The following is a 59,540-nucleotide window of genomic DNA, read 5'->3' as shown; positions in this document are numbered from 1 at the left end:
ATTGAGAGATATTAAGGAATAGTAATTATTGCTTCCCGTTATATTTATATTTGGATGTGAGGTTATGTTTGTGTGCTTTCATTCTCTTTGTTTTGTTGCCAAGACGATTAGTTTCTTGCTTCTTCTAGGGTATAGCTTGCCTCCTTATGTTGGGCTTTACCATTTATTATCCTTTGTAGTGCTGGATTTGTGGAAAGATATTGTGTAAATTTGGTTTTGTCATGGAATATCTTGGTTTCTCTATCTATGTTAATTGAGAGTTTTGCTGGATACAGTAACCTGGGCTGGCATTTGTGTTCTCTTAGGGTCTGTATGACATCAGTCCAGGATCTTCTGGCCTTCATAGTTTCTGGCGAGAAGTCTGGTGTGATTCTGATAGGTCTGCCTTTATATGTTACTTGACCTTTTTCCCTTACTGCTTTTAATATTCTTTCTTTATTTTGTGCGTTTGGTGTTTTGACAATTATGTGACGGGAGGTGTTTCTTTTCTGGTCCAATCTATTTGGAGTTCTGTAGGCTTCTTGTATGTCTATGGGTATCTCTTTTTTTAGGTTAGGGAAGTTTTCTTCTATGATTTTGTTGAAGATATTTACTGGTCCTTTGAGCTGGGAGTCTTCACTCTCTTCTATACCTATTATCCTTAGGTTTGATCTTCTCATTGAGTCCTGGATTTCCTGTATGTTTTGGACCAGTAGCTTTTTCCACTTTACATTATCTTTGACAGTTGAGTCAATGATTTCTATGGAATCTTCTGCTCCTGAGATTCTCTCTTCCATCTCTTGTATTCTGTTGGTGAAGCTTGTATCTACAGTTCCTTGTCTCTTCTTTTGGTTTTCTATATCCAGGGTTGTTTCCATGTGTTCTTTCTTGATTGCTTCTATTTCCATTTTTAATTCCTTCAACTGTTTGATTGTGTTTTCCTGGAATTCTTTCAGGGATTTTTGTGTCTCCTCTCTATGGGCTTCTACTTGTTTATTTATGTTTTCCTGGAATTCTTTCAGGGATTTTTGTGTCTCCTCTCTATGGGCTTCTACTTGTTTATTTATGTTTTCCTGGAATTCTTTCAGGGATTTTTGTGTCTCCTCTCTATGGGCTTCTACTTGTTTATTTATGTTTTCCTGGAATTCTTTCAGGCATTTTTGCGATTCCTCTCTGTAGGCTTCTACTTGTTCTCTAAGGGAGTTCTTCACGTCTTTCTTGAAGTCCTCCAGCATCATGATCAAAAATGATTTTGAAACTAGATCTTGCTTTTCTGGTGTGTTTGGATATTCCATGTTTGTTTTGATGGGAGAATTGGGCTCCGATGGTGCCATGTAGTCTTGGTTTCTGTTGCTTGGGTTCCTGCGCTTGCCTCTTGCCATCAGATTATCTCTAGTGTTACTTTGTTCTGCTATTTCTGACAGTGGCTAGACTGTCCTATAAGCCTGTGTGTCAGGAGTGCTGTAGACCTGTTTTCCTCTCTTTCAGCCAGTTATGGGGACAGAGTGTTCTGCTTTCGGGCGTGTAGTTTTTCCTCTCTACAGGTCTTCAGCTGTTCCTGTGGGCCTGTGTCTTGAGTTCACCAGGCAGCTTTCTTGCAGCAGAAAATTTGGTCTTACCTGTGGTCCCGAGGCTCAAGTTCGCTAGTGGGGTGCTGCCCACGGGCTCTCTGCAGCTGCAGCAACCAGGAAGACCTGTGCTGCCGTTTCCAGGAGCTTCAGTGCACCAGGGTTCCAGATGGTCTTTGGCTTTTTCCTCTGGCGTCCGAGATGTGTGTGCAGAGAGCAGTCTCTTCTGGTTTCCCAGGCTTGTCTCCCTCTCTGAAGGTTTAGCTCTCCCTCCCACGGGATTTGGGTGCAGAGAACTGTTTATCCAGTCTGTTTCCTTCAGGTTCCGGCGGTGTCTCAGGCAGGGGTCCTGCCACTCCTGGGCCCTCCCCCACGGGAGCCCAGAGGCCTTATACAGTTTCCTCTTGGGCCAGGGATGTGGGCAGGGGTGGGCAGTGTTGGTGGTCTCTTCCGCTCTGCAGCCTCAGGAGTGCCCACCTGACCAGGCGGTAAGGTCTCTCTCTCTCTCACGGGGTCTGGGAGCAGAGAGCTGCTGCGGGCCGGGATCCGCGGGTCTATGCTTTGATTTTTAACATTAATATTTTTCCACTTTCAAACAGTACAGATAATATTTTCTCACTTATTCCTATTTAAAATATTCGTTTGGGTTTTTTTTTGTTTAATTTATTTTACTTACTTTAATATTAGAAGGCAGAAAGCTGAATGAAAAGAGAAATCTATTCGTTGACTCATCATACAAGTTCCTTTTCATCAGTGGTGTCATTATGACGTATAATGTCCTATACTTAGGATACTATATTGTATTAGGCTCAATACAGATGAAAGACATAGAAGAGTCCCTTTCAGGCATTCTGATGTTGCTTATATCATTATACAACTTCTAGTTTATGCTTTTGTCACAGGAATTTGTGAGCATTTTATTCATTTGGATATTAATTATACTCTCATATATTCTACATGTTATCACTCCATATTCTGGGAGCTACAATGAAATAGATATATAAGGTCTATCTTACGCGAGTTTTTATGTTCCAGTGTATCTCTTCTTCTGTTGCACAGGCATATCACAACAGTTCTATAAATCATTGCTTCTTAAATTTCTAGACCATAATTGAGTTTTTCAGTAGAAGACTTTTATTCCATATATGTAAGAGCATGTTTATGCCAGTATTATCCTGGTTGGGTCATTTTGTTAAGTAGCTTTCTGGAAACAGGTATAGTGATATCTTCTACATTTTTATTTTTATTTTTATTTTTATTCAGGGGTGCTTTAATTATGCCGTGTATTTTGTACTAAAATATTAAATTTAAGAATATTTACTTTGTAAAAAAAATGACATTCAATTTCTGTTACAATAAACAGTGATTCTCTATATTAATACATTTAAAATGGCAAATTTCAAAATGTGTGCTTCAGCATATCCTCACAGCATATACTCAGGGGAAATCTCCTGAACAGAACACAAGGCTTATGCTCTAAATCAAGAATTGACATATGGAACCTCATAAAATTGAAAAGCTTCTGTAAGGCAAAGAACACTGTTAATATGGCAAAGGAGCAAACAACAGATTGGGAAATCATCTTTACCAATACTACATCCAGGGGTTGGGGATTTAGCTCAGTGGTAGAGCTCTTGCCTAGTAAGCGCAAGGCCCTGGGTTCGGTTCTCAGCTCCGAAAAAAAAAGAAAGAAAAAAAAATACTACATCCAAAAGAGGACTAATATCTAATTTATACAAAGAACTCAAGAAGTTACACTACAGAGAATCAAATAATCCTACTAAAATTTGAGGTCCAGATGTTTTTAATAACTTCTATTTATTTTTGGGATATGGGCCTGTTTAGAACGTTTACCTGCTCTAGATTCAAGTTTGATATGCCGTATTTATCTAGAAAACCATCTATTTCATCTAGACTTTCCAGTAGAGGCTTTTGAAGTAGGATCTGATGATTATTTTTTAAATTCCTCTGTTTCTGTGCTTACATCTCCTTTTCCTCACTGATTTTGTTAATTTGGAGCCCTTTAGTTACTTTGGCTAGGGGTTTATCTATCTTGTTGATTTTCTTAAAGAACAAGCTTTTGGTTTTGCTGATTCTTTGCATTGTTCTCTTTGTTTCTATTTAGTTGATTTCAGGCCTGAGTTTGACTATTTCCTACCATCTACTCCTCTTGGGTGTGTTTGCTTCTTCTTTTTGTTCTAGAGCTCTCAGGTGTGCTATTAAGTTGCTAGTGTAAGATCTCTCCAGTTTCTTTACCAGTGCACTTAGTGCTATTAATTTTCCTCTTAACACTGCTTTCATTGTGTCCAATAAGTTTGGGTATGAAGTGTCAATATGTTCATTAAACTCCAGGACATGTTTAATTTCTTTATTTCCTCTCTAACAAAATTATCATTGAGTAGAGAGTTATTTAGTCTTCACATATATGTATGTTTTCTGTTGTATTTTCTGTTATTGAGGACCAGCTTTAGGCCATAGTGGTTTGATAGGATGCATGGGATTATTTCAATCTTCTTTTATCGGTTGAAGATTGTTTTGTGACCAATTATATGGTCTATTTTGGAAAGGGAACCATGAAATGCTGAAAAGAAAGTGCATTCTTTTGTTTTAGGATGAAATGTTCTGTAGATATCTGTTAAATCCATTTGGTACAGAACCTCTATTAGTTTCACTGTGTCTTCTGTTTCAGTGGCCTGTCCATTAGTGAGAGTGGGGTATTTACACCCACACATTGAACAGAAGCTACTGACTCATGTTGTTGAATTAGTGAATAAGGAAGCTGAGGAGGTGGGTGTGCCTGTAGGAGAATGACCAATCTCAATTATCCTAGACCTGGAGATCTTTCAGACACCGGACCACCAACCATGCAGCATAGCCACCTGATGTGAGGCCCCCCAACACATATACAGCAGAGGACTGCTGGGTCTGACTCAGTCAGAGCTGATGCATCTAACCCTCAAGAGGCTGGAGCCCACGGGGAATGGGAAGGTCTGGTGCAGGATGGGGGTGGGGTGGGAACATCCTAGAGGAGAAGGGTCAGAATGTATCAGATATGGAACATTTAAAGGGTGGACTGAGGAGGGGATAAAATCAGGAGTTTAAAAAAAAGATTAAATAAAGTTAAAAATTGTACCAAAAAAAAAGGAAATAAGAGAAACATTATTGCAATTGCACTGAATCTTGGAATATTTGATGTGCTTCCAGGGTTTCATTTATTATTTTTTTTATATAAAATGCAATTACTAGTTAATCTTTTTATGGGCCTGGGTATTTGAGTCAGCTGTGCAGGGTATGTACTGTCCATGCTGAATATCTGATTTCTTTTTTTTTTTTTTTTTGGTTCTTTTTGAAACGGGAGTGTCTAGTTCATGAATAAATTCTTTAGTCGCTTCCTTACCCAGAACTTTCAATGTTACAATTAATCATTTATCCTCTTCATTAATCTAACAGAGTTCTTGAATCTTGATTTCCAGCACCAAACAAGTACAGTCCAGTTGACCTTTTGACATTTTCTGTTCTCTACTGGCTCCTCCACTTAAATGGTGACCAGAAAATATATAGGGACACATACTGAATAATAAAAAGAATAAGTAAATATTATTCAAATTCAAGATGGGAATATAATATAAATGTAATATTAGAGGAGATCAGTCATTATAATAAATTTGTGTAGAATTCCCTAAGCCACAGTTTAAATATCAAATCTTTCTTTGTGAAAATGCCATCTTCCATGAATTTTCAATGAGTGAAATGTGGATGTTAAAGCAAAACGTGTTCCTCAAAGAGATATTGTTAATGATCACACTTTCATGAAGACTAACTTAGGGAATTAAATTTTTAATGCTGATGCATTATACACCCATTCAGCATCCCATTGTAGGAGGAGAATTGAATGTGAAGGATTTAGTGCAGCTGCAAACACTCAATTTTCTTTTTGGAAAATTCATTTTCTAGGAAGCAGAATAATGAAATCATCTGGCCCCCATTCCAACCTTTTAGAATTTTGTGAGTCTAGGACCTCAATCATACCTGCAAACCGAGGACAGTCTCTGAAAAAAATTAGGTACATACCATTATCATGAGTTTTACCAATCCTTTCCATAACTACAATATAATAGCATGTTGACATATCCACAAGCCTACTTTATAGTTTTGGGGTTTTTTTTATTCTTTTTTTTTTTCATCTTTATTAACTTGGGTATTTCTTATTTACATTTCAATTGTTATTCCCTTTCCAGGTTTCCAGGCCAACATCCCCCTGACTCCTCCCCCTCCCCTTCTCTATGGGTGTTCCCCTTCCCATCCTCCCCGGTTTTTTTATTCTTTAATATTTTTTACAGACTAGTCATTATTCCCTTCCCAGTCTTCTCCCTGACTCTTTCTCATCCCCTACCTCCTGTCTCATCTCCAAGAGGCAATCGTCACCTCTGCAACCCCCAATTCCTTGGGCCTCAAGTCTCTCAGGGGTTAGGTGTGTTTTCTCTCATCGAGGCCAAACCAGGCAGTCCTATGTTGCATATGTGTATGCTGCCTAGTTAGTGGCTCAGTGTCTGAGAGATCTTGGTTGCCAGGTTAGTTGAGACTGCTTGTATTACTATGGGTCACCCTCCTTCTCAGTAACTTCCAACTATTTCCTAATTTATCCACAGGTGTCCATTGTTGGATAAAATATGTTTGTTTTGGGGAGCAGAAAAAGGATATTTCCACCTTAGACTACCGGCCAATAGCTTGAAGAGGAGCTGCAAAAACAGACAGTATTCTGTCGTATGTGCTCCTACTGGAAATCAGAAAATGTGTTCTGATTTCATCTTTGTTGATTTTTAGTTAGTTTGTTTCTATGTATAATCCCTGTCTGTCCTAGAACTCACTTTCTATACAAGGTTATAGATTCAACTGCCTTATCAAATTTATTTGAAGTTACCAGGGGGAAATCTCCATGAAAGCAAAATGATGAATAAAATTGTACTAATTATTTGAAAATTTTAGTTCTCCCAGGGGATACTAAGCAAATGAATGATTGCAAGATTTTATGGACAATGTATGCAAGATCAGTAGATATGGTACTTCTACACAAAACTAGAGGAATCAGCGTGAATGATTCTAAAACTAGATACATGCTCTGTAACTAAATATTTGGGGTGTATGTATCAACTTTATATTTGACAGAATTCCTGATATATTTGCTCAGAAATATGATTTCTCCATGATTTTGTGAATCAAATTTCTGTCTGGTTTCATTAAAATGAGGTACTTTGGGTGCAAAGATACATCCCAGCATCCCTGCACTGGATGCCAAGATGGAGATCTCCACAGCAACCATGACCGTGCCCTTAGTGCTATGGTAGACAGGGAGGAAGGTGACCCAGACAGCGCAGAACACTAGCATGCTGAAGGTCAACAACTTGGCTTCGTTGAATGTGTCAGGCAGGTTCTTTGCCAAGAAAGCTGTAGTGAAGCTTCCAAGGGCCAGGCAGGCCAAGTATCCCAGGACACAGTAGAATGCAGTAACGGAGCCCTTGTTACACACAATGATGATGTGGCCATGCTCAGAGTGTTCATCAATATTGACAAAGGGAGGAGAAACTGCTAGCCAGATTACACACAGAATACATTGCAGTAGGGAACATATGGGGATAATGTAGTTGGGTGTCCCCGATACCAAAAAGTTTCTTAATCGTCTTCCTGGGTCTGTGACTTTGAAAGCCAGAACCACAGTGATTGTTTTGGCCAGAACTGTGGAAATAGCCACAGTAAAGACAATTCCAAATGTGATTTGCTGTAAGATACAGGTTGCTCTGTTAGGATAGCCAATGAAGAAAAAGGAGCACAGAAAACAGAACATGAGTGACACGATTAATAGGTAGCTGAGGATTCTGTTATTGGCCTTTACAATAGGAGTGTCATGGTACTTCACAAAGACCCAAAGTACCACTGCTGTGAATGCAGAGAAACAGAATGCGATTAAGGCAAGAGCCATCCCCAAGGGGTCTTCATAGCTTAGAAAGATCACACCTTTCTGAATGCATTTGTTCTATTCTGTGTTGGCATACTGGTATTCTGGACAATCCACAGACTGATCCATATCTGACATCCAAAGAAAAGTTTAGTTAGTATTGCTTTAGAAATTTTATTGGCAACTTATTTCAAGTAAGGCTGTTAAAACAAGCATTGTAATGCTGTCTTTGATGCTGACAATGAAATTTGAAGAACACTGATGCACAACATTGTTCTTAGTTCATAAAGTTCATAAAGATATAAGGGAAAATAAAACCTAGAAATTATTTCTTTGTATATTTAACTTTGTTGATTATATCATTTTGATGTTATCAAAAAGCAAAGATTTAAAAAACCATTTTTGATTACATGTTAATATCAAGTAGATTATTGAATTCAGAGAAGATACCTTTATAAACTACAATGTTGTTGGGTATATTTTTTTAAACACAAAACCCAATGCTCAGGGTTTTCTGAGATCATTAACTGTCTTATGAATTTGTTCCCAATGACACCTTGAGACTCTGACTTTACTGGAACAATACCTGTAATAGGCACTCAAGAATTCACTATCTCAACGTTATTGACATAGAAAAAACACTAAATTGAACACATGGGCTTCGTGTATGTATATATATTTATAAGCATCTATTCATGTAAAAGTAACAATAGCATTATTGGATTTAGGTGATTCCTGTCATAAGTGATAAGAAGAAGGTAGATACTGAGAGGTAATATAGTATTAATATTTGAAAAGTAGAAATCATTAAAGAAATAATCCCTCAGATGTATCTTGAACTGGCAATAAACAAACAAATGTTCTGACTATTATTCATGAGATGCATGAATATTAGCATAGACAGAAATAAAACCTCTGAAGATACTTTCCACTAAGAAATACTTTAGCTTGATCCCTTCTTCTTTTTTCCCATTTTAAATTTATTTACATTTCAAATGTTATCACCTTTCCAGATTTTCCTCCATAACCCCCCATTCCATCCTTCTCCCTTCTTCTGTGAGTGTATTCACCACCCATCAACCTACCCCTTCCTCTCCTAATATCTCCCTACACTGGTGGGGGGCATGTCGGGGAGGGTGGTTGAACCCTGACAGGACTCAGGGCTTCTCTGGCCATTGGTGCCCAACAAGAGCAAACTCTGCTACATATTTTTACTTTTAATTACAAAGTGATAATAGTTGTACCTGGCTTATATTTGAGAGAAAAGGTTTTTTGGGTTTTTTTTTTATTCTTTGTTTTGTTTTTTGGTTTTTTTTTTTTGAGAAAAGGTTTTTTTTTTTAATTAGACAAAAAGAGTAAAATGTGGGATGATAACATTCATTATGCAGGTGAAGGCAAGTACAAAATAGAAAGATGCCTGTCATTGGACGAGAAGGAAGGATGGGTGGGGAAAAAAGTTTGAGGGAAGAGGAGGAGACTGGAATGGGAGGAGACTGGAAGAGAGCCATGGAGAGAACATGGAGGCTGACCTTAAGATTCCACTCTGTGTAGCTATAGGTTGTTATGAATATTCTTAAAGGATGGATGTGTACAAGGCTTTGTATGTTTAGGTGGGCAATTATATCTTATCTATTGGATCAGAGGTTATAATGTTGTGTGTTCTTTCTTGTGGAGAATTGAGTTTGGGAGAGTGTGTGGCAGCAGAGAAACTGGGCCACCACAGAGTTGGGATGTGTGTTTCTGGCAAGATATCTAGCAGATATTTGGGGACAATGCAGTGCTGGGTCTAGTGGAGATAAAAGACAGCATTTCAATAAAATTTTACAACAACACAAAAGAGATAATGTTTTTTTTATTTTGGCAAGATTTGTTAATTATTTTTATATCTACAACTAGTAAGTTAGAAAAGTAATATATTTTATATTTTCAGTTGCCTGTTAATTGACTTTATAATCCCATTGGGGCACAAGAGGAATATATATCTTCAGAATTTATCAGAGCAGCAAACACTCACTTGTCTCATTAGAACTTGCATTTTCAGGGCAGGGGCTACAAACAAAACAGCAGGCTGCCATTCCCTCCTTCCAGAATCTTCTGAATCCAGGACAACAATCTGCACTGCACACAGAGGATGGCATCTGGAAAAAAATTAAAACATACTGATAGCACAAAGTCTGAGGGTTGAGGGCTAGTGGATGTTTCGACAGCCGCCAACCCGCAGCTTGAGAGCCCTGCACCGACTTTCGTGGAAGTCTGAACCCGCTACGCAGCTTTCCTTCCTCCTTGTTCCTGCAGCACCAACGAGAATGCTAACTCAACACCTGCCCGGCTTAACAGATTCAAGAACAAGGGGAAAGACAGGACAGAAATGTGGCCTCGCCGAATAGAGGTTAATGTGGAACTTAGGAAAGCTAAAAAAGATGACCAGATGCTGAAAAGGAGGAACGTCAGCTCATTCCCTGATGAAGCTACGTCTCCACTACAGGAAAACCAAAACAACCAGGGTACTGTAAATTGGTCTGTTGAGGACATTGTTAAAGGCATAAACAGTAACAATTTGGAAAGCCAGCTCCAAGCTACTCAAGCTGCTCGGAAACTGCTTTCTAGAGAGAAGCAGCCTCCTATAGACAACATCATCCGGGCTGGTTTGATCCCAAAATTTGTGTCCTTCTTGGGCAAAATGGATTGTAGTCCCACTCAGTTTGAATCTGCTTGGGCGCTCACCAACATTGCTTCTGGAACATCTGAACAGACCAAGGCTGTGGTGGACGGAGGTGCTGTCCCAGCATTTATTTCTCTCTTGGCATCTCCCCATGCTCACATCAGCGAGCAAGCTGTGTGGGCTCTTGGAAAGATTGCAGGTGATGGCTCAGTTTTCCGAGACTTAGTTATCAAACATGGTGCAATTGACCCACTGTTGGCACTTCTTGCAGTTCCTGATCTGTCATCCTTGGCATGTGGTTACTTACGGAATCTTACCTGGACACTTTCAAACCTCTGTCGAAACAAGAATCCTGCACCCCATTAGATGCTGCTGAGCAGATCCTTCCTACTCTAGTTCGACTCCTACACCACAACGATCCAGAAGTATTAGCAGACTCCTGCTGGGACATTACCCACCTGACTGATGGGCCAACTGAGCACATTGAGATGGTTGTGAAGAAGGGAGTTGTTCCCCAACTTGTGAAGCTTCTAGGAGCTACTGAACTGCCCATTGTGACGCCGGCACTGAGAGCCATAGGGAATATTGTCACCGGAACAGATGAACAGACTCAGAAAGTGATTGATGCAGGCTTTCCTAGTCTGCTAACAAACCCCAAAACTAATATTCAGAAGGAGGCCACATGGACAATGTCGAACATTACCGCCAGGCGCCAGGACCAGATACAGCAAATGGTGAATCATGGCCTCGTTCTGTTTCTTGTTGGTGTCCTCTCTAAGGCAGACTTTAAGACACAGAAGGAAGCTGCATGGGTTATAACCAACTATACCAGCTGCGGAACTGTTGAACAGATTGTGTATCTGGTTCATTGTAGAATAATAGAACCTTTGATGAACCTCTTGAGTGCAAAAGATACCAAAATTATTCAGGTTATTCTTGATGCCATTTCAAATATCTTTCAGGCTGCAGAGAAACTAGGTGAGTCAGAAAAACTCAGTATAATGATTGAAGAGTGTGTAGGCTTGGATAAAATTGAAGCACTACAGAGCCATGAGAACGAGTCTGTATACAAGGCCTCGTTGAACCTAACCGAGAAGTACTTCTCAGTGGAGGAAGAGGAAGATCAAAATGTGGTGCCAGAAACTACCTCTGAAGGCTTCGCCTTCCAAGTTCAGGATGGAGCTCCCGGGACCTTTAACTTCTAATGTCCAGCCAAAGCACAAAGTTGTTAGGTATGGGCTGTGCTATGCTGTGTTCTCATACATTTGTCTTACTGTTTCTCTACTAAGAACTCTTTTTAAATGGGTTTGTTATTGTAGCACTTTTTACAAAAGAAACTATACTTGAACAGTTATAAACTGTACATACTTTATGAAGCTGTCCTCTGAGTTTATTTCTATGTGGAATTTCGTACCCTGTTGTGTCCTGTAAATAAAGATTAAGTTCCATTCTTCTTTAAAAAAAAAGAATATACTGATAATAGTTTTATCTATTTCTTTTATGTTTTAAATTAGTACATTAATATTTCAATTAGCTTATTTTATGTACACCAACTGATTGACATTTCACTCTGTCCATTTTTAATGACCAACTATGAATATTGAAAATATATTGAAGAAATGTTGGATAAATTCTGAATATCTAGTAATTCAAAAGAAAAAGAGCTGATAGTTAACTGTGTGCAAAACCTACAGAGATTGCAAACTGTTGTTTTTTTATTTTGCTATTTTCAATTTGACACTAAATACTGTAAAGAGACAGAGGGAACTTTTTTTTCTGATAAGAGACAGATTTTATTACAGAGATTTGGTCCATTGGGGAACACATTGTTCTTTTAATTCTGAAAGAACTTCTGAATTAATATTAATGAATCATCATGTTTGGAAGACATAAAGTAGACCCAAATACTGACTATTATCTCATTCATTGCATAAACCTCTAAGTTTATAATAAGGGACGTGGCAAACTTGAAAGAAATAAAGGAGAGAGACAAAATCTCTTTCTTCAACTCCTAAACTTAGGCATTCAAGTTTACTTTTCATAAAGTGGAAACTCCCAGGAGCATTAACCTCACAACAATAGTCTATTATCATCAGGAAAACTATTAAATTCTTCATATTATTTCTCCCATGTCATCAGTAAATACAATAATATGGCCAAAAATTGTCTTTTACATATGGGATAATGTCAAAAACAGAAAGAAAGAAACATCATTTTCTGAAAAAAAAAAACACAAACAAAAAAATACTCCCACAACGCATACAATACACCATAAGGTTTTTGGAATTACTGTCCAATAAAATAAATGTCAGTCCCCAAAGTGGCCATACATCACACCCAAAATTATTTTCCAAAGTTAAAATTGGACCCTTTGGTCTTCTTTGACAATTCTTTTTCCTTCATTTCACAAATGTTCGATGAACAATTATGATTGTTAAATATGTTAGAAACACAATAGTAATTCAAGTAAAAAAGATTCCTTTGACTACGGAGTTTTATCCTACAGAATTTTAAAAGTAGGGTATAAATAAATCAATATATCCATAAGCAAGACAATTTTACATGGAAAATGCAGAGGAGAAAACAACATAGAGTAGGAAAGAAATGGCGGACTCTACTTCAGACTGAATTACAAGAAACCTCCTTTCTTAGAAGGTGATAATTTGCAAAGATGTGTCTAGCAATAGGTAAAGAGCCAAGATCTGACAGATGTGATGCAGAGGGACCAGAGGCAAGAACAGTCTTCAGAACAGGGTGGTGCTGAGTTGCTTGAGGAATAAATGGAGTATGCGTGGAGCTGCAGCTGCAGAAATGCTAGACCCTGAAAACACTCATCTTCAGTATATGAAATACTTTTTGTTCTGTTGTGGCAGACTTGCCATCTCATTTCTTTTCTTTTTTTTTCTCATATTAAGCTTTGATTTATTTATTTATTTCTCATCTTTATTAACTTGGGTGTTTCTTATTTATATTTCGATTGTTATTCCCTTTCCCGGTTTCTGGGCCAACATTCCCCAACCCCTCCCCCTCCCTCAGAAGATGGAAAAATCTCCCACGCTCATGGATTGGCAGGATTAATATAGTAAAAATGGCCATTTTACCAAAAGCGATCTACAGATTCAGTGCAATCCCCATCAAAGTACCAATCCAATTCTTCAGACAGTTAGACAGAACAATTTGCAAATTCATCTGGAATAACAAAAAACCCAGGATAGCTCAAACTATCCTCAACAATAAAAGGACTTCAGGGGGAATCACTATTCCTGAATTCAAGCAGTATTACAGAGCAATAGTGATAAAAACTGCATGGTATTGGTACAGAGACAGACAGACCAGTGGAATAGAATTGAAGACCCAGAAATGAACCCACACACCTATGGTCACTTGATTTTTGACAAAGGAGCCAAAACCATCCAATGGAAAAAAGATAGCATTTTCAGCAAATGGTTTGGTTCAACTGGAGGTCAGCATGTAGAAGAATGCAGATCGATCCATGCTTATCACCCTGTACAAAGCTTACATCCAAGTGGATCAAGGACCTCCACATCAAACCAGATACACTTAAACTAATAGAAGAAAAACTAGGGAAGAATCTCGAACACATGGGCACTGGAGAAAATTTCCTGAACAAAACATCAATGGCTTATGCTCTAAGAGCAAGAATCAACAAATGGGATCTCATAAAACTGCAAAGCTTCTATAAGGCAAAGGGCGCTGTTGTTAGGACAAAAGGGCAACTAATAGATTGGGAAAAGATCTTTATGAATCCTATAACTGATAGAGGGCTTATATCCAAAATATACAAAGAACACAAGAAGTTAGACTGCAGGGAGACAAATAACCCTATTACAAAATGGGGTTCAGAGCTAAACAAAGGATTCACAGCTAAGGAATGCTGAATGGCTGAGAAACACCTAAAGAAATGTTCAACATCGTTAGTCATAAGGGAAATGCAAATCAAAACAACCCTGAGATTCCACCTCACACCAGTGAGAATGGCTAAGATCAAAAACTCAGGTGACAGCAGATGCTGGCGAGGGTGTGGAGAAAGAGAAACACTCCATTGTTGGTGGGATTGCAGACTGGTACAACCATTCTGGAAATCAGTCTGGAGGTTCCTCAGAAAATTGGACATTGCACTACCTGAGGACCCAGCTATATCTCTCCTGGGCATATACCCAAAAGTGTTCCAACATACAACAAAGACACAAGTTCCACTATGTTCATAGCAGCCTTATTTATAATAGCCAGAAGCTGGAAAGAACCCAGATGCCGTTCAACAGAGGAATAGATACAGAAAATGTGGTACATCTACACCATGGAATACTAGTCAGCTATCAAAAACAATGACTTTATGAAATTCATAGGCAAATGGATGGAACTGGAAAATCTCATCCTGAGTGAGGTGACCCAATCACAGAAAAACACACATGGTATGCACTCATTGATAAGTGGCTATTAGCCCAAATGCTCAAATTACCCTAGATGCAGAGAACACATGAAACTCAAGAAGGATGACCAAAATGCAAATGCTTCACTCCTTTAAAAGGGGAAAAAGCATACCCTTGGGAGGGAATAGGGAGGCAAAGTTTAGAACAGAGGCTGAAGGAATGTCCATTCAAAGCCTGCTCCACCTGTGGCCCATACATATACAGCCACCAAACTAGATAAGATGGATGAAGCAAAGAAGTGCAGGCTGACAGGAACCGGATGTAGATCTCTCCTGAGAGACACAGCCAGAATATGGCAAATACATAGGCAAATGCCAGCAGCAAACACTAAACTGAGAATGGGACCCCTGTTTAAGGAATCAGAGAAAGAACTCGAAGAGCTTGAAGGGGCTTGAGACCCCATATGAACAACAATGCCAATTAACCAGAGATTCCAGGGACTAAGCCACTACTCAAAGACTATACATGGACTGACCCTGGGCTCCAACCTCATAGGTAGCAATGAATAGCCTTGTAAGAGCACCAGTGGAAGGGGAAGCCCTTGGTCCTTGGTCCTGCTAAGACTGAATCCCCAGTGAACATGATTGTTGGGGAGAGTGCAGTAATGGGGGGAGAATGGGGAGGGGAGGGGGGGAGTTAGGGGGATGTTTGTCTGGAAACTGGGAAAGGGAATAACATTCGAAATGTAAATAAGAAACACCCAAGTTAATAATGATAAAAAAAGGGTTAATTTTAAAAAGTGAATACATCAGCTAAAAATGTGGATTCTAAAAGTTTCCTGTCACTAAACAACCAGGAATTCCACAACATATGAGAAGGCAAAAACTACAATTGATTGCAATAGAAGAAGGAGAATACCAGCTCAAAGTCTAGAAAATATTCTCAATGAAACAATAAATGAAATTTTCCCTAAAGTAAAGAAGAAGATGCCTATTAAGGTACAAGAAGCATCCAAAATGCCAAATAGATTGGACAAAAAAATGTCCCTTTGCCACATAATAATCAAAACATTAAACATGTAAAGGAAAGAAACATGAAAAACTGCAACAGAAAAAACAACAAAAAGAAAAACCACAAACAAGTAACATATAAAATCAGACCTATAAGATTGATACCTGTCTTCTTAATGTATACTATGAAAGGCAAAGGATTTGGCCACATGGGCTACAGAGTCAAACAAACCACACATGATGTGTCTACAAGCAAGTCAATGGTCCAAATGATTTGGGCAGATTCAGCCATGATAATGAAGTTATTCAGAGGTCACCTTCTGATCTAGTAAACAAGGAGCTTGAAAAGAGACCTCACAGGTCGCTAGATCTGGCTGATGCTTCCCATCCAGCCCCATAAAGGACCAACCACCACAGCCCCCACTGCTCAGCTGCCTGGTCCTTCCCATTGTGTGCAGTGACCCTGTGCTCACCATGTCTTCACTTTGGAGTTTACTTGAGGTCCCCTGCAGCACCCAACAGCAGTGCTCAAAGCAGAACAAGGAAGAGCATTTGAGCCTACACAGCCAAAAATGAATGTGTAGCAAGGCACTCAGAGGAACCCTCCTCCTCATCTGATTGGCAGGACCACCTGGAGGCCTTGGCCAGTGAGTGAGTACTCGTCAAGTTTAAAGTGTGCTTCCAATCCAGACCCAGACCTTTTCCAGATAAGTGGTTTTCACCCATTAGCATTTGTGCCTGACCTAGAGGACTCTTGCCCAACCCAGCCCTGGGGGAGGTCCCATAATTCCAGCTCAGGCTATTCAGCTGCTTGCTCCTTCCATTTGTGAACAATGATCCTTCAGTCCCTAGGACATGACTTCAGACCTTGCCTGAGCTTTCCTCGAAGCACTTAGCTTCCTTCTGTAATCAAGGTGAATAGCTTGCATAGCACATTACTCAGGTGCAGCAGAGGTATCAATCTGATCCACAAGTAGAAGGGTGCCGAGTCTATCGATATTAAAGAGGGTTTTTTTTCTAGAAAACAATAATTTTGTTTTGCATCTTCATACTTGTCCCAGGGAATCTGCAGCTCCCTTTCACCAGATGATAGGTATGAAACAACACAAGGAGAAAAACTGGAAACAGATGACAAACACTGTGGAGCACAATTGTTAGCCAGCAAATCTTCCTCAATGGCACAGTGGAGAAAAACAACAGTTCTATTAGTACAGGTTCTCTAGATAAATATACCTCATCTCATAGAGAGAATGGATCTATGTATATAGAAAGGAGATTTAAAAGAATGTCTCACAGACAGTGATCTACCTGACCCAAAACAGTTGTTGGCCTTATCCACCTGGCCAAAAACAGTTGTTGGCCAAGGGAAAGGAGAAAAATTAATGACTCATTGAGTTCATGTTGCTGGATATCTCAGCAGATCTTCAGTACTTACCAGAATTCTGTAGATATAAGTACTTACTAATGCCAATTTTAAAAAACAAATAAACAAATTATCTTGCCAAAAAATGTAGGGCAAGTAGATAAAACGAAAGAACTATCCTATTTAATGGCCTTTATGTATGTATATTGTCAAAGAATCTATTGCCTAGATTAAAGGTGGATCTTAACATCTCAAACAATCAAGATTAAGCAAGAATTTCTCACTTCAAAAGGTATAATTAAGAAATATCCCCTTCAGGGGAAGCCCTGGGTCCTGCTAAGACTGAACCCCCAGTGAACTAGATTGTTGGGGGGAGGGCGGCAATGGGGGGAGGGTTGGGAGGGGAACACCGATAAGAAAGGGGAGGGGGGAGGGGGATGTTTGCCCGGAAACCGGGAAAGGGAATAACACTCGAAATGTATATAAGAAATACTCAAGTTAATAAAAAAAAAAGAAAGAAAGAAAAAGAAAAGAAATATCCCCTTCAGTAAGCAGCATTAGAGTTACAGTTAGGGGATTAGAGGGCCATGTTTAGGATCGGATGGGAGTTGTTAGGATTAGGGTTAGGTGGCTAGGAAATTTAGGAGTGAAGGTTAGGATAGAGTTAGAAGTTTAGGGTAAGTTTCAGGTTTAGGCGCAGGGTTAGGGTTAAGGTAGCCACCATTATTTTTTTTTTCTTTTTTTTTCGGAGCTGGGGACCAAACCCAGGGCCTTGCGCTTGCTAGGCAAGCGCTCTACCACTGAGCTAAATCCCCAACCCCGCCACCATTATTTTTGATGGTCCCACTGAGTCAATAGAATCCCTATTACACTAAGAAGAAATATTAGGGTTAGGGTTAAGCTCAGGGTTAAGGAAAGGGATTTGTTCTGCTATGTGAAATCAGCTTCTATATTTTCTCTCATCTGCCTTCCTAGTCCTCTTTTTCATTGTATCAACATCTTCTTTCCTGCCCCAAGGAAAGTAGAGCCTGGAATGCCCTGATGAGGAATATCTTTACTATGGGGCCCAGTTCACACAGAACAGAAAATCACTACTTCTTTGGTGGTTCTAAGTTTCACTGAGAGATACTCATAAGGTGGAAGCAATCATGGGACTCGATGCTCCTCTTTGGTAATTATATCATAAATAAAGCATAGGCCATGTGTACAATATAACTCACATTGTACAAGCTAAAATGGTGGCCAATTATTCTTGATGTTCTCACTGAGTCAATAGTATCACTATTACACATTAAAAAAAATCAGACCTACAGGGTATTCATTTCGTATCTTAGTGGTTTTTTTGTTGTTGTTGTTGTTGTTGTTGGGAGCCAGAGTACCCCCATGAGAGCAGTCTGTGTAGCCAAGGTGAGAGATCAGTGTGTGCAGGCAAAGGAACACGCATTTATGTTTAATATGTATAAAAACTTTCTCAAGAAGAGCTTTGTTTGCTGAAGTGCTTATAAGCTGGAGCTACAGAAATAAACTTTGAGTCTTCATCAGCACAGTTGTCTTGGCTCCATGATTCTTTCGTCCCATCTCACCCAATTACAGTTCCTCTCCCCTTAGGCGATCCCTGCTCAACCTAGAGCTGCTGGAAGGCCACAGGTAGCTCCTGAACAGGGACCTGAGTACAGAGGACCTCAATGAGAATTGCTGCATTGATCACAGTGTTCTGGGAAAATGAAACTAAAAGAAATCGACTGTGGGGTAAAAGGTAAGTCCATGAATATTATCCAGTTCTCACTTTGGGGCTGCTAGGAAATTTTGGTTTTTTGTGGGCCTCATTTTTTGCTTGCTGCTGTAAGGACTGTACCCATCAAAAGTAAAATAGAAAGCAAACAGTCAGACAGGCTAGGTTGAGCATGGTGTCTTACCCAACACTCATTCACCTAGGGAGATTGTAGTAAATGGGACAGGGCAAAGCATTCATTAGCAGTCTCAAAGGACTGTTACAAGTGAGAGGAGCAGGGTTTAAAGAACAAAATTTGGAGAATCTCTTAACTCATGTACACACTGAACATGGCTGCCGGAGCAAAGAATGGTATATATACTAACTTGGAAAAAAATTTGAATACAGTTAACAGGTCATTACACAGTTCATGGACCTCAAAAGGTCCTGGTAGATATTTTTTTTCTTTGTGGGCTTTTAATTAAGGATGTTTTGGACACTCACCGTTTCTTGGCTTGATTATTACTGTTTCATGTTGAAAAGAGAAAACGGTTAAGATGTTATCTGCTGGCTACCCACCCCTTGATTTAGTTTTAACTTGTTCAGAAAAGAAAAAGCAGTCTCAATTCGCACAACAAAAACTGTTAAGTTGCCCCGGCACCTGTAGCTGGGAGTCTACCTCAGCTGGAGAAGCCCTGCTAGAGGTAGATTGTCTGCACAAGCTGCTCTTAAAGGAGCCAGCAGCTTCCCAGCTCCTATGGTAAGGAAGCTAATGGCTGTTTTTTCCTAGAGAAATCTCTGCAATTGTGTTTACTGGCTTCAGCAGGTGACAAGGTGCTTCTCTCTTAAAATTACAACAAGAAACAGTGAGAAAATTTTGTCTGGATTAAATAAGTAAATGTGTGTAGCCAGTTCATGTTTGCTTCTGGCTGGTTTAAAAGTATAAATATGCTCTGCATGTCTTGATTATAGAGTACTGGCTTATAAATTATTGGGTATGATTAAAAATTGTAATATCCAGAATGTTAGCTTAAAACTGGTAATTCACTGTTGGAGTCATTCTAAACAACAACATGTGGCATGAGCCAACCCAGGGAAACAATTCTCTAAAGGTACCTCTAAATTAAGATACTATTTTATGTAATTTGTTCTAGAAACCAGAATTATAAAACTTAGTATTTAAAACCATGTCTCTATAATAAGGTATTAAAAGCTGCACTATGATGAATTCATACATAAAAACTGGCACAAACTTTGTAACAAGAACATAATTCACTTGGTATTGATTTTAGTGAGAATGAATTGTTTATTCTGTTGAAAATTGAGATTTGCTTTCCAAAATTATGGTTATGCTCTAATATTGCAAAAGAAACACACACACACACACACACACACACACACACACACACACACACATGTTCCATTAGCTGTAGTTTATAATTCAATCAAAGGTCAAGACTTTAATTCACCCATATTTGTAATTATGAAAAAAAATCTGGAAATCCCATGGAGGGAGAGAGCTGGGCCCTCAGAAGTACAGGCACTCCTGAGAACTCAGAGGAGACTACTTTCTGCCCACATTCCTGACCCAAGAGGAAATCACCTAGTACCATCTGTGCCTCCTGAGCACAGGGACCTGAGCACCCTTCAGGTTTCTGCCTGCACTGAGAGCTGAAAGACAGTCATCAGGAGCACCTACACACCTAAGAGCAGAGCTCTCTGTTCCCAGATGCAGCTGAAAGAAAACAGGTCTACAGAAGTGTGACACACAGGCCTACAGGAGGGTCTAGCCACTGTCAGAGACAGCAAGACAAGCTAACACCAGAGACAACCTGATGGCGAGAGACAAGTGCAGGAACCTAAGCAACAGAAACCAAGATGAGTCAAGTTCTCCCACCAAAGAAAATAATGGATATACAAACACACTGGAAAAGCAAGATAGAATTAAAGTCACATTTTATGATGATAATGGAGGACTTTAAGAAGGACAGAAATAACTCCCTTTAAAAAATACAGGACAACACAACGAAACAAGTAGAAGCCCTTAAAGAGGAAACACAAAAATCCCTTAAAGAATTACAGGAAAACACAACCAAACAGGCAAAGGAATTAAACAAAACAATCCAAGATCTAAAAATGGAAATAGAAACAATAAAGAAAGCACTAAGGGAGACAACCCTGGAGATAGAAAACCTAGGGAAGAGATCAGGAGATATAAATGCAAGCATCACCAACAGAATACAGGAAATAGAGGAGAGAATCTCAGGGATAGAAGATGCCATAGAAAACATTGACACAACCATCAAGGATAATGTAAAATGCAAAAAGCTCCTAATCCAAAACATACAGGAAATACAGGACACAATGAGATCAAACCTAAGGATAATAGGTATAGAAGAAAGTAAAGATTCCCAACTTAGAGGGCCAGTAAATATCTTCAACAAAATTATAGAAGAAAACTTCCCTACCTAAAGAAAGAGATGCCTATAAACATACAAGAAGCCTAGGGAACTCCAAATAGATTGGACCAGAAAAGAAATTCTCCCTATCACATAATAGTCAGAATGCCAAAACACAAAACTAAGAAAGAATATTAAAAGCAGTAAGGGGAAAAGGTCAAATAACATACAAAGGCAGACCTATCAGAATTACACCAGACTTCTCACCAAAGACTGTGAAAGCCAGAAGATCCTGGACAGATGTCATACAGACCCAAAGAGACCACAAATGCCAGCCCAGGCTACTACATCCAGCAAACTCTCAATTAATATAGATGGAGAAACCAAGATATTCCATGACAAAACCAAATTTACACAGTATCTTTCTACAAATCCAGCCCTACAAAGGATAATAGATGGAAAACTCCAACATAAAGAGGGAAACTACACCCTAGAAAAATCAAGAAGATAATCTCCTTGCAATGAAACCAAAAGAAGAGAGACACACAAACATAACTCCACCTCTAACAACAATCACTATTCCTTAATATCTCTTAACAACAATGGACTCAATTCACCAATAAAAAGACATAGAAAAAGACTGCATATGTAAAAACGACCCAGCATTTTGCTGCACACAGGAAACATACCTCAGAGAAAATGACAAACACTACCTGGGAGTAAAAGATTGGAAAACAACTTTCCAAGCAAATAGTACAAAGAAACAAGCTGGAGTAGCCATTCTAATATCGAATAAAATTTACTTTCAATCAAAAGTTATCAAAAAAGATAATAAAGGACCCTTCATATTCATAAAAGGAAAAATTCACCAAGATGAACTCTCAATCCTAAATATCTATGCTCCAAATGCGAGGGCACCCATATTCATAAAAGAAACCTTACTGAAACTCAAAGCACACATTGCACCTCACACACTAATAGTAGGAGATTTCAACACCCCATTCTCACCAATGGACAGATCATGGGAACAGGAATTAAACAGAGATATAGAGAGACAAACCAAATGGACTTAACAGATATTTATAGAACATTCCATTCTAAAACAAAAGAATATACCTTCTTCTGAGCACCTCATGGTACCTTCTCCAAAACTGACCATATAATCGACCACAAAACAGGTCTCAAAAGATACAAGAAGAGAGAAATAATCACATGCATCCTATCAAATCACCATGGACTAAGGCTGGTCTTCAATAACAACAAAAACAACAGAAAGCTCATATACACATAGAAGTTGAACAACACTATACTCAATGATAACTTGGTCAGGAAGAAACAAAGAAATTAAGGACTTTTTAGAATTTAATGAAAATGAAGGCACAACATACCCAAACTTATGGGACACAATGAAAGCAATGCTAAGAGGAAAATTCAGAGCTCTGAGTGCCTGCAAAAAGAAACAGGAGATAGCATACATTAGCAGCTTGACAGCACACCTGAAAGCTCTAGAACAAAAAGAAGCAAATTCAACCAAGAGGAGTAGAAGGCAGGAAATAATCAAACTCAGGGCTGAAATCAACAAAGTAGAAACAAAATGACTATACAAAGAATTAACAAAACCAAGAGCTGATTCTTTGAGAAAATCAACAAGATAGACAAACCTTTAGCCAGACTAACCAGAGGGCACAGAGACAGTATGCAAATAAACAAAATCAGAAATGAAAAGGGAGTCATAACAACACAAACTGAGGAAATTCAAAAAATCATCAGGTCCTACTACAAAAGCCAATATTCAACAAAACTGGAAAATCTGGAGGAAATGGACAATTTTCTAGAAAAATACAACGTACCAAGGTTAATTCAGGAACAGATAAACCATCTAACACTTCCATAACTCCTAAAGAAATAGAAGCAATCATTAAAAATCTCACAACCAAAAAGATCCCAGGCCAGATGGGTTAAGTGTAGAAGTCTATCAGACCTTCAAAGAAGACCTCATACTGTCCAAACTATTCCACAAAATAGAAACAGACGAAACACTACACAATTCTATGGAGCCACAATTACTCTTATACCTAAATCACACAAAGACCCAACAAAGAAAGAGAACTTCAGACCAATTTCCCTTATGAATACTGACACAAAAATACTCCATAAAATTCTTGCAAACCAAATCCAAGAATACATCAAAACGATCATCCATCATGATCAAGTAGGCTTCAGGGATGCAGGGATGATTTAATATACAGAAATCCATCAATGTAATCCACTATGTAAACAAACTCAAAGGAAAAAAATTACATGATCATTTCATTAGATGCTGAGAAAGCATTTGTAAAAATTCAACAACCCTTCATGATAAAAGTCCTGGGAAGATCAGGAATTCAAGGCCCATACTTAAACACACTAAAAGCCATATACAGCAAACCAGTAGCTAACATTAAACTAAATGGAAAGAAACTTGAAACAATCCCACTAAAATCAGGGAGTAGAAAAGGCTGCCCACTCTCACCCTACCTTTTCAACATAGTACTCGAAGTCCTAGCCAGAGCAGACAACCAAAGAAGGTCAAAGGGATACAAATTGGAAAGAAAAAAGTCAAAATATCACTATTTGCAGATGATATGATAGTATACTTAAGTGACCCCAAGAGTTCCACCAGAGAACTACTAAGCCTGATAAACAACTTCAGCAAAGTGACTGAGTATAAAATTAACTCAAACAAATCTGTAGCCTTTCTCTACACAAAGGACAAACAGGCTAAGAAAGATATTAGGGAAATGACCTCCTTCACAATAGTCCCAAATAATATAAAACACCTTGGTGTGACTCTAATGAAGCAAGTGAAACATCTGTATGATAAGACCTTCAAGTCTCTGAAGAAAGAAATCAAAGATGATCTCAGAAGATGGAAAGATCTCCCATGCTCATGGATTGGCAGGATTAATACAATAAAAATGGCCATTTTGCCAAAAGCAATCTACAAATTCAATGCAATCCCCATAAAACTCAACTCTTCATAGACATCGAAAGAGCAATTTGGAAATTCATTTGGAATAACAAAAACCCAGGATAGAGAAAACTACTCTCAATGATAAAAGAACTTCTGCGGGGAATCACCATCCCTGACCTCAAGCAGTATTACAGAGCAATAGTGATAAAAACTGTATGGTATTTGTACAGAGACAGGCAGATAGATCAGTGGTATAGAATTGAAAACCCAGAAATGAACCCACACACCTATAGTCACTTGATCTTTGACAGAGTTGCTAAAACTATCCAACGGAAAAAAGACATTTTCAACAAATGGTGCTGATTCAACTGGAGGTCAACATATAGAACAATGCAAATGATCCATTCTTATTGCCCTGCACAAAGCTTAAGTCCAAATGCATAAAGGACCTCCACATAAAACCAGATACACTCAAACTAATAGAAGAGTCTTGAACACATGGACATTGGAGAATTTTCCTGAACAAAACATCAATGGTTTATACTCTAAGATCAAGAATCAACAAATTTTATACTCATAAAACTGCAAAGCTTCTGTAAGGCAAAGGACACTGTCATTGGGACAAAATAGCAACCAACATATTGGGAAAAGATCTTTACCAGTCCTACATTTGATAGAGGACTAATATCCAAAATATACAAAGAACTCAAGCAGGTAGATGCCAGAGAGTCAAATAACCCTAAGAAATGACAGGGCTAAAGAGAAAATTCTCAGCTGAGGAATATCGAATGGCTGAGAAGCACCTAAAGAAATGTTCAACATCCTTAGTCACTGGGGAAATGCAAATCAAAACAACCCTGAGATTCCACCTCACACCAGTCAGAATGGCAAAGATCAAAAACTCAGGGACAGCAGATGCTGGTGAGGATGTAGAGAGAGAGGAACACTCCTCCATTGTTGGTGGGATTGCAAATTGGTATAACCACTGTGGAAATCAGTCCGGAGGTTCCTCAGAAAATTGAACATTGCACTACCTAAGGACCCAGCTATACTTCTCCTGGGCATATACCCCAAAGATGCTCCAACATACAACAAAAATACATGTTCCACTATGTTAATAGTAGCCTTATTTATAATAGCCAGAAGCTGGAAAGAACCCAGATGCCCTTCAACAGAGGAATGGATACAGAAAATGTGGCACATCCACACAATGGAATAGTATTCCGCTATCAAAAACAATGACTTTATGAAATTCATAGGCAAATGGATTGAACTAGAAAATATCTTCCTGAGTGAGGTAATCCAATCACAGAAAATCACACATGCTATGCTCTCACTGATAAGTGGATATTAGCCCAAAAGCTCAAATTACCCAAGATACAATCTGGAGACCACATGAAGCTCAAGAAGCAGGATCACCAAAGTGCGTATGCTTCCACTCCTCTTAAAAGGAGAACAAAAATATCCACAGGAGGGGATATGGAGGCAAGTTTGGAGCAGCAACTGAAGGAATGGCCATTCAGAGCCTGCCCCCACATGGGTATACAACCCATATATATAGAGAGAGCCACCCAAACTAGATAAGATTGATGATGCCAAGAAGTGCATGCTGACAGAAACTGGATATAGATGTTGCCTGAGAGACATAGCCAGCGCATATCGAATACAGAGGTGAATGCTAGCAGTAAACCACTGAACTGAGAACAGGACCCCAGTTGGAGGAATTAGAGAAAGGACTGAAAGAGCTGAAGATGCCTACAACCCCATAAGAACAACAATGCCAACCAACCAGAGCTTCCAGGGACTAAACCACTACTGAAAGACTATACATGAACTGACCCAGGGCTCCAACTGCATATAAAGCAGTGAATAATAGCCTTGTTGGGCACCAATGGAAGGAGAAGCCCTTAGTGATGCCAAGGTTAGACCCCCAGTGTAAGGAAATGTTGGGGAGCAGTAGGTGAGGTGAATGGAGAGGAGAACACCATTATAGAAGAAGGGGATAGGTAGGTGATGGGGGCTTATGTCTGGTAAACCAGGAAAGAGAATAACACATGAAATGTAAATTTAAAAAGTAAACAAGAAAAATGGGGGAAAAACGAACACATAGAGAAACCTTATGAATGCAAGCATTTGCAAGTCAAAATTATGTACAGCAACATAAAAGATAATATACAAAGGAAAAACCACATGAATACTACCAATGTGGTAAAGCCTTTGCATATCATAATTCTTTAGAAATACACAAAAGAAATCACACTGAAGTGAATCATTATTAACATAATCAGTGTGATAAAACCTTGGCAATTCACAGTCATCTCCAACTACATAATAGAAGATATTCAAGAGGGTAACCCTATGAATGTAGTCAGTTCATTAAGCCCTTGCATGCCACAGTGATCTCCACATATATAAAAGAACACATGCTATAGAGAAACAGTATGTATGTATCGAATGAAGTAAAGCCTTTCCAGGACACAGTCATCTCTGAATACACAAAAGAAAATGTGCTAAATAGAAGCTTTACTAAAGTAATCAATGTGATGAAGCCTTTGCATATCATGGTCATCTCCAAACACATTAATGAGCACAACATAGTGGAGAGCTCAATGATCGTAGTGAATGTAGTAAAGCCTTTGCATGTCACTGTACTATCCAAATTCTTAAAGGAACACACACTTTAGAGAAACCTTGAATGTACTAAATGTGAAAAAGCCCGTGCATATCACTATGGTCTCCAAAGTCATAAAAGAATACAAACTAGACAAAAATCTTGTGAATGCACTCAAGTTTGAAAATCATTTACATGCAACTGTAGTCTCTGAACACATAAAAGAACACATACAAGAGAGAAACCTTATCAATATAATCAATTTGGTAAAGCCTTTGCAAGTCATAATCATATTTAAATGCATGAAATAATTCATAGTAGAAATAAACCGGTGATTTGAATATGCTTGTCTAAGAAATGGCACTATTAGGAGGTGTAACTTGTGGGAGTTCATATCTTTCTGAAGGAAGTGAATTACTATTGTGGCTGTCTTTCGACCTCTGGTCGGTACAAAATAGCCCAGAATACTACTTGGCTGGAAGACAGTCTCTTCCTGGCTTCCTTCTCATGAAGATGCAGAACTCTCAGCTCCTTCTCCAGCATTATGCTGCCATGCTTCCTGCTATGATGCTAATGGACTAAACATTTGAAACTGTAAGCTACTTGTCGTTATGGGAGTTGCCTTGGTCAGTGTGTCTCTTCTTAGCAATGGAAATTCAAAGATAGAAGTTGGAACCCCAGACTAAAATATTGCTATGATAGGCCTGATTGTGTTTTTGTTTGAGGAATGTTGATTTTTAGACTTTGGATTTGCACATGCATTAAGGGCCATCCTAGTAGAAATATGGTACTCAATGATATTAAAGGAATGGTGGTGTTAGGGCATGATTCTATCCAGCGAAACTAATGGATTTGCAGTTGTACAGGAAAAGTGTATCATGTTAGGCAATATTATTACCTGGTTATTATTTTCATGTGGACATAAGGAGATAAAATTATATGTCAAATTGCAAGTGATGGATTATGATTACTATTCTGATGTGGTACAGGCCTTCAGTCCAAGGAGATGAGAGTCAAGCAGATTTCTGATTCACATCATCCTGGTACAGAACAAGTTTTATGTAAAGTGAATCTTAGGTTTTGTCAAAGTGTTACACAACTTTTATCCCAGCATTCAGGAAACAGAGCCATGCAGATCTCGAGTTCAATGTAATCTACAGAGCAAATTCCACAACAGCCAAGCTTAGACAATAGAAATCTGGTGATAATATAAAGAAGGGGCCATGTTCCAGCCCTTATCAAGCAGCAGAACTCAGCAGCTTTGTCCATGCGGATCTGGCTTTAGGAGCAAATATAGAAGGGACAACTGAAGCAACTGATGCTGTTTAGCTGTAGTTAAAAAATTAGCAATGATGAAGAAACCAGCATCACTGAGGTCAAATCTTCTGGTAACTGTTTTCTGAGAGATAAGCTGTGTCCCAGAGATAGCCAAGGTTAGACCTTGCCGTGCAGCTGGATGTGGACATGTGTGAGAATCATCCGGGTGTGGTGTTGTTTTCGAAGGCCTGAAGGTGTCAGGCAGGATAGCTGACTTTGCACCATGAAGTGAGTGCATGAGAAGTGAAGCCTTGGTGCAGGAGTGGGGTGAGCAGAAAGAACGGGTTCAGCAGGAGGGTGGAGTCACCGAGAACTTCGCGTGCTGTAGAGGGAGGAGAGGGAAAAGTGCCCCGGCTCAGCCCTTTGAGGAGCGGAGAGGATCATGTGTGGAACTGAGACACTAACAGGAAGCTGCAATGTTAAATGACACTGAGGTTGCCTTGAAGACCCTGAGACTGTGAGAAGCCAGAAGCCATGGCACACGTTTTCGGGAGAACCTATTTCTGGGTATAAAACATGCCCAAGAGAGAGAATTGTGCTGTGGTGACCAAAGCAGAGAGGAGCTGGAGATGGGAAGAGGCTTTGACAGCGGACATGGAGGTGCAGAGTCTGGAGATTGCCGGGCTGGGTCTGGTTTTGGTGCAGTTTTCTCTCACAATGGCGCTTAGGGCAGTGCAGTTCGTCCTGTGAGTTTGGGGGACAGGATGTGACGTTTGTTTTTGAAAACACAGGGGTTATAGTTTCATGAATCTCCAAAGCAGAAGCCTGTGAACGTCGGACGTCTTCCATTTCTGTGACTGATTTTACGGTGGGGACTTTGATGCCGGAGGTCAGGCGTTGTGCATTTGCTACCGGCCGGCTGTGACAAGTTCCCCGGGACCCAACCAATCAAGTAGGGCAATGCCCCCAGACCCTCCTCCACTGGCCACATGCACGCTCAAGACAGATTATGCAAATGAAGAACAAGTCCAGATTAACAAATTCATATTTATGCAAATGAAGCGGGGCATAAGTGACAGCAACGAGGGTCCAGGCAGGGGTCAACACAGGGTTGTCACAGGGTGGTGTAGCCGCTGTCTCCCATCAGGAACGAGGCCCCGCCCACCGACATCAGGGCCCCTCCCCCAAGGCATGGGGACCCCGGGGCAATGACATCATCCTCCTCCTGAGTTTCCACCCCCTTGGTCTGAGGCCGGATGACATCATCATCTTTGTCCTGCTCTGGGACCGTAGGGACAGCAGCCTGAGAATCTGCGATCCAAGCCTATGGGTCCGGGACAGAAAGTGGGTGGGGCTAAGAGAGGGAGTGCACATGATGGGCGGGGCTTCTACAGGAAATAGGTGGAGGAAACTTGGACTCCACAGAAGTGGATGGGACCTAAACATGAGGTAAGCAGGCCGCTATAGGAAATGGGTGGGGCATAGACAGGAAGTGGGAATGGAAGGGAGTGGCCAGGTCTGGGAGACTGGTGAGGAAAAGGGGCAGGACCTAAACAGCAAGTGGGCGGGGCCAAAACCGCTGGCTGTTGGTGGAGGTGGGCAAGGCCTCCCCTAACCCCGGGAGGCATCCATTGACCCTGCAACCCCTGATCCCCAAACCCGGTACCTGGAAGTTCCCATGATGTTTCTCGAAGAGGCCAGGGAAGGAGCCGCGGGGGTCGGGGACACCAGGCAGCAGGGCTTCCTTCACCCTAGTATCGGGGCGGGGTCAGGGATCACAGGTGAGTCAAAAGGCCACACAGACCCCTCGGACCCGGGCCGTGACCCCATGATCCGTGTCCCATCCCTGTGACCTCTGACCCCTGACCTCTCACCTGCGCATCCGCAGCAGGGCCAGGAGCAGCACCAGGGTGAGCAGGGCCACCGCAAGGCCACAGGCCAGGGCGAGAGGTGGGGTGGGGGTCCCGGGGGTCCTCGGGAGGGTGGGGCCAGTGCAGGAGCCTGGTAGGGAGGGGGCAGAGCCGCGTGAGAAAGATGCCGACCCTCAACACACCCGCTCTTCAGTCATCTCCATTCGATTACAGTGATATCATTGCTAAACCCCACCCAACCATGCGGCCGGCATTTAAGAGCCTGTGACATCATCGCCAGGCCCTGCCCCTTGCTTGACCTCCGTGACATCAATAAGCCCTGCCTACTGGCTGTCAAACTTTTGTGATAATGACATCACCTTCATGCCCCAGCCACTCCCATCTGTCCCCGGAGTCCCCAGAGCGATGACATCATTGCCAGGCCCTGCCTGCTTCCTGTTGGATATGACTGGAGCGTCAACCAACACCAAGACCTCACGCCCGAGCCCCGCCCACCCGGCTGTCCATCAGTGTAGAAACCATGATGTCATCATCCAACCTTGGGACCCCACATCGCCCAGTCTTCACCTGTGGGTCCCACTCCCTGCAGGCTGGCCACGCCTGTCCACTTGCTGGGCCGCGCCTCGGGGCCATAGTAGAAATCCTGGGGCGTCGCCCGCACCCGGAAGTCGTAGCAGCGCCCAGGGTCCAGCCCGCCCACTGTCAGGTTGCAGAATGGTGCAGAGGTCGACTGTGGGGATAGAGGCGGGTAAAAGGTCACAGTAAGGTTCATGAGTGTCCAGGAGGCAGAACAAGATGGCAGTTCATTGGAGGGCCACGCCCTCAGCACAGACCCTGCCCTTGACACAGACCCCACGCCCGGGCCCCACTGCTCGCCTGCCATTCAGGGTCGAAGTCATCTCTGTGCTGCACCTCATATTCCAGCCCAGGGTAAGAGTGGGAGGGGCAGGAAACAGCAACAGTGTCCCCTACCCAGCTCAGGGTGACGTTCCATGGAGGGCGGGGCCTCACTGCGGGGAGGATGGGGTGAGAACAGAGGGTGAAGTAAAGATAGAGCCACTTCCGGGTCACGGTCACATCTGGTTCACCGAGTCACTCCTGGGGCCAGACTAGGCTTGACCACCAAGACCCCACACACACACACACACACACACACACACACACACACACACACACACACACACACACACACACACACACAGTGCAAATGGAGAGGACACACCCACTTCCTGTCACATGACCTCACTTCCTGTTACAAGATAGTCACTTCCCGTTAGGGCTCTACCCATATTCTTATTTGTCCCAGCCAACCAAGGCCCTCCCATCCTCTAAAAGGTCAAAACATACCTACTTCCTGTCTGACATACTCACTTCCAGGTTAAACTGCACCCATATTCACACCTGACCCTCCACAAAAGTTGCCCACATCATTCAATTTGCAAAATCCACACTTACTTCGTTCAGAAACACCCACTCCTGGTTTAGGCCCCGCCCGCTATACAATAGATTCTGCCCACCTTGACCTACCTCATCTTCTAATAACTGAACCACGCCCCCTTTCTGACGAGTAAACAATTTCCTCTTTAAGCCACGCCTCATCCTGATCTGGCCACGACCATCACAACCACAGTCTTTTTTTTTTGCTCAAGCCACGCCCACTTTTTCTCTGAAACGCATTCAGATTGGGACCCACCCATCAGTCAGGCCCCTCCCACTATACCTCAGGCCCCGCCCAGTACCTGTCCAGGCCCCGCCCCCAGGGCACTCACGCCAGGCCGATGCCTTCTTCTTCCGGGAGAACAGCTTGGCTCCGCCTCCCTCACGCAGCACCACCTCCAGAAGCCCCTTCCCCATGGGGAGGACACAGCCTGCTCTGACGCTGTCCAACAGAAAGTAGTGTGGGCAGGGCTGGGGGACCTGGTTTCCATACCTGCAAGTCCGGTATAGGAAGTAATGTCACAGCCATGGGAAATGAACAGGATGTGCTGGGGAGGTCCTGGTTTTCAGGAAGGGGCCTGAGAGTATTGGACAGGTGGGGGCGGGGACTTGAGGGAACAGGAAACAGGAGGTGACATCACGGGACCCAGAGGGAGGGAAACTGGGGAAGAGGAAGTGCTAGGGAGGGTCTTGGAGTGAAGAGGAGGCCTGGAACAGGAAATGAGGAAAACGATACAACAAGTGGCATCACAGGCAAGGGTACAAATGGAACTGAGAAAACAGGAAGTGAAGGGGCAGAGTTTGGGGCAGAACTGACAGTGAGGAATAGGTACAAATGGAACTGAGAAAACAGGAAGTGAAGGGGCAGAGTTTGGAGCGGAACTGACAGTGAGGAATAGGCAAGGGGAATACGAAACCATGGGAAAGGAAACAGGAAATGGCATCATGGGCAGAATTTGAAAATAGGAAGCGGCCCTGGCTCCGCCCCTTCTCTCCCTGCTCCTCACCGGAACTCCAGGCTGAGATTGGCTGACAGCCCATGGTGGGCAGAGCCCGGGCCCCACGTGACTTCCACGCTCTCCAGGTCATGGCAAACAATGGCAACAGAGAGGGTGTCACCTGGGGGCAGGGCCGAGGTGGTGAAATCAGAGGGGCGGGGCTTATTCACTCCTGCCAATCATAAAACCTGGTCCTATTTGCATATTCATGAAGGACAAGAAGCTCATTTGCATTCCAGGAGACTGGAATCCTTATTCATTCACATATTAATGAGTGGAGGTTGAGTGTGCATGATGTCAGGTAAAGCAATCATTTGCACATCTATGATGCATAGAAATAATTTGCATATTCATGAGGTGGACAGGGCTCACTTGCAGATCCATCAGTAAATAGAGCTCATTCACATAAACATGAGAGATCCAGCACTCACTTGCATGGTGCTGACCCGGGAGCCAGAGCTGGTTTACGTATTTATTATGCAGCTTGGCTCATTTGCATATCTTCAACTTGCTGATTCAACCCTCATTTATATATTTATTGCAGGAGGGATGCTCATTTGCCTAGTTCGGAGTGAAAACCGCGATCATCATGAATATGCACCGAGGGGCGGGGATTTGCAAAGGATTACGCTGCTGCAGAGTGGTGCACTGTTGAGGTTCCTGGCGACCCCGAGAACATTTTGTCGCCAACCATCTTGGCTCCTTCTGCCCTCATTGTTGTGCTGGATACCCGCCACCATCTCGTTTTCTTGTGGCTCTGTTCTCATCACCATATTTCCTGATCTAACCCGCACACGCGGCGTCCCCGCCCCCATCTTGAATTGTCACTGCGGCTCCAACCCAGCTGCTTTCTTGCAGTCCCACCCTTCGACTTTCTAATCCCACCCACACCAATCTAGCCCAGCCCCTGCCAAGCCCTAACCCTGTCTCCATCTTGGATTTCCAGCCTTTATAGATTTCTTTCACGTTCTGACCCCGCCCCCGCCGCTATCTTGGATTTTCACTGCTGCTCCTACCCAAGCCTCCTCCTCAGCCCCGCCCAAGTCGCCATTTTTCCCCCTAGTTAAGTTGGCTTCTGCAAGGCCACACCCCTGAGGCCATCTTGGACTCTCTAACCCCGCCCGCACCACTCTAACCGCGCCCCCTACTCTTGGCCCCAACACTGCTGCCATCTTGTCCCCCTCACCCCGCCCGCCGCGCCACCCCAGACCTACCCCGCCCCGTCCGCTCTCACCGACGCCCCCTGTCCGTGGCGTCCTCGTCGGAATCGCCCCCAAGACCCGCGGCAGGAGCATGGCCACGATGGCCCAGGTCACAGCTCGCATGATAGGGGCGGGGCCTCGGCGGGGTCGCGAGTTCTAGGGTCGGCGCGATTGACAGTGGCGCCCGGGCACAGTGCCCAGCTCATTGGGATGCCACGCCTTATACACGCGCGTGGGCGGAGCCGGAGCGGAAGTGGGCGGGCACAGCGAGGGCTGAGCCAGAGGGGGTGATGTGATGCGTTTGGGGCGGAGCCTAAGATGTGGGCGTGACCTGAGTTGATTGACAGCTGTGCCTTAAGCAGGACTTGAGGTGATTGACTTGGGCCGTGGTCCGGGCTAGGATGATGTCAGAGGCCCGGGGCGGGAACAGGGGGTGGAGCCTGAGTGGTAGGTGGAGTTTAGTATGAGTGACAGAAAGCCTCCCTGGACCTGAGCCTTGTGGGCGGGGCATCAGTAATGCGCAAGGTCCAGGCCACCCTGTGGGTTTGGCTACGGTTTGGGCCTGAAGGTGGGTGTGGTCAGCTGGGGCCAGACAGGAAGTGGGCGGCGCATGAGCGGCTGATGCGTGCTGTGGGCGGAGCCTTCGTGAGATTGACAGGTGTGACGTGGGCAGGGCCAAGGCTGACTGACACCGACCTCAGAGCCCATATGACTGTGAGGGACTGTGAGGCCCCACTATGCGCAGATGACGTCACAACGGGCGGGGCTACACTGCCTGCACTCACTTGGGTTCCGATGATGTCAGCATCAGTCAGCACAGGCCCCGCCCACCTCGTACCTGTCACTGGGCAGCAAGGTCTGTGTGTGGCCCCACTGTGTGCAGGGTGGTGAGGAGCGAAGCGGCCCCACAGCCTGGACGTCGGTAACGACACTCCGCCCCTGTGGCCCCACTGCGCGCCCCGCCCTGCCTCAGGGGTTTCCCAACCCAAAGATGAGGAAGTGGGAGCAAGGGACACAGGACGCTGCCCAGGCCATCTCAGGCATCCCCCTGCCTCAGGTGAGTGACCCCAGCCCAGACCCACCCCGCCCTGCTCAGCCGCACCTCGTGATGACGTCCGCTGCCCTACTATGTGCAGGGCTCACACCCAGCCCTGGGCAGGGCAGACAGTGGGTGGGGGCCGGGGACCCCGGGAGTGAGGGGCGGAGTTAGGGGAGGGCAGCACCTGAGGACCTACTGTGTGCTCCCTCTGTGTTCTCCCCCCCCTCAGGGGCAGGGGTGAGGTCCCAGGTCAGGGCCCTGCTTCTAGGTCGCCGGGAAAGGTCAGAGGTCAGGGCCAAGCCCCAGGGTCGTTGTCAGCCCAGAACAGACCCACTGTGTGCGTGGGGTCCTGGTGACTGGTATGGGCAGGGTGGGGGGGGTCACTCGGGGTCGCCGCAGGGCATCCTGGCAGGTCAGGGTCAGCAGAGTTCCCTGAGCTGAGGCAGGGGCATGGCTGGGAGTGAAGATGAGGGAAGACATGAGGCAGGGGGATGACTGAAAGTGATAGCTCCGCTGTGGGGAGCTGAGGCAGTGGCCTGTCTCCGACCGCGACCCCTCTCCCCCTCCCGGCGCCCGGCCAGGGAGACCCCACGGGCCCCACCCTTCCCCCCACTCCACAGGACCCCGGCGGCGGGCGCAGGAGGAAGCAGGGAAAGAAAAGAGGAAGCAGCAGGGGCTCGGCCGGGCCGGGGCTGGGGCTCGGCCGGGCCGGGGCTGGGGCTCGGCCGGGCAAGCACTGAGACTGTGTCGGGGCGCAGGGAAGAGCGCTACCCCGACCCCGCCTCCCATCCCACCCCAGGGTGGGGGAATCTGTGAGTCAGGGTCGGAGCTGAGGCAGGAGAATAGCCAGGATAGCAAAGTAAAATTTTCCGGGACTGGGGGCCCTGGTCCATGCTGCTGCCAGGCCACGCCCAGGCGTGTGAGTGACAGGCGGGTGAGACCGCTGACCCCGCCCCAATCTCTGCCCCCACCACCGCTCTGTTTGCAGTTGGGCCATGAGCATCATTCCCCTGCCTCAGCTCCTCGCCCTGCTCTGCTGCTGCGGACTTGCTGCTGCTACTCAGGGTGAGAGACGGGCAGTGGAGGGCCAGGTCATCAGGTTCACATAGGGTTATCGGGGTCACATGGGGGTCACACGTGGGTCACACTGGGGTCCCACCTTCCCCAGGCCCCACAGACCCGTCCACGCCCCCTAACCTGGGCCTCGCCCACTTCCACAACCTGACCTTCGACCCCGGGACCTGGACACTGAGCTGGGCCTGTGGCGGCCATGATGGGGCAGTGATGTCGTGCACGGTGATTGACCAGGAGGCAGGGATCCGGCGCAGAGTGCGGGTGAGCAGGGGTTGAGACCTGGAAACCCTGGCGGCCAGGACGTCAGGATGTCTGCCCGCGATTCCACTTCCTGTGGTGATGACATCACTTCCTGTCTCATGACCTCTCTTCCCACCCTGGACACCCTCAGTCCCGGGGCTGCCGCTGCCGGTTTCAGCCAATGGAGTTACACCGCGGGGTCGACCTGGAGGTTGCGGGGGACAAAGGCCATGCCCAAGTCCATCAGACTCTGCGCTTCGAGAATGAAGGTGCAGGCAGCAAGGCAGGGGCAGGGCCCGGGCAGGGGCAGGATGGCGTCATTGGGTAGGGGCGGGGTGGGTGGCATTGGGTGAATGGCTCCAAGACATGGACGTGTGGTAAGGTCATTGCCGAGGAACAAGCATGTCGTCAATGCCCCAGGGTGATGTCATCGATGAGGTCAACATCCTAGGCATGATGATGTGACTGATGATGTCATCGATGACATCACTGTGCTCAAGATGGCTGCCATAAGGCAACATGGGCATAACATCGCCAATGACATTGTACATCATCGCAAATCTGACCATGACATCATCGATAACATCACCTCGCCCCATTCCCCAGTCACTGTGTGGTCACTACGGTCCCAGGCACAGATGATGTCATGGGCAATAACATTACTGCTTCTCTGGGACAACCTCATCGATGACATCACTCACCTCGCCTCGTAACTCACGATGTGATCGATGATGTCGCCTATGATGTCACAGTGGTGTGACTAATGATGTCATCTATGATGTCACTGCCTGTTTTGGACGATGTCATCCATTACTTCGCTTGTGACGTCACCGATGATGTCACCACACCCTCACAGCAGTCATCTTGCCCCTGCAGGTGCCCCAGGCTCCGGGGCAGAGAACCTGACCTGTGAGATCCTTGCTGCCCACTTCCTGTGCTGTTATTGGGCGGTGGGGCCGGCTGCACCCGATGACATCAGATACTCACTGCGCGTGCTCAACGCCACGTGAGCCAGGGGACCAGATGTAGATGGCGGGTGGAGCCATGTGATGTCAATGATGATGTCATCAGTGGGCGGGGCTAGCTACGTAGTTGATGTCTGAAACCTGACCTGCCCACAGTGGTCATGAGGTCGCCAGCTGCTCCGCTGCCCCCGGAACCCCACCCACGCGTTGCCAGGCTGATGATCTCACACATCTGCCCCGCCTCGCATACATCGTCGTCACTGGGCAGAGCCGGACGGGGCTGGTGCGGTTCCTGGATGCCGTGGTCAACACCAAGGGCATTGGTGAGGGGCGGGGCCTGTGTGGGACAGGAAAGGGCTTAGAAGAGGTGGGCTCCTAACTGGTCCGAGCAGGGCCTATGAGCTTATTGATGAGCGTGGGCGGAGCTTGCAATTGAGTGGCAGGAGAGCAACTGGGCCTGGATGGCGCTGCATGGGCTGGGCTGGGGCTGTGAGTGCTGAGTGAAGGGGCGGGGCTTGGCTGTGATTGACAGGTCAGGGGCAAGGCTTAGGATTCAGTGCTAGGAATGGGCCAGGCTCTGTGACTATTCAGCAATGATGTGTCAGTTGAGCAACAGCTGAGGGGTGGGGCATAGATTAAGAAGTGGGCGTGGCCTGTGGAGTGGGTGTGACTTTTTGGGAGGGCGGGGCTTGGACAGGAGAGACGCTTGATTTTGAGCGCCACCTAAGGGTGGATTCAAGACAAGTAGGCCGGGGGTTGGGGATTTAGCTCAGTGGTAGAGCGCTTGCAAGGCCTTGGGTTCGGTCCCCAGCTCCGAAAAAAAAGAAAAGAAAAAAAAAAGACAAGTAGGCGGGGCTGAGATAGGAAGTGATCAGTGCCCGTGTTTGATTGATAGGAGGTGGGCAATTATTTGGCTTAGAAACTATGAAGTGGGTGGCACTGAGGCAGATAGTGGGTGGGACTTGGCTTTGATTGACAGGAAGTTGGCAGGGCTTCACTGACACCCCAGTGACTGTGCCCGCCCTCACCGACCCCGCCTCCCATCCCGCCCTGTACAGAGCGCCTGGGTCCCCCAGATAACGTCTCTGCCTCCTGTAACTTCTCCCACTGCACCATCACCTGGGCTCCGCCCCCTACCTGGGCGCCTATGACGGAACAGGATTTCCGCTTTGAGATCGAGTGGAAGGTGGGCAAGGCCTGTGGAAATGGTGGTGGCATTGTAGGGGGCGGGGCTTGGAGTGAGCATGACCTTGGTGGGTGGGGCCTTGCGATTGGGGCGGAGCCCTGGGCCAAGCGGGTAAAGCTTCCGGTGGGCGGTGCTTGTGTGTTGTGGGTGTGGCCATATCCCCATGGGTGTGGCTTTCTCTCATCCAGTCCTGCCCACCCCTTTCTTCCTCCACTCAGAAGGCGGAGCCCAGCAGCATTGCCCAGAAGGTAGGGCCACCCCAGTCTGACCCCGCAGCCCCCATGTGACCCCGCCACCCCCAGGTGACCCCGGGACCCCTGAGTGACCCCACCAACCCCCAGTGAGTCCGCAACCCCAGTTTGAGCCTGAAGGAATCCCTTGCCCTCTCATGGCCCTGCCCACCCCGGACCCCACCCCCAGGTGGTTATCGCAGGGCGCGAGGACAACGCCTTCGCCTTCCCCAGCCCCGCCCCCCGTGGCCGCCTCTGGGTCAGAGTTCGTGCAGGGGACACACGCAGTGATCGGTGGAGCGACTGGAGCCCCGCCCTGGAGCTCGGTGACAACACCGGGGTCACGCCCACTTCCTGCTTGATGATCTGACCCCCCCCATTAACATCAAAATGTGGAGCACCACCCACACACTTCCACTTGTGCTAATGAAGGGGCGGGGCTTACAATCACTTTCGGTTCTTTGTGGGCGGGATTTCTGGTTTTGCCTTCCGACCCCGCCCGTCCACTTCTGAGGTGGGACTTCTGGTTCTGTGACCCCCGCCCCCTTCCCTCCCTCACAGGCTCGGAGGCCACAACCCCGCCGCGGGCCCTGGTGTTGGCGGCGTCGAGCTGTGCAGCCCTGCTGTGTGCGCTGGCACTGGGGGCGGCCTGCAGGAGGTGAGGCGGGGGGAGGGTATGACCGGGAGTGAGGGGCTGAGGCAGGGGAATGCTGTCGACTGCGCGTGACTCTGCTCCCTGACCCCACAACCGGACCCGCAGACTCGCGCTCTCACGCCGCCTCCTCCCCCCCATCCCCGGGATCCGGGACCGCGTATCTGATGACGAGCGTGTCAACTCGGAGGTCAGAGGTCATGGAGGGAGGGGGGCTAGGGGGTCAGAGGTTCTCCTCACCCTAGCCCCACCCACTGCTCCTGGGCGACCTCTGACCCTGTCGGTCCCGCCCCCTCCCGGCAGACGCTGAGGAAGGACCTGCTGCGGCCCTAGACCACGCCCACCGCTCCCCGTGACGTCGTTGGCTCAGTTATGTCAGACAGGAAATCTCACCATCCCACAATGATTGACAGCTCTCACAGGGAATCCCGCCTCCGCTGGGACCAATTGACATCACGGACAGGAATACCCGCCCCTGTGGCCCTGATGGGCAGGTCCTGCCTGGCTCCCATCCTCCATCTCTGACATAAATGCTGTCTCTACTGTGGTCGTGGTCATGGTCATTGGGGTGGGGCCGGGCTATGATTGACGAGGGTGGCACCTCCCCCCCCTCTTCATGTCAGAGGCCTGGGTGGCCCAGCCTGAGTGCAGGTGCAGTGAACAAAATAAATGAAGGACAAGGAAGGAATGATCTCGTTAGAGGGTAAAGCAATTCTCTGACGACGCCCAACATCGTGTTAGGGTTAAATTCTCGGGGTCATTGATGACGCAAAAGACCAAGCTGCCTAATGACACCTGACCATCGCCAATCCTGGAATTGATCGTGAAAAACTCAACACAAATCCACTGACTCAGAAATGGGACAAGGTTGCTGTTCTCTCCGTATTTTCTGAACACAGAATTTTAATGTTTAACCAGCAATAAAACAACTGAAGGAGATCAGGGGAATAAAAACCACAAAGGAAGAAGTCATTTTTATTTCAGGTGATGTGATTGCACACAAGTCAGTCAAAAAACCCCACAGACTGCTCTTGCAGCAGATGAACACTGTGAGCAAAGTTGCTGTGTACACAACCAACAGAAAATAAACAAACCCATGACCTTCCTATACACAGACAAGAAAGGGACTGAGAGTAGGGAGACAAAACACGGCTCGCTAGCCTCGTGTACTATACGCAGGAGAAACTGAAAAGCCAGCGACTGCCTCGCATGACAAGGACGCCAGTGTTAGGGGAAAGAAACTGAATACGATGTTAGAAGACTGAAAGACCTGTCACGCTAAAGAATGTGTAGACCTAACATAATAAAAGCACAGTCTCCGAGCTGCCATCAGATTTAAAACAATCCCTGCCGAAATTCCAACACAAACTTACAGACATTGCAATACTCAATCACACAGGGAAAAACAAAACCAAACAAACAAAAGGCCAGGGTAACTAAACCATCTTGCGCAATTGAGGTCCCCGAGGTAGGCCCATCTTTTAATTTGAGGTGTCTTCCATACCCGAGTGCATCGTCAACAAATGGTGCTGATTAGATAGTTGCAAGTCAGATGGCAAAATAGCTCCATGTCCTCCAAGTCCATGTGCATCAAAGACCAGCACGAAACCAGACACACAGAACCCATAGACTCCATGTGTCAGTGACTGGGTGGGTGACTGAGTGGCAACACCGCTATTTAATTTAAGGATGTGGTTAGTTTAATAAAAAGGTCAGCAAGGTATTGACCTAGGAAGCAAAAGTCTGGGGTCAAGGTCACCGGAGGCAGCCAGAGATGGGAGAACTTATCTCAGGTTCATTCCAAAGAGCCCACAGGTGTGGCTGCGCTAGAATCAATGCCCCTCCCCAGTAGACAGGGGCCACCATGGAGTACAGTAATCAGGGAATCTGTGAGAACAGGAAGTAACATCGTTAGGGAGGAGGTGGAGGGGCCCCCTGTGACCTCAGCCTTGAACCCCTTAGGCGATGACGCTATGGCCAGGCCACACCCACTCCTGCCAGTGACCCTGAAAGCCCAACCCCTCACCTGCCATTTAGGGTCCACACTGAGGGCGGGGTTAATGACGTAATCACAACGGACCGAGGTTACTTCCTATCCCTGTGACAGGTCAGAAAGTCAAGGCAGGGAGATGACAGGTAGTGAGACCTAAGGCGAGATGACATTACCTGTCAGTCAGCTTGCAAAGCAGGGCTTCCTAGTCAGGCCAGGCAACCTCAGATTTGCAGAATCTGTACACTGAGCGCTCATCAGAGACAAGCAAATATGCAGATTTTATGCAAACGAGGGTGACAATGACCTGAGTCCCAGGGACTTCATGTCCCCGGTGAATATGCCCCAGTGTGCATTTGAGGTCATAATTCCCCGTCGGTCACGCAGGCAGACCCGCCCACTGCTTTCATCATTTAGGAGCAATTGAATCAGAGTGGGCAGGGCAAGAGCTAGACTCACAGCCTCTGTCCCGTCCAGTCACAATGACTGAAACGCGCTGGATCACAAAGCACCGCCACTGCGCATCAATAACATACACTTCTGCCAGGCTGTCGGAAGAACCTCAGAAGACGTCACTGCACGTCTGCTTCCGGTCCCCTCTATCGCTGCAACTGTGACGCCATTATCAAGAATCCGTGACGCCATTATCAAGAATCCGGATCACCACTTTGAAAGCCGCTGCCCAAGTCCTTCAGGACCGCCGCTATTCCGTCGCTCCCGGTGACACCATCGCGGGGCGCCGGTGCCCGGAGCGCGTCAGTCTTTAATGGTGTCCGGGTCGTGGTGTCATTGTAGCGCTTCGTGACACCATCACGCCGCGCCGCATCGGTCCGCTCAGGTTTCATACGGTTCTCCGTGGCCTTGTCGCAGCGGCTGTGACGTCCTCAAGCCGCAACGGCTCCAGTTACCCAAGTCCGGTTCTGTGACTCGGCCTGTTTCCTGTGGTCGCGCCATGACGTCCTCAGGCTGCGCCCGCATCCTCCCGCTCTTCCTGTTCGCTGAGGTCGCGCGGTGATATCAGGCCACGCCCGGATCTCTCAGCTCTGCCCTTGTTTCCACAGAAATCTGTTCTTCCTGATCCCCGCGACGCCATCATTCCTAGCCGGGAGTGCCTAGCTAAGCGTCCCCCGCAGGGGGAGCATCGGGCGCGTCCATCGCCGGTTCCCGAGTACGTCCGTCTGTCCCGGTTCCGACCTCTCCCCAAGGTCCTCCATCCCCAGAAGCCACCGCCGCCGCCGTTGAAGACGTTTCACTCCTGTCTTCCTGATTTTTCCCGTCGCACTCTGTGACGCCTCCACGCCGCGCCGGTATTGCCCCGTGTTCTTGAATCCCGCAGTCGCGCCAGTAACGCCATCACTCCTCGACGGAAGTCCCGGGCCCCGTGTCAGCGGCGGGCGTTTTGAAGCCGGGGAAGCGTGAGTCCATTCGTCCTGGTGCGGACCCCGCGTTCGCCATGGCGCCCCGGAAGCCGCCGCCGTCGCCGCTCCGGCCTTGCCTGCAGATGAAGGTTGACGAGCTCTTCCTGCGCTGGCTCAGCGATCCCGGCACACAACGCGCACTGCGAGCAGGACTGCGGCGCATCCAAGGACCTGCGGTGATCCTCGACCACACAGTGACCCCCAACCCCGCCACGGCCCTCGATTCCGCCACCAAAGCCATTGCTGCTCCAGCCAAAATTGCTCCGCCCGACCCCGCGGTGACCCCCAACCCCGCCGCCATTGCCTCTTCCACCGCCATTACTAAATTTTCCGCCTCACGAAAAAGGAACAGGCACAGAGCGGTGAGTGACGTTCCTGGGGGCGTATCAGATATTGGTGAATGACTCCCGGTGACCACGCGGACCCCTCTGACCCCGCCCCCAGGTCCCTCCCAGAGGAGAGGAGCCTGGGCCGAAGGCCCCACTCCCAGGCCGAGGAATTCCCGCCTTCTACTTCCCGCGCGGGCGCCCGGGACAGGGACCCGATGTGGACGACGTAATCGCGGATGTGGAGCGCGCATTCGCCAGGCTGCCGAGCGGGAGGGCGGGGCTGCAGGATATGGGCGTTGTTGCCAAGGTGTGCGGGGCCCTGGTAGTGCATGGTTGGCAGTGTGGGAGGGGCCGTGGGTGTTAGCCAAAGTTGTGGACATTAGCACTACGATGGCGGTGGGCGGGGCTTTGGGCGCGGCGGAGCCTGGGGTTGTAAGAGGGGCTTTGAGGTAGGTGAGGTGAGGGAGTGAGCGTGGCTGGCAGAGTGGCCGGGAAATGCCCTGTAATCTGGTTGGGGAGAAATGGTGGCCTAGGGGTGGGTTTTGGGCATAGGGCGGGGATTTGCTGTGTGGTTAGGGCTGGAGCCGGTGATGGGCGGGGCCAGCACTGAGCTATGGTCAGTGATCTTTGTTGGTTTGGAGCTTGGTTACGGGCCAAGTGGGCGGGGTTAGGCACGGAGGTGGAACCTGAGGTGTTTGGGCGGGTTTGGGACTGTGGTGGGCTGGGCTGTAGAACTGAAAATGACAGTCACTGGTTTTTGTGTAGAGATGGAGACTACAGTGGGTGGAGCTTTTTTTTTTTGAATTTCAAAAAAATATATATTTTCTGTGGCTAAGCGCGTGAGTTTATATATCATTCACTATAGGTCTACATTTTTACCATCTTTTCACTTTGATGTGAATCTTTACGATGCCTGTCGCAAATTAAATTGATAGGTCAGTTATATGAAGTTTCTTAACTATAGCTAATATTACACCACTTCATGTGGCATAGTCTCTACCACAGTTTTAGAGCTGTTACATGTTACAAGATCCAGTCTTTTTTTTTTCATCTTTATTAAATCGGGTATTTCTTATTTACATTTCAAATGTTATTCCCTTTCCCGGTTGTGGGCCTGGTCACACCCACAGATCCTAATTACTGATTTTGTTCACTCCTATACCCGACTTGCTACCCTGCCCACACTCTCCGTGGATCTGCTTATACTTCTGGTGGCCACACCCCCAGGCCTGCTGCTGCCCACTCTACTGGAAGGCCCCACTGTTCCTTGCTGCAGGAGGTGGAGCACAGGGCGGCTTTGTGAGCGCACGTGACATCATAGGCCTGTGGAAGCCGTGAGTGCAGCGGAGGGTGGGTCAATGGGCGGGACCAGGGTGATGGTCACGTCACAGTCATGCCCCTTGACAGAATTAGGTTACATCAGGGAAGGATGGAATGATTGTATGTGGGGTGGTTCGGACGGGAGGTGGATAATTGATGACATCACATATAAGGGCGGGGCATGTTTAGGGCTGCAGTGATGTTATAGCCATGCTGCCAGCTGAAAACCAAATGGTTTACATGGGGAAGGGCACCATGGTTGCTGGGCGTGGTCGGACCGGGCAGGGTGTGGCCAGGGTTGTAAGGTCCCAGCCCTGTCCCCAGGATCCTGCTGACCTGCCATGACGAAGCAGCCCGCTTCGAACGCCTCCTTGGTGGACCAGGGGACGGTGGCCTCAGCCCAGAGGACCTTGCACCCCTCGTGCAGGTAGGCAGGACTGGGGACAGGGGTGGGGAGCGTTGGACACACCCACTGCTGGGGATCCGGACCCACATTTTCTGTTTCCTGGTTTTGTCCCGGTTCTCCCAGGGTGTGATTTTATGTTGACCACACCCACTGGGCTGGGCCATGCCTTGGCCCTAAGCCATGTCCTGGTCACTCACACAGAGGTCACGCCCCTAACTCAAACACTCAAGTGTCTTTTGGGTTTTGGTCACACCCCCTTCATCCAGGCTCTGCCCCATGGTTCAGGCCCCTCCCTGTGAATGTCCTGCACCATCTGTCCCCACCCTTCTCCAGGATGTTGCGGACTCACATCCTGGCCTGAGCTTCCTGCGGGAGGCAGAGCCGCTCCGCCGGGATTATGTCACCACGGTGAGGACACGCTCCTATTGCCCTGTGGCTTCTATCCACGATGGCCACGCCCTCCCGGATTCTGCCCACTCAGGCCCTGTTAACCCTGCTGGGCCCTGGTTCAAGTTCTCTGTAACCCCGCCCCTCCCTCTTGGCTCCATCCTGGCTGTGACACTGGCCCCGCCCACAGGTGACACAGCGTGTGTTCTACGCTGTGAACCGGTCTTGGTCTGGGCGGATCTCTTGCCAGGAGATTAGACGAAGCTGCTTCCTGCAGGTGGGTGGGGCTTTCTGCAGGTGGGCGGGGTCTTGGTGGGTCTGATGTTGACTTTCTGCTAGTAATGGGGCTTTCTGTCCTGGGTGGAGCTTCCTGCCGTTGGGCGGGGCTTTTGTGTGTGTGGCAAGTTGGCATGGCCTGCACGCTAGGTCGTGGTCTTCATGGAGGCGGGCCTCTACTTGCCCGTCACCTGTGGATGATGCTTAGGTGGATGGGGTTCTTTGTTGTTGCCTGCGGTGAGCGTAAACTTGTCGTTGTGTGATGTGGGCTTTCTGGTGGGCGAAGCTTTTAAGGATCCTGGCTCCTGCTGTGTATGGTGCATTATAGGTGCGGCTTCTGTGGGTTTGTCCTTGCCTTTCATGAGATGGGTGGAGCCCTGGTGGGTGTGGCTTATCTCGTGCTTAGCTATGCATTGGGCGTGGCTTATGGTGGGTATGGTTTTCCAATGGGCGTTGCTTTGTGGATTGCGGGGCTTCTTGCTGGCCAAGCCTTTTCTGTGCATGTTCTGTGGATGTGGCAAGTAGGCGTGGCACGCTGTGTGTGGTCCTCGAGTGGGTGTGGTCTACTCTGCTCTTTGCTCTGTTCTGGGGTGGCTTGAAAAGTTCCTGACTATGCGGGGGTATGGTCCATTGTGCACGTGACTGTGGTGGGCGGACCTTGTGCTCCTTTCTCTGTGTTGGGCTTGTCTGTGTGGCTTTCTGGTGGGCGGGGCTTCTGAATCTCTTGGTCTCATGTGGTTGTGATTCCTTGTGGATGTGGTTTGATGTTGGGTATGACCTGAGATGTTTCTTTGCTCTTGGGTGTGGCCTCTGATATTTGCCATGTGTAGGTGTGGCTTTGTGGTAGGCGTGTCCTCACCCCTCCTCCATCCCCTAGGCCGTGTCCCAGCTGGAGGCGGAACCCAACCCCGGCCGTGCCACACCATCATTCTTCTCCTATCCCCACTTTTGCGTCATTGTCAGCAAATTTCAGGCCCTGGATGCTGATGGCGACGGCCTGATTGATAGGCACGACCTCCGGCGGCATGCGGATGGCGGTGAGGTGTGGGGCCAGGCACTGGGTTGGGGCCACAGGTGGGTGGGGCCTCACTTGGGAATTGCCTTGAGTGGGAGGGGCCTTGTGTCTAGAGCCTTTGGTGTGAGTGAATGGGGCATGGCCTAGGACTGTGGGTGGGGCTTTAGGGGTGATATATCCTGTTGTGGGCTGGGCCTCAGCTGTGCACTTCTTAGGGACAGGGACTAGCATCATGGGCGGGGCTTGAAAGGATGAATGCATCTGTGATGGGCGGGGCTGTATAGGTGGGCAGGTCATTGATTGAAAGTCTATTGGGTGTGCGCGGCCATCCCCAACCTCAGCCCCGCCCCCCAGCCATCTCCTCTAGGATGATCGACAGGATCTTCTCAGGCGCAGTGACCCGGTATGACCCCTGCATGTGGCGGGGCTCAGGGTGGATGTGACGTCATTGGCCATGACCTGGGGCTGTCATGTCATCGCTGATGGCCCCACCTCCGTAGAGCACGGCCATCCCCCGAGGGTGGGAAGATGGGGCTCGCGGACTTCGTGTGGTTCCTGCTGTCGGAGGAGGACAAGACCACGCCCACCAGGTAGGCTGGGCTAGGTGGAGCCAACGTTGGGCGGGCCCAGGGGTGGGCAGGACTGGTGTGGGTCAGGGCCGGGGCATCCTGTGACTTCACAAGCCATGCCCCTCTGTCCTGAGCCATAGCCACAACCCTGAGCTCTGTTGGCTCCACTCACAACGACCCCTGACCACGCCCTGTTGTGGCCTGTGATGTCATTGCTTACACTGGTGTGGCCACGCCCTCTGCCCTGTCCAATACTGTAGTCTTGACCCCTCCCCTTCCTTATGACACCAGCTGGACCCTGATGCCAACCCCGCCTCTAACCCCCGTTGTGACCTCCCTGACCCCCCTGGTCCTCCCCACAGCACTGAGTACTGGTTCCGCTGCATGGACCTGGATGGGGACGGCGTCCTTTCCGCCCCAGAGCTCAGCTTCTTCTACGAGGAACAGGCGCAGAACCTGGCAGCCCGGGGGGCGGAGCCTCCGCCCTTCGCTGACCTCACCCGGCAGGCCCTTGACTTGGTGCAGCCACGCTGCCCTGGTGAGCCCAGCCCCGCCCCCTGCTTCCCCTGTGTGACTCTGTGACCCCAGTGTGGTGCCTATGACGCCTGTGTGACCCCATGTGACGCCCAGGTTACCCCCCTGTGACCTCCATGTGACCCATGTGAACCTCTGTGATACCACATGACTCCATGTAATCCCTGCCCCACCCCAGGCCAGATCACGCTGGGCGACCTGAAGCGCTGCGGCCTGGCGGGCGAGTTCTTTGATGCCTTTTTCAATGCTGACAAATTCCTGGAGCACGAACGGCGGGAGCCAGCGGGGCCTGTGAGGGTGGGCGGGGCTTCCTGTGGGCAAGGCCTGGGGTGGGCGGGGTATTGGGGAGGGCAGGGCTCCCTGTGGGAGGGACAAGCGTGGGCATGGCCTGAGCATGGGTGTGGCACTGTTGTGCGGGGTCTCCTGCTAGGAGGAGCTTCGGGGAAGGGGCAGAGCTGACTTGAATGGTGGGCTGGGCTGATGCAGGCCGGACCGCAGGTAGTGGGCGGTGCTAGAAGGGCGTGGTCATGAGTCCCTGATTGTGGGAAGGAGCTGGGGTGAACAGGGTTTGCTCAGGGGTCACCCTTAGGCCTTGCCCATTCTCCCAGGCCCCGGATGCCGACCCCACCCTCTCCGACTGGGATAGGTTCGCTGCAGCGGAGTACGACTTCCTGCTTGCTGAGGAGGCACAGGATGATGACGCGTGGGAGGAGGGGTGAGTGGGGGGGCAGGGCTGGGAGACCACGCCTCTCATTGTGGACCATGACTTGCCAGGGGAGGGGTCTCCTGACCCTTGAGGAGCCATTGCGGTGGGAAGGCGGTCAGTCACTGCTCTCCCTGCCCCTGGTCTAAGCAATGCCCACTTTCCTCCCACATCCCACCCTACCTGTCAGTACCTACGTCACATTAGACACACCCCTTATTCCCAACCACACCCCTCTGTCACCTCTGATCCTTCCCCTCATTATGGCCTTGCACATTGGCTCTAGCTCCGCCCAGTTTCCCTTGGTCATGTCCCTTTCTGCCTGTCAGTGCCCAGGTCCACCACGGCCCCGCCCCTCATCCCAGCCCCTCCCCCAGGTCTGAGTCCCCGCCCAGCTCCCCGGATCCCTACGACTTCGCAGATGACACCCTAGATCCGCTGTGACGTGCGTGGGCAGGGTCGTGGGACATACTGTGCACCCTGCCCGGGGTCACACAGGATCACGCAACTGAGGACTACCTCCTCGGCGGCGGTGAGTTCAATCGACTGAGGACAACCTCGACACTCCCATGACATCCTGTGACCCCACGTGACCTCGCACCCCACTGTGCGCAGAACCGTCGTCTGTAATTTTTGAATAAAGAGTTCAACGTTTCCATGGCCTGCAGTCAGTGTCTCTCCCGGGACCCTCGGTGGGCGGGGCCCGGTTTGTTGATTGGCACCAGGGCGGGGTAGGTCACAGCGAAGACTTTCGTCCTGGAAGGATTGACCGCCGGGCTGGCAGGGGTTGCGGGTGACATCACCAGGGTCACGGGTGATTGGTTGATGGGCAGCGTGCTCTGGACTCTTTCTTTTTTAAATGTATATTATATATTGTATTCTGTATTATATATTATATATTGTTTAATTGTTATATATTATGTATTTTATATTTATATATGTGTGTATATATATACATACATACATACATACATACATACATACATACATACATACATACGGTCAACCAATTGTCCCATTGGACTTTTCTTCTTTTTACTTTTTGTAGTTCAAAAATGAGATCGACCAGTTGTCCTTTTGTTAAAAGTCACATATTAACACTGCCTGCAGACTTTTTGTAATTAAAGAAATTAATATATATGTATATGTAAATTATATGTATATATAATTTTTAAAAAAAGTATGAGGTTGACCAGTTGTCCCTTTTGTTCTAAGCAGAGCAAAAGCATGAATCTACTAATGTGATTGTAAACATAAGGCTGGGTAAAAACTTAAACCTTCGAACGACTGAAGAATAAAACTAAAACTGACTGGAAAAAAAAAGCCTCCAGATAATGTTTACCACTTCAAGATGGCTGTAATTATGGTTTGTGTTCAGTGATGACATGGAATGGACAATAAGATAGCGGAGGATCATCAGTAGTTGAGGTTGATATGCAAGGTGCTGTGGTGGGTGCCTAAAATCTTATAACCCAGCTCGGTCTCACTTCTACCTCAGATACATTCATCCAAATTTGATGGAAAAATGTTAAATGCATCCATCAATGCATGCAAATCCCTTTCTACTTAATATTTTTAAATATGTACAAATGCATTGGAAAAGCAAGGAGAATCAATAGTAAAGTTAAATCTCTGGGCAGATGTAAGTTTACTTTAGCATTTTGGGGTTTCTCTTTGCACTGTTGTAGGGAGTGGCGCGGCAAAACAAAGATGGCACCGACAGCCAGCCCCGTCTGAATGCGCAGGCTTGTCCCCTCATCAGGGCAGCTGTATGATCCGGTGCCCTCCTGTGGTGAACAATAGTACTTCGCATGCGCAGGTTTTGCACCTGGTGTCAGTTGGCCGGTAATATGCTAATGAGGGGGCGGTACCATGCTGGTGGGGTGATTCGTTCTCCGCCAGTCCCTGGAGGACAAGTAGTGGGGTGATAGTGGGGTGACCCGTGCCCCACCAATCCCTAAGAGATTATTAGCATACTGTTGTGTATATAAGGTGAGCGAATTTGCCGCTCGTGGTCCCGGTATCAGCAATGAAGGTGTCCTGCAATAAAGGCTGTTGACAAGGATCCGACGGTGTTACGTCTTCCTTGCTGGACAAGGTGGGCGCTACACACTGTATCTACTCATTTTCTCTATGAACATGGATTCCTCATCCAAAGCACAAGCAGTGCCAAATAGTCCACACAACAACTGTGTAATGTGTTATAATTTTGTCCTAATTCCTATGGATTTAAGGGGAAAAGATATCAAATACACATTTCTGCAGAGGTCACACGAGGGTCTGGAAAGTCTCTAGAAGGCCAAGAAAGTCTTCAGTGCTAGAGAGAAATCACATATTCCCAGGTTGAGGTTGTGTTTTCTCGTTAAGTAGCCACAAAGGCTTCTGAGCAATACCCTGACTTTGCTTATTCCTGGGAAAAGCACAGTGAGGTGAAAGCAAGCAGATCTTGAGAGCTGGAGTAAGAACATCTGAATATGACAAAGAAATCAGAAGTCTGTGAAGCAGTTTCTAGCCTGGATGTTATCAGTGTGAACAGCATAGAGAGGAGGCAGCAATGCCACACATGGAGTAAGGGGCATCCTTACTTGGAAAGATGAACCACCTATCTTGGTAAATGGTAGGCAGCTACTGATCTAGCAAACATACCTCTCCGTGAACATCACCAGAAGTCATTTGTGAGTTTTGTTTTGTTTTGCTTTTGGCATTGCCTGTAGTATACCTTTCCAGTTTTGCCTTGAGGATATATATGTAGGATGACATCATACAGGTGAAGGCAGGTATAAGATAGAATGAGGCCTGTCATTGGACAAGAAGGAAGGATGGGTAAGAGAAAAGTTTGAGGGAAGAGGAGGAGACTGGAACAGAAAGAGGGAGGAAGAAGGAGCAGAGAGAACATGGAGGCTGATGTTAAGATTCCTCTCTGCTCATTTACAGATTGTTATGAATATTCTTAAGGGATGGATGTGTACAAGGCTTTGTAAGACTAGGTGGGCAATTATATCTTATCAGTTGGATCAGAGGTGTTGTGTGTTCTTTCATGTGGCAATTTAAGTTCAAGAGAATGTGCCGTGGCTGCCACAGAATTGGAATGTATATTTCTGCCATGGTGGAAACCTGTCTTGAGAACTAGATGGGTAGAGAGACTGCTGCCAGGAGCAGAGAGAGGCCATTGGCAATGTGATATGGGATGGAGCAGAGCGGGTGAGAAGCTCTACTAAAGATATCTACCAGATATCTTGGGGCACTGCAGTGCCAGACCTAGTGCAGGGTAAAAGACAGCATTTTTTATAATTTTATAGCAACAGGTCAAAACTTTTGAAGGTAGGTGGGTGGCCCCATCCCTCCTCTGGGAGCCCTGTCTATCTACTGGAGGCTGTCTCTTCAGGTTCCTTCACCCTAATGTTGGACATTTCAGCTAAAGTCATCCTCTCCTTTGTCGTTTTTATTTTTAAAGTAAGCAAAGCATGATGTGGTGTTTGCCATTAGCCTAAGCAAATAAAGTACAGTGAAGGAGTACACCTAGTACACCTAGTGTTATACTGTATTATCTTTGACCATGTGAAAAGACAAGAATATTCCTCCCAGGCCTTTGCCTTCCCTACAGAGATAATGTGCACATGCCAGGATATTTTCTTCATGCCCTTACTTTGAAGTATATTTATTAATCATCGTTTATGCAATTCTTTTTAGAAGGCCACTTTGTGGGAAGAACATTCTGTCTGCCCCATCCATACTTTACAGCTTTCTTACATGGACTCCTATCAATCGTGATGTAATCCTTCAAAATATAATTGACAATCACTAAATCCCACCAGTTCTATGGACTGAATTTATGAATCATCCCTGATCTAACCCTGCATTACCCCCCCCACCCCCACACACATAAAGTTTAGTTGTTTTAGTTGGAGTTGGGGCTGTCTCTAACTCTGTTGCTTGCCATAGATCCCCATCCCCTAACTGTAGTGTCTGGTTGGGCCTCAGTGGGAGAGGATGTGCTTAGTACTGCTGTGGCTGGATGTCCCGGGTTGGAGTTTACCCAAGGAGGGTTTCCCCTTCTCTGAGAAGGGGAGGGGGTTAATGCAGGACAGATTTGCAAGGGTCAGACTGGGAGAAGAGGAACTGGGGGGATGCAATTGGTGTGTAAAGTGAATAAATAAAAAGAAAACAAGAATAAAACAATCCTCAACATTGTATAAAAAGTGTTGTTTATTTCATTCTTAGATCATTTCTAACAACGGAGGTTCAAATTACGTAAAGGTTTTTATGAGGGCTCTAAGTAGGTTTATATATTTGGCAAAATTGAGTCCATGAAGATGTGTCACAGTGTGAGCTTTGTGAGCATGGTACAATATGAAAGACTGAAATGTCCTTAATAACTGGAGATGTCCTTTTTGTGTGTTTCCATGTGTGTAGATAAAATTTATCAAGATCTTGTGATTTTTGATGAATGGATATTGGTGGCACTCCACTATGGATTTTTATTAACCTTCCCAGAAGACTTATATTGTCTGTCCCAGTATTTCAGACAACTGCAAGTGCAGTGCTCCCCGCACATAACCGACAACCTTGGGAATATATACTTACACATTTTGTCTGTACCTAGGCCTTTGTGAATATGATTTACTCTTCACAATGCTACATCAGTGTGACTTTTGTTAGTGTGTCTGTGTTCACACAGAGGCCCCTGTTCTATCATGCTTTCTTTCTCTTCCTTCCTTCATTTCTTCCTTCCTTTCTTTCTTCTTTTCTTCTTTCTTTAGTTGTGTGTGTGTGTGTGTGTGTGTGTGTGTGTGTGTGTGTGTAAATATCCCCTTAAATTTAGCTTATAGTTTTAGATACATTTAAAATTTGTATTTTGGGGATTCTGATCTTTTAAGATTTAAATATTTGTGGTTATGACATTCAGAATTGTGCCTTTGGGAATAATGGGCCATACCCCTTCCCAACAAGGAGGCAGAGAAAACTAATCTGGGGCTTGGAGTTCCTCAGTTGGAAAGAAAGCTCAGGCTACCCCTTTCACCACCTGAGCGCTTCTTCCACATGACAAGAGTAGCCACAGGAGCTCCCAGGAAAACCAGGCCAACAGTAACTACTATGATGGGAATGAAACACTGAGGAGGTTTACTTGGAAAGAAATGAAAAAATGTAGCACCCTGACCCCAGATCTCAGCCTTGAACCCTGCTCAAGGTCTCCAGAAGGACTTCTACTTTCTCTAACCACATGTTAGAGAAACCGTATGTGCCCACTTCCTACCTACTCCATCTCAGGGTGAGGGGTCCATGCAGCTCCTCATGGTCCACAAGGCATCTGTAATTCTGCTCCTTCCACAAAGGCACCACCACAGCTGCCCACTTCTGGAAGATTCCATCCCCTGCAGTCTAGTCTCAATTACATCCATGTCCTGGGTCTGGTCCTCTCCATCTCTTTGTCAGATCAGGGTGATGTCAGAAGGGTAGAAGCCCAGGGCCCAGCACCTCAAGGTTGATGTCACCTTCAGGTCTGGGGTGGGGGTGGTCTGAGGAAGAGTTGGAAATTTTGCATTTACATTTTTTCATGAGAATCTTGTAATCATTTTGGGAATAGTCTAGGGAATAGGGTGGGGATATGCACAGACCTACACAGCAACTGTACTCAGGCATCTGCAATAATAGATTGCTTGAAAAGTTCTAGAATTGAGGTGAACTAACCTAGGGTAGGGGACTCTGAGTTACCAGGACGAATACAAATCTTGTCCTGAGTGAGGCCAAGAAACTCTACATCACTGCAGCTGTGCCATACCATTGAGTGTGGCCAGAGAATCTAACCTTAGAGAGACCATGGACTACAGCAGTGAAGGGAATGGCAAGTTTAGGGATCTTTTCTCCTGTTGAGATAGATTCTGAACTGAGACTTGGAGAGAAGAGTGAGCCCTCTGGAGAGTCATCCTCTGATATTGGACCAAAAACCCAGGATCATTTTTCCTTCTCCTGGGGTGTGTGTGTGTGTGTGTGTGTGTGTGTGTGTGTGTGTGTGAGAGAGAGAGAGAGAGAGAGAGAGAGAGAGAGAGAGAGAGGGGTGGGGGAGAGGATAGACACAGAGAGAGAGATGAGACAGAGATAGTAAGGCAGACAGAGACACAGAGTCAGAGATAAAGAGTCAGAGACAGAAACTGAGACAGATATAGAGAATTCTAGATGGTCTCATTTTTTCTCCCTTCTCAGGAGACATGAGCTCCAGTTCACCTGGAGGAGTTACTTCTTTACCCCTTGCACCTGCGTGCAGTAGAGTCTCCATTTCCCATTGTCAGGTATTTAAAGAGTTCTCCAAGGTATGCAAGGGCCCTCCAAGTGGACCTCCAGAACTCAGCTGCATTGGTTGCCTTCCACTCCCTATGGGTGATCTCAGCTGCCATATCTGCCGCAGTCCAGGTGCTCAGATCTTCATTCAGAGTAAGGTAATCTTGTCCATCATATACAAACTGACGGTGTGCGTGAAGTAGGTGTCCATCTGGTCCAATGTAGTAGCCAGTCATCCTTTGGATGGTGTGAGAACCTGGCCCTGCCCCATAAGTTAGTCCCACCTGCTTGGCCCTTTCATCCTCCCTACCCCCCCAACCAGATTTGGACCTAAACTGAGAACCATAAACAGCTCGTAGTCCCCTCAGCCCTTCTGGGTCAATACTCTCTGTGGTCTCATAGCCTTGGGCTGAACTTGGTGATGCGGGGATATGGAAGAGGCTTGGCAACCACCTGGGCTCAGAGTCACTCACTGCTCTGGCTCTGGTTGTAGTAGCCTCCATTTCTGAAAGTGTACTCTAATCTGCCGTTCTGTGACTTTGGCAATGCATGTCTGGTTATCGCAGTACTTCTGTCCTATCTGTTCTATCCAGGGCACCTGGGGTTCAAACCTCGGGTTCACTGCCTCATTGTTGAAATGCACAAACTCTGTGTCACCCACGTAGCCAACAGACATGTAGTGGGTCTCTTCTAGGCCAGGCCTTGACACTGCAATGCCAAACTACCTCACCAGGAGTAGGAGCCTGGAGGAAGCAAAAGGCTGATGTCTGGCTTGAATCTCCTCCCATGGGGATCCAGGGCAGGTGGTAGAAGGGAAGCAGGAGGTGCAGGGCTCAAAGGAGTTGGGGGATGTGGGTAGCCCAGCTGGAAAGGTCTGGCTGGGTGGACTTCCTAGGTGCTCTTCTTATAAAAGACCTTTCCTCAAGACCTGTACTCACCGTTAAAGTTCAGGGTCAGAGCAAAAGAAGCCCCCAGCAGCAGGTGGAGAGTGAGGAATGCTGAAGTCTCCATTCTCTGGATTTGGAGAGAGTCGGTCACATGTGTCCTTGGTGATTATATAATGAGGAACCTCAACAGCAGTTCTCTAGGAACCTGATACCCAATGGGAATGAGAATTGGAGTGTAGTCATCAGTGTCCATGCAGAAGATCTTCATTTGGCTTACAAAAGAAGGGAAACTCCAGGGTTGTGAGGAAACCCCTTGCTGGAAACCCCCTAAGGAGAATCCCCCTAAGCTTCTTCTTGTGTACCTGGGCCTTTGGCCAGAACCCTGACCTGTACCCAAAACTCATTCTTACATTTCCCCTCAAGTCTTGCTAAGGTTTTAGTCTCTCTATGGCTTTAAGAATTAGGGTAAATTCCTAATTATGGTTTGTCTCTATCAAGATTTATTAGCTTTTTATTAGAAATAGAACCTTAAAAAGTACTTCATTTAAGAGATTTCAGTAACCTATTATAGGAATACTGTTTTAGGAAAGATAATTATTTTTAAAAATACACTTAGAAGAGTGGATTTTTTTTCTATTACATGTTCCAATTTTGCATGTCTTTCACTGATGTATTTTTATATATACTTCTGCCTTTAACCTGTTATGTTACAGGTTGAAGTATATGAGACAAATCAGTGAAAATAGTATGCATGGGGAATTGTTTTCAGTAATGTGGACATCCCCATCTTTGTTGTGACAAGGAAAGCATACCATTGTTAGCTTCTTCAGGGCTCTTTGCAATGGAGAGTCTTAAGTACAACCATGTGGATCCATCCAGAAAAAATGGTGGCTCACAGACACCTAGAGTCTGAAACACAAAGTGAGGCATGAATGAATTGTATGGAAATGCATGCAAGGGAGGCAGTGAAAAACAGAGAGAGAGGAGGTGAAATCCACACACACTGACTCTTAGATTTGTAAAAGAAAACAATATAACATGACAACAGGTGCTAGGCAAAAGCACCAGAGAAGGAGAAGGGCACACCATGGAAGGGATTTGGATCAAATAAAAAAAGGAAATGTCTCTAAGTGCCATACATACAATATCTGGGACCCTGCAAAAATATGGTTGAAGATATGGGCAGCAAACAGACAAGGGTAAGGGGCCCTGTGCACCTCCTAGTGAGTACACAGCTGGTTTGGTGGGAATCCTCTTCAAAGATTATAAAGGCAACTTTTTGGCCATCACGAGCAGAAGCTCATGCATTTTTTATGTCTTGAAACTATAAATGGCTCCTCTCTCCAGTCAGTAAGCAAGTGAGCAGTCTCCAAGAAACGTTGTGTCCTAACTAACATGGACACAAGTTCACAGACATATGTGGTAGGGGTTGGGGGGTGGGGGGTAGACAGTGATGCAAGAGAAGCTAAGGATGGAGCCATATGGTAAAGGCTGTTATACCCTTGGGAAAAAGAACTATTAGCTGTATTTAAAGAGTGATGGTGGCAGCCATCAGACAAGTAAGTTCAGTGCCTCTGCCTTGTGAACCAGGAGAGGCTACCTTGATTACATTGTTTTCCGTTCTCTCAGTCCTAGAAAATATTTAGTCGAAATTAATCACTACTGGGGAATTTCCCATGCCAGTACTCCTAATGCATGGTCCTGTTAGTGTGTGGAGGTGGAGGGTGGGCGATTCATGAGGGAAGGTGGAAGGTGTCTTGTGAAGTTGTAGCATTGCTGAAGGAATTCAACATAGTAATAACCTGCCACCTGCATCAGACAATACACCCTGGCAGGAAAGTGAGGGGAATCTCTCCAAAGCCCTTTCTGAGCTTTCATAAATTGTACTAAGAAGAAAAAATGCTTAGAACAGATCTGTGGTCAAGGGAAAACATTCATTATATGTCAGGTCCAAGCATGAGGCCACAGGTGTGCACTATGATAGAGCAAGGTTATGTGGAACTGTTTCTTTGAACTTATAATGAGTTTATAGAATGGAACACTGCTTTGAGCTTACTATCAACATTCTCCTGTAAACTCCCTTTTGTGTAATTTTATAAAGAACTCTTTGTCTAAGAAGCTAAAAAAAAGTGTGGCTGTCGAGACTCTGCTTCATCCACCAAATGTATATAAGTGTGCATGTGCACTTGTGAAATTGATGAAACCAATGGTCAGGCCAAACTGAGTGTGTGGGGGGGGGGGCGCGTGTACACATGGCTTTCCCTTTATCCTTTTTCTTTCTCTCTGGCTCAAGAAGAGTTAATGAGCTCCAAGCCTAAAGCCTTGTTATTATACAAAGAATGATACATAGCATATTTAAGGAACTACAAAATTAAACACTAACCTTCCAACTATGCAATCAGGAATCAAGTTAGTGAGCTGAAGAGAAAGTTCTTAAAAGAAGACATAAAATACTTACACCCAACCGTTGGACTGATGTCAGGGACCCCTATGGTTGAAGAAGCTGAAAGGGAGAGTGAGCCCACATGAAGACCAGCAGTCTCATTCGACCCAGACTCTAGCGAGCTCCCAGAGACTGAGCCATCAATCAGGAGTGCACATAGCATGCCAGGCACATGTGTAGAAGAGGTCTGCCTGGTCTGGTCTCAGTGAGAGAAGACTTGAGGTCCCAGGGAAGGGGATTCTGGTGGAGAGAGCACCCACCCTCTTGGAGGCAATGGGATGAGGAAATGTGGGGAGATAAAATGGGGGCAACAACTGGAATGTAATAAAATAAAATAATTTGAGTTAAAATAAAGAGAAGTGGACAGGTAGCCATCGGTAATCACCTTTGTCAAGTAAATGCCTCCACATGACAAAAGATTCCCTACTTGTCACCATTTTTAAAATACCCTCATTCTTACAGTTTTATTAAAGCTTTTTTCTTTAGTTAAAAAAAATTGAGCAATGATAGTTGAAACAGTGTTTCACAGCTGAGTCCTGGGGAATGACCAGTTAGAAATTGTTTTGTGATTCCATTTTGCCCCAATCAGAATGGCTATCATAGAACATGACCACCAATGCTGTGGTGCTATTGTAAACTAGCACAGACACTACGGAAGTTGTTATGGAACATTCTCAGAAACTGAAACTAGAACTACTCCATGACCCAAGCATACATCTCTTAGGCATATGTCAGAAGAATTTTAGGTATCATGCCGGATACTTACACATTTTGTTAGTTTGTCTCTTGCTACACCTTTAAAAATAGCTATGAAATAGAACCAGCTTAGATTCCACCAACAGATGAGCAAGCAGTATTAGTGTGGCACATACACACAGGAGAATTTTACTTGAAATAAGATTTCAGCAATGTAGAAATGGGGTTAGAACCAGGAATCATCCTGCTAAGTGATATCAGACACAAATTCTGTTTTGTCTCATATGCATAATTTCTCCTCTGTCTCTGTCTCTGTCTCTGTCTCTCTCTCACACGAGCGCGCACACATGCACGCACGCGCACACACACACACACACACACACACACACACACTGCATAGACATGAAACTAGAAAGGAGATCATGAGAGAGAACATTTTCTTAAAGGACAGGGAAAGAAGGGAGAATTGGTAACATGATGTAAGTATACAAGCGGGAAAGGAAGTTGGTCAGCAGCTTGTGGCTTTGGAAATGAGGGATGGGGGTGTAGGAGGGATGATAAAGTGGAACGAATGAGACACATAGGTCTCAAAATGTAAGAATGAATAAATCATTCCCTTGCTATGCTAAAACTTTAATAAAAAATGAACAAAACCTAGGTCCAATAGAGACACCAAAAGAAAAAAAGTTAGAAAAGAAAAACTGACAAAATAGACTCTTCTTTCCAGGTCTTTGGCATTGGTATCTGCCTCATGAGCTTGAATAAGAAAGGGTCACCTCAGAAAGATTCACCTGTGGCCTCTACTGTGCTTCCTCTGTTCTCACTGGACAGCGAATGCTGTTTGAGACCAGATGGTCATGAGCATGTTAGTGTTAAGGCTCCATTTTCTTTAGAAGTTTCTCTCATTTTGAGTACAAGGAACTACTGCTTGGTATCACTGAGCTTTCCAGCCCATGGGCTAGACGATTTTTCACATACTCCAGAGTCCCCCAGTGGGATCAAATGTCCAAAGAAAGAGTAGATAAAATAGGAGATATTTTATCTAGATATTTCAGGAATAAAATTGGAATACTGAGCTCATCGTTGGGAATGGAGACATAAAAGGTCTAGGCACTATGTTAAACTTTTGTATATTGTCTTCTTTGTAAATGGATACCCTAACCACAATTTAAATATAAACAAGCCCACAGGTTTATTTTCAAGAAGGAATTTGCAGCTCAGAGAATGCTAAAATTTCATCAGAGTGGCAGCTGAGGAAGAGAAAAAGGGAAGTGTGGGGAGGTGGTTCAGTGCTCAGTGGTTTCCTCACTTTCTCACACTGTACTGACAAGAGACAGACACTAGGGCACAGTCACCATAGCAGTTTCAGAAGGAAAAGTCAGGAGACCTTGAAGTCACAATAGGGAAGAGGGAAATCTGAAATAATTCTGGGCAGCTCAGTTCCACATAAAGCCACGGTCTCATCTTGTCCATGCCAAGGTGAAGAATTCAGACATTCTACCCAGGATATGAGGGACAGGAGTGGGGTGACTGTGCAAAC

The 59,540-nt window shown here is 46.3% G+C and overlaps 3 protein-coding genes, 2 long non-coding RNA genes and 2 pseudogenes across 23 annotated transcripts; 3 read left to right on the top strand and 4 right to left on the bottom strand.

Annotated features, from left to right (window-relative positions):
- Positions 6,735 to 9,641, bottom strand: Vom2r-ps123 (vomeronasal 2 receptor, pseudogene 123; annotated as a pseudogene).
- Positions 9,758 to 32,899, top strand: Kpna1-ps2 (karyopherin subunit alpha 1, pseudogene 2; annotated as a pseudogene).
- On the bottom strand, positions 28,885 to 33,585 carry Crlf2 (cytokine receptor-like factor 2). 6 transcript variants are annotated; one of them, NM_134465.2, is made up of 8 exons: positions 33,398 to 33,585; positions 32,173 to 32,284; positions 31,498 to 31,658; positions 30,605 to 30,738; positions 30,296 to 30,458; positions 29,732 to 29,858; positions 29,524 to 29,608; positions 28,885 to 29,181 (listed from the first exon to the last, which is right to left on the bottom strand). In NM_134465.2, the coding sequence occupies exons 1-8, from the start codon at positions 33,486 to 33,488 to the stop codon at positions 28,972 to 28,974; spliced, it is 1,083 nt and encodes a 360-aa protein (NP_604460.2). In that variant the 5' UTR covers positions 33,489 to 33,585; the 3' UTR covers positions 28,885 to 28,971. The 6 variants fall into 6 exon arrangements, with proteins under 6 accessions (NP_604460.2, XP_008768137.1, XP_038947528.1 ...); XM_008769915.3 differs by having other exon boundaries at positions 31,468 to 31,658; positions 33,398 to 33,535; XM_039091600.1 differs by having other exon boundaries at positions 31,468 to 31,607; positions 33,398 to 33,535.
- Positions 33,586 to 33,708: 123 nt separating this feature from the next.
- Csf2ra (colony stimulating factor 2 receptor subunit alpha) lies at positions 33,709 to 39,298 on the top strand. Of its 9 annotated transcripts, XM_063273580.1 has the most exons (13): positions 33,709 to 33,735; positions 34,249 to 34,422; positions 35,393 to 35,469; positions 35,573 to 35,739; positions 35,870 to 35,987; positions 36,595 to 36,724; positions 36,840 to 37,006; positions 37,742 to 37,869; positions 38,088 to 38,117; positions 38,290 to 38,425; positions 38,661 to 38,757; positions 38,860 to 38,941; positions 39,055 to 39,298. In XM_063273580.1, exons 3-13 carry the CDS (start codon positions 35,400 to 35,402, stop codon positions 39,082 to 39,084), a joined length of 1,155 nt encoding a protein of 384 aa, XP_063129650.1. In that variant the 5' UTR covers positions 33,709 to 33,735; positions 34,249 to 34,422; positions 35,393 to 35,399; the 3' UTR covers positions 39,085 to 39,298. The 9 variants fall into 9 exon arrangements, with proteins under 9 accessions (XP_063129650.1, XP_063129648.1, XP_063129652.1 ...); XM_017599372.3 differs by lacking the exon at positions 33,709 to 33,735 and having other exon boundaries at positions 34,273 to 34,422; positions 38,058 to 38,117; NM_001037660.1 differs by lacking the exon at positions 33,709 to 33,735 and having other exon boundaries at positions 34,400 to 34,422; positions 39,055 to 39,294.
- Positions 39,299 to 39,699: 401 nt separating this feature from the next.
- LOC100365289 (rCG57257-like) lies at positions 39,700 to 41,988 on the bottom strand. The gene is made up of 3 exons (NR_131072.1): positions 41,201 to 41,988; positions 40,778 to 40,897; positions 39,700 to 40,638 (listed from the first exon to the last, which is right to left on the bottom strand). It is a non-coding gene; the product is annotated as an rCG57257-like (long non-coding RNA).
- Positions 41,778 to 49,021, top strand: Ppp2r3b (protein phosphatase 2, regulatory subunit B'', beta). 6 transcript variants are annotated; one of them, NM_001139492.2, is made up of 13 exons: positions 41,778 to 42,521; positions 42,604 to 42,795; positions 43,716 to 43,822; positions 44,133 to 44,235; positions 44,548 to 44,622; positions 44,792 to 44,878; positions 45,755 to 45,914; positions 46,247 to 46,295; positions 46,393 to 46,482; positions 46,824 to 46,999; positions 47,174 to 47,292; positions 47,604 to 47,710; positions 48,076 to 49,021. In NM_001139492.2, the coding sequence occupies exons 1-13, from the start codon at positions 42,195 to 42,197 to the stop codon at positions 48,140 to 48,142; spliced, it is 1,659 nt and encodes a 552-aa protein (NP_001132964.1). In that variant the 5' UTR covers positions 41,778 to 42,194; the 3' UTR covers positions 48,143 to 49,021. The 6 variants fall into 6 exon arrangements, 5 of the variants coding, with proteins under 5 accessions (NP_001132964.1, XP_038948374.1, XP_038948377.1 ...); XM_039092446.2 differs by having other exon boundaries at positions 42,038 to 42,521; positions 47,174 to 47,286; positions 48,076 to 48,352; XM_039092449.2 differs by lacking the exon at positions 42,604 to 42,795 and having other exon boundaries at positions 42,038 to 42,521; positions 48,076 to 48,352.
- A 4,632-nt stretch (positions 49,022 to 53,653) lies between these two features.
- Positions 53,654 to 55,928, bottom strand: LOC134481808 (uncharacterized). The gene is made up of 2 exons (XR_010057638.1): positions 55,674 to 55,928; positions 53,654 to 55,066 (listed from the first exon to the last, which is right to left on the bottom strand). It is a non-coding gene; the product is annotated as an uncharacterized LOC134481808 (long non-coding RNA).
- Positions 55,929 to 59,540: the final 3,612 nt, after the last annotated feature.

The sequence above is a fragment of the Rattus norvegicus genome, chromosome 14 (genome assembly GCF_036323735.1).
Source record: "Rattus norvegicus strain BN/NHsdMcwi chromosome 14, GRCr8, whole genome shotgun sequence".
In the NCBI taxonomy this organism is placed as follows: Eukaryota; Metazoa; Chordata; class Mammalia; order Rodentia; family Muridae; genus Rattus; species Rattus norvegicus.
Note: the sequence above shows the minus strand (reverse complement) of the source record. Positions and strands in the feature narration are given on the sequence as shown.

What these genes read in the sequence shown, in the direction of transcription:
- Csf2ra (XM_063273578.1), top strand. Translation starts at nt 35,400, where the DNA reads ATGAGCATCATTCCCCTGCCTCAGCTCCTCGCCCTGCTCTGCTGCTGC. An exon ending in GGTCAACACCAAGGGCATTG is followed by an intron (nt 37,007 to 37,741) that starts GTGAGGGGCGGG and finishes CGCCCTGTACAG; the next exon opens with AGCGCCTGGGTCCCCCAGAT. An exon ending in CCAGCAGCATTGCCCAGAAG is followed by an intron (nt 38,118 to 38,289) that starts GTAGGGCCACCC and finishes CCCCACCCCCAG; the next exon opens with GTGGTTATCGCAGGGCGCGA.
- Ppp2r3b (NM_001139492.2), top strand. Translation starts at nt 42,195, where the DNA reads ATGGCGCCCCGGAAGCCGCCGCCGTCGCCGCTCCGGCCTTGCCTGCAG. An exon ending in GACGAAGCTGCTTCCTGCAG is followed by an intron (nt 44,879 to 45,754) that starts GTGGGTGGGGCT and finishes TCCATCCCCTAG; the next exon opens with GCCGTGTCCCAGCTGGAGGC. An exon ending in TTCTCAGGCGCAGTGACCCG is followed by an intron (nt 46,296 to 46,392) that starts GTATGACCCCTG and finishes CCACCTCCGTAG; the next exon opens with AGCACGGCCATCCCCCGAGG.
- Crlf2 (XM_008769915.3), bottom strand. Translation starts at nt 33,488, where the DNA reads ATGCGAGCTGTGACCTGGGCCATCGTGGCCATGCTCCTGCCGCGGGTC. An exon ending in GCAGGGAGTGGGACCCACAG is followed by an intron (nt 29,859 to 30,295) that starts GTGAAGACTGGG and finishes CCTCCCTACCAG; the next exon opens with GCTCCTGCACTGGCCCCACC. An exon ending in GCCCTGCTGCGGATGCGCAG is followed by an intron (nt 29,609 to 29,731) that starts GTGAGAGGTCAG and finishes CCCCGATACTAG; the next exon opens with GGTGAAGGAAGCCCTGCTGC.